General features: G+C 39.9%; 1 protein-coding gene across 1 annotated transcript; it reads right to left on the reverse strand.

Annotated features, from left to right (window-relative positions):
• Positions 1 to 3,152: 3,152 nt before the first annotated feature.
• LOC121385319 (sialin-like) lies at positions 3,153 to 37,899 on the reverse strand. Its single transcript, XM_041515952.1, has 12 exons — positions 37,765 to 37,899; positions 33,525 to 34,283; positions 30,800 to 30,844; positions 30,273 to 30,484; positions 28,688 to 28,921; positions 24,910 to 24,997; positions 23,812 to 23,907; positions 22,272 to 22,396; positions 13,816 to 13,965; positions 10,271 to 10,403; positions 6,196 to 6,437; positions 3,153 to 3,751 (listed from the first exon to the last, which is right to left on the reverse strand). The coding sequence occupies exons 2-12, from the start codon at positions 34,246 to 34,248 to the stop codon at positions 3,410 to 3,412; spliced, it is 2,391 nt and encodes a 796-aa protein (XP_041371886.1). The 5' UTR covers positions 34,249 to 34,283; positions 37,765 to 37,899; the 3' UTR covers positions 3,153 to 3,409.
• Positions 37,900 to 51,790: the final 13,891 nt, after the last annotated feature.

Below are 51,790 nucleotides of genomic sequence, written 5' to 3' on the forward strand. Positions count from 1 at the left end.
TCCCATAGACAACAATAGTAACATATGTGGCTAAAACTCCTACCTGCAACGTATCAACCGACATAAACGCCACGGATATAAATACTACCACCCCTTACACTTAAAATGAATCAGAAAAAAATAGGGGTCAAGCTGCTCGTTTCTGAGATAACGGGTAGCGTCTATGACTACCCTAGTTTCGCACAAAATTCGAGTACTTTTTTTTACAGGTACCCCATACATGTTTCAAGCACAAGGCTACTTGACACATTGGTACTAGATGAAATAAAAATTTTTTTTACCCAGATGAAACTATTATTTTTTACAACCAACACACTCACATTTATAACCAATCACAGGACTTGTGGTGTTCACTTCTCTATCAAAAGTTCGGTGCACCTCGCACTTTGACCCAGCCGGAAGTTATTTGGTTTAGTACTACCTATAAAGTCACAGACTCATGTTTCACTCAATTGTAACTTTATCCAAATGTTTTACAGGTTTGTAGATAACTAAAATTAGTGTTAATTGTCATGGGTTGAAACTAGGGTCTGTCCCTTTAACTAAACTTAGTGTTAATTTTCACGGTTTGAAACTAGGGTCTGTCCCTTTAACTAAACTTAGTGTTAATTTTCACGGTTTGAAACTAGGGTCTGTCCCTTTAACTAAACTTAGTGTTAATTTTCACGGTTTGAAACTAGGGTCTGTCCCTTTAAAGACGCATACCCTATTTTTAACCCGTAAAACGGACACTACGTTTAGTTAATTTACAAACCTGTAACACACTTAGATGAAGTTACAATAGAGATAATGAAAAGTCTATGATGTTGAAACCGGGTAATATCCTTAAAAACAGACTAGAACTCGATTCAATAAACCGCTATTTCTCAAACGCATGTGCGTTTTTAAAAAATATGAAAAGTTTTTAGTATTAGAAACACTAGGATGACCCGAAACACTTAGGTTATACGGAAACGGATCATCTAGAGAATAAAATATAAGTAATGCTTGATTTCAGTGTTCATAAACGGCTCCAATAGTAAAAAAAAATATGCTGAGGTGTTTAAAAACTAGGGGTCTGTCCCTTTAATATGGGTTACGAACACACTCATTCCCTACTTCGACTCCATTCTGACGACCGGCCTCGGTGGCGTCGTGGAAAGGCCATCGGTCTACAGGCTGGTAGGTACTGGGTTCGGATCCCAGTCGAGGCATGGGATTTTTAATCCAAATACCGACTCCAAACCCAGAGTGAGTGTTCCACAAGGCTCAATGGGTAAGTAGGTGTAAACCACTTGCACCGACCAGTGATCCATAACTGGTTCAACAAAGGCCATGGTTTGTGCTATCCTGCCTGTGGGAAGCGCAAATAAAAGATCCCTTGCTGCTAATCGGAAAGAGTAGCCCATGAAGTGGCGACAGCGGGTTTCCTCTCAAAATCTGTGTGGTCCTTAACCATATGTCTGACGCCATATAACCGTAAATAAAATGTGTTGAGTACGTCGTTAAATAAAGCATTTCTTTCTTTCTTTCTTTCTTCCCATTCTGACGTTCACCAACATCCTGCAGTCTGAAGGACAAAACCGTTATCCGTGATCAAGACCGTATCTCTGCACAATGCAGAGTCCAATAGGTTGATTCCATGAAACTCTATCTAGAGCCTTGTAGGACTTGTAGGACAGCCACACCTAAGGAGACCCGTTACTGGATAATAATCCTTTCTGCATCGTTCCGAGGACTGCCACTCCCAGACTAATGATGATGTTATTTTAGTGTCATGTATGTCTATGACGTCATAAACTTATACACAATCAAACATTACGATTACAATGTATGTCTGAATGTTTGTGTGGACGGATGTACGATTCTGAACATGTATGTGTATGTCAGTGTACATCGATATGTAAATATACCATTTTCATCTTAATGTCTATGTATGTGTGCGTGTGTGTAATGGAAGGAATATTTTAATAAATAAATCTTCGCAGAACTCCCTTTAAGATTTAACTATTATATATATAACTTTAATTTAGCCACACCTAGCTTACAGTTTCTCTCTCTCTCTCTCTCTCTCTCTCTCTCTCTCTCTCTCTCTCTCTCTCTCTCTCTCTCTCTCTCTCTCTCTCTCTCTCTCTCTCTCTCTCTCTCTCTCTCTCTGTGTGTGTGTGTGTGTGTGTGAATAATAATAATAAAACACCCAAAAAACAACCATGAAAAAAAGAAAAAAAGAAAAAAGATTACGATTACATTGGAAATGTAAACGATTACAATTGCGCTTACGTGTGTGTTGTGCGTATGTGTATGTGTGTTTGTGTGTTGTCCATGTGTGTGTGTATATGTGTCACTGTATGTGGTGTATGTATGTGTGTGGTATGTGTATATATGTGTGTGGTGTGTATGTATGTGTGGTGTGTGTATGTTTGAGTGTGGTGTGCGTATGTATGTGTGTGTGTGTGTATGTATGTGTGGTTTGTGTATGTATGTATGTGTGGTGTATGTATGCGTGTGTAATGTGTGCATGTATGTGTGTGGTGTGCGTATGTGTGTATGTATGTGTGTGTGTATGTATGTATGTGTGTGGTGTGTGTATGTATGTATTTGTGTGTATGTATGTGTGTATGTATGTGTGTGTATGTTTATGTATGTGTGTGTGTGTATGTGTGTGTGTGTATGTATGTATGTGTGTGTGTATGTTATGTATGTGTGTGCATTTTTATTTGTGTGTGTGTGTGCATGCGGATGTGTTTGTATGTGTGTGTGTATGCATGTGTGTGGTGTGTGTATGTATGTATGTCTGTGTGTATGTGTATATGTGTATGTTAGGGTGTGTGTATGTATGTGTCTGTGTGTGTGTGTGTATGTATGTATGTGTGTATGTTGTGTATGTATGTGTGTGCTGTGCATTTTTTTTTTGTATGTGCGCGTGTGTGTGCGTGTGTGTATGTGTGTGCATTTGGGTTTTTGTGTGTGTGTGTGTGTGTGTGTGTGTGTGTGTGTGTGTGTGTGTGTGACACTTGTTGTCTCTAAATACCAATAGCATGTTTTAAAAACTTCAGCAAAATAGCGTCCCCCCACCCCCCCAAAAAACAAAAAACACAAAACAAAAAAACAGCAAAAAAACAACAACAGCAAAAACAAAACAAAAAGGAAAGAAAAAACAACAAGCACAATGCTTGATTTCATTAATTCATATATTAGAGAATATGTTGTTTTGATTTTTTAAAAATTATTACTATAAGGTTGTTGTTTTTTTACAAATGTTTTGAACGTTCTTGACAATCGCTAATTAATTACCCTCATTATATGAACCAGTTCTCACATTCGTCTGTGTTGATATTTGTTTGACCCTCCCCCCTTTTCTTTCATTTTTCTGTTTTTAGTTTTATTGTACATTTTGTTTTTACTCATTCCCTCATTTTTGTCCTTCTCCTTATTTCCCCCCTTCAGACCGGCCCTCCTCCCCATTTTTTTCCTTCTGGCTGTCACTTTTGTTCTGTTCCTCATTTCCTCCCTCAGTCCGGCTCTCCTGTCCACTTTCGTCCTTGTCTTTATTTTTGAGTTTTGACGGGTCCTCATCCGATTCGTTCTCCATGTCTGAGCTTTCTTCCTTGATCTCGAGCAGGTTCCGCAGTGGTTCGTCGCCGATGATCGATCCTTTCTGTTTGGCCCACTCCTGTAGGTCGGAAGTACCCGTGGCTGTGTAGTACAAAGCCCCGAAAAAGTTGATAGCAGCCGCAATGTAAAACACAGTCTGCCACTCCTCTCGAGTACCCTGAAAATAACAGTAGCAGTGACACAGAGGCGGATACGGGGGTGGGTGGGGGTTTGGGTGGTGGGTGGGTTGGGGGGGGGGTGAGGGAACCAGAAGACCCTCTTATCTCTTAAAAACTAGTGTTCTAATGCTCCTTCCCCATGGTACACACCCCCTCCCCTTCCCCTCCCTCCTACCCCGGAATTGGTCACTGGCGAAGTCAGAGGCTATATCCGAGGTGGGCGTACCTGAACCTCTGTGGATATGGGCACGTAAATAGAGTTCCCATCCCATCCCATCCATGGCATACAGTTCTGTCTGTAGGAAAGAGCATGTAAGAGTAAAACTAAAGTGTGTTTTATTTAACGACACCACTAGAGCACATTGATTTTTTTATATCTTATCATCGGCTATTGGACGTCAAACATATGGTCATTCTAACACTGTTTTTTTTAGAGGAAACCCGCTGTCGCCACATAGGCTACTTTTTTTTACGACAGGCAGCAAGGGATCTTTTATTTGCGCTTCCCACAGGCAGGGTAGCACAAACCATGGCCTTTGTTGAACCAGTTATGGATCACTGGTCGGTGCAAGTGGTTTACACCTACCTATTGAGCCTTGCGGAGCACTCACTCTGGGTTTGGAGTCGGTATCTGGATTAAAAATCCCATGCCTCGACTGGGATCCGAACCCAGTACCTACCAGCCTGTAGACCGATGGCCTGCCACGACGCCACCGAGGCCGGTCCACTCGGGACAAGAACTTGATAGTAACTAGAAATTCGTTTATTATTCTCTATTTATAAACATTGTAAAACAATCTTCTTTTTTTAACTCGCTAAAGCTCGAAACTCTTTTTTAATAATAAAATGTCAGTTAAATATGACTATTGACTTTGTTGTGTTCGGTGAATTGCTTTTTATATTGCATGAATTTATTTAACAGCTGACACTGTCGAAAAAAAAGAAAAATAAGTTTGTTTTATTTAACGACGCCACTAGAGCACATTGATTGTTTATCTTATCATCGGCTATTGGACGTCAAACATATGGTCATTCTGACACTGTTTTCTTTTTAGAGGAAACCCGCTGTCGCCACATATGCTACTCTTTTTACGACAGGCAGCAAGGGATCTTTTATTTGCGCTTCCCACAGGCAGGATAGCACAAACCATGGCCTTTGTTGAACCAGTTGTGGATCACTGGTCGGTGCAAGTGGTTTACACCTACCCATTGAGCCTTGCGGAGCACTCACTCAGGGTTTGGAGTCGGTATCTCGATTAAAAATCCCATGCCTCGACTGGGATCCGAACCCAGTACCTACCAGCCTGTAGACCGATGGCCTGCCACGACGCCACCGAGGCCGGTTCGAGATAATAAGACGAGTGTGCATTCAGCATGCGCAGGAAAAAAAAGGTCGATGGTGTTTACTTGTGGCTTAAAAGTAGTTTGATGACGTCAAATATCGAAAATGTAGATATGAAAATGCACGTTTCCGCGCGCAGATTACCTTAATGGAAAGTGGGCCTTACGTTGAGACCTCGACATATTCTATTGATGTTGAGAGCTGAACCTATTATCTTGAGCTCTCTAATTATATTGTCGAATGCTATACTTATCTCTTGTCAATGTGTACGTACCTTCAGTGGCATATAGTAATGATAACAGGTCGCTTGTGTACCGGTATGTCCTATATATACCACCATATTATTTATTTTATGGTCGTTTCTTTCAGATTGTATGAAAAAAACAAAACAATTTGAGGCCTTAGTATACTTTAAATTACTGGTGTTTAGCATAATGATAGTTATTTTAACACTGTATGATTGATTTCTATGGCAACGGGATCAAATACTAATCATAACCATTTTGCATTAAGTTTACATACGCAGTCGTCGGCTGTTACAGCCGTGGTTCATATAGCCGAACTCCAATGCAATTAGATTGCCGCTTAAGCATCAGGCGAACTTGTTGGCCCATTTCAACATTTAAAAAAAGGGGGCAAAAGTGCAGTAATAAAGTCTAAAATTGTGTACTAAAATAAATATATTTTATGGCTATAATATCACGTTTTTCCCCCGTCTTGAAGCGAAAGTTCAACATTAAAATGTAATATTGAAATTAGTTTCCGACATACTTCGTAATTCACCCGAATCGTTCCGTGTACCATCGGCATACTTCCGAAAGTTTTCAAATTCTTTTCACGTCATTGACATGATTCTGCAAGTAAGATTTTGATTGGTCAACTGGACATGAGCTCCAACGGGCTGCTGTTAGATCTACAGGATATAGCTATTAACTAGTGGAGCTAATTTTAATCAGATTGACTGTATTGCTTGTCGTCTTTTTATTAGCGCGCATGAGTTGTTAAAACTCGCTCTAGGTGGGAGCCGGTACCGGGCTGCCAGTCAGCCTTATGTCCTTGTGGCTTAACCCACGACACCAGCGAGGTCGGTTGTATACTCACATTAGTGGTAAGCTTTCCCACGATGACTGGAGCCAGTATTCCGGGTATTGAGGACAGCGTGTTGGTGATGCCGTACAGAGTCCCCGCATACTGCGGCGCGATGTCGCCGTGGTTGATGTAGAATCCGCTCAGCTGGAAGCCGCAAAAGCCGATCGACGCCGACAGCACCATCATCCCCGCCAGCTGCTGGGTGCAGTCCATACTGCCGATGGCTAAGAGAAAACAACCGGGGAACACAAGTCCTGCAATTTAAAGGGAGGGCAAAAAAAAGAAGAAAAAAAAAAAGAGTAAAAGATCAATCAGTGCCCCACAACTGGTATATAAAAGGCCGCCGGAAAAGACATAATCATATCAATAGGGATGGATTGACATAATCTGATTAAAATCAGCTCCACTGGTTTATAACTGATTTCAATCAGATTGGGATTTATATTCATTCATTTCAACTTATTTCCGTGCTTATATCCAATTAAGGTTCAAGCACGCTGTCCTAGGAACACACCTTAGCCATCTGGGCTGTTTGTCCAGGGCAGTGTGTTAGTTGTTAGTTGGTTAGTGGTTAGTGAGAGAGAAGAGGGTGTAGTGGCCTTACACCTACCCACTGAGTGATTAAAACTCACTCTGGGTGGGAGCCAGTACCGGGCTGCGAACCCTGTACCTACCAGCCTATAGTCCGATGGCTTAACCACTGCGCCATCGAGGCCGGTCCTGGGATTTACAAAGCCCTTTTTTTTTATGTACACGCGCGTAACAACACTTAGCCTATTTACAACGCTTGGGGCGAGACGTAGCCTAGTGATAAAGCGCTCGATTGATGCGCGGTCGTTCTAGGATCGATCCCCGTCGGTGGACCCATTCCAGTCAGTGCATCACGGCAACTTTATCAAAGGCTGTGGCTAGTGCTATCCTTTCTGTGGGATGGTGTTTATAAAAGATACCTTGCAACTAATGAAAAAAATACAGCAGGTTTCCTCTCTAAGACTATAATTCAAAATTACCAAATTTTGTTATCCAATAACTCACGATGAATAAATCAGTGTTCTCTAGTGGTGTCGTTGAACAAAACAAACTTTAACTCTTCCTATTGTAAAAGGTTGACAGACAAAATACTTTGAAAAAATTCCCCCCCCCCAAAAAATTCATAGATAAACATGAAGTATTGCTAATGGTATTTCATTGTGTAAACAAATACTACTACTACTACTACTACTACTACTACTACTACTACTACTACTACTACTACTACTACTACTACTACTACTTCTACTACTACTACTACTAGAAATCAACACGTGGGGTTATGTTCCATGACTGAAATTTTTGTGTTTATGGTGCGAGTTTTTTTATTGGTCGTTTGTTTGTTGTTTTGTTTGGCGGTTTTTGCTGGGGGTGTTTTTTTTTGGTTTTTTCATTGTTTTTTTTCATTGTTGTTGTTTGGGGTATGTGCTTTCCTATCTGTGTGAAAGTGCATATATAAGATACCTTGCTGCATTAGGCAAAATGTAGCAGGTTTCCTCTGATGACTACTTGTCTGAATTACCAAATGTTTGACATCCAATATAGCTGGTGATTAGTTAACCGATACGCTCTTATGGTGTCGTTAAAGGCATATTGTCACAGACCACTGACCTATTTAAAGGCATATTGTCACAGACCACTGACCTATTTAAAGGCATATTGTCACAAACCACTGACCTATTTAATGGCATATTGTCACAGACTACTGACCTATTTCATGGCCTAACAAAGTATTACTTGAACAAAAATAATTCGATTTTCCCCTAAATGTACTTTATTCAACCATCTTCATAACCGCCATACTCCATTTATTAATGATATTTTGTAAAAATAATTGATTTATGGCAATGGTCCATAATTCAAAAACTAAAATTGCCGAGAGGGTTGGCATGGATTTCACTCCATCATGGTTCAGTTACGGTAATGCGATTGCTAGATTTGGTTTTCAACTATTAATGTAATTGTTATTTATTATCCTTTTTTTTTTTTTTTTAAAGAAATAAGGTCCTTAAATCCGTGACAGTATGCCTTTAAACATAGCAAACTTTAACTATATAAATAAAGAAAAATATGGCTTGTGCGCCTCCCCCTCCCACTAGAAACTGTGACCCTCACACTTGAGACTGTGACCCACTCACTAAATAGTTTGCCCCCGATATCGTTCTTGCGGGACCGCACTTACATTGTGGGCGAGGGGCGGGATGTACCCAGTGGTACAGCGGTCTGGGATCGAACCCCGTCGGTGGACCCATTTGGGCTATTTCTCGCTCCGTGGCATATACTATCCCGTCTGTGGCATGGTGCATATAAAAGATCCCTTGCTACTAATGGAAAAAAATGTAGCGGGCTTCCTCTCTAAGACTATATGTCGGAATTACCAAAATGTTTGACATCCAATAACCGATGATTAATAAATCAATGGGCTCTAGTGGTGTCGTTAAACAAAACAAACTTTACATTGTGGGCCGAATTTACACAGGTCGTTTGTATGTCTTACACGCGTGTAACTACATACACTTACAGTGCTTTAACCCCTGTGTTTACATATACAGATATGTACTTCCGTACAATAACTCAAGTTGCTCAGTAACTGGCTGTACCACGAAGCGTTAAAGCGACATACCCTAGCTTTTAAGCACTACGACGTGTTTTTCACAATTGAAAGCCGTTTTAGATCACTGAAAGCTAATTTACTTAGATTTTAGTATTTAGAATATTAATTTTCGTACACCTGAAGTGGTCTGGTCATCCAGGTTTTTGCAATACCCCAAAATGTATTTTTCATAATTCTAAAAAAAACCCACCCCAATAAAATCAAACCACCCCCAAAAACAAAAAACCGTACGTACGTGCGAGAAGTAACGGTTATCGAGACTAGCTCTAGTTACTTTTAGACGGTATTTCCCTGTTTAAACATCACAGACTTTAGCTTCTCTCTGTTATAACCATATCCAAATGAGTGTTGCAGGTTTGTAGATTAACTAAACTTAGTGTCCATTTTCACGGGCTGAAACCACAACCCTACGAGAAAGGGGGAGCAAAACCTCAAATTCGAGCTAAAAGTATACAAATATTCGGGCAAATGTTCTAACCCGATACCTTTTTACGATGCATTTCAACCATTTTACCCTCAAAATTTGTTGTAGTCCATCTGAAAATGCAGAGTGATTCGTCCGCAATCCTATATAGCTGTTTGGTGGTAATGCTTTATGAATAAATTATGTTGTTATCCAGATTCGGGCAGTTTGGTTTAATTCGGTCAAAAGCCAGTGGGCGGACAGCATTATAGAAACTTCTCTTCTTAACTGTTTAAGGAGTTTTAGACTATTAACTACTCAGTTGTCCCCCCCCCCCCCCCCCCCCCCCACCCCCCACCCCCCAACCACACAAACAAAAAATCCTAGCTACGGCCCTGCTCACTACACAGCTGACTTCCGGGAAGAAAGTTCATTGATCACGTCCACTATAGTTCCTAATTGTGACAGAAGTTATGGTTCACATATTCACTTCTAGGAAATGGTCAAGAATTAAAACAATATGTATGTTTAAAGGTATGCCTTCTGGCTGTATTTTGCCCATGTTATTTTGTAAAATTGTGCATTCAGTTGGCCTTTTTGGGACATGGGTGTATAGCGTAAGAGACAGTCGGAGTGAATCGGTTAATGAACCACTTGTCCGGACCGGTATTAGTCAGATGCGGTCATATAGCAAAAAACTGAGACGGAAAAGGTCTCGATTTCGGAGTGAAAATAAATGCTTATATAATGTATGTTCGCAATAGTGTAATGTTGTTAGTGCCAACGAGAACCCGTTCTACTGGCAATCTTTATTTGAAGTTGTGCAATTTAACATGGGTTTCAATGGCAGATGACATCTGAGTAGTGAGACCAGGCCCCGTGCTTATGAACCTTAAAGTCTAGACTTTAATAAAGTCCAGACTTTAACATCATGACAACGCCATTCAAATAGCATTACGTTAATGTCTGGACTTTATTAAAGTCTAGACTTTAAGTTTTATAAGAACGGGCCCTAGGATAGGATCTACGTCTTTAATTACCGATGCCGGACATGAGTTTCCGGGTCCAGGCGACGCTGAGGATCTTTTTAGTTATGAGGTAGTCTGCGCACATCCCGGACACGACGGTAAAGAACCAGAACCAGAGGTAGGGCAGCATGGAGTACATCCCGTTCTGAAAACAAACGGTATTTTAAAGGGTGTATACCACCAAATAAAATCCCACAGACGACAATAGTAACACATGTGGTTAAAACTCCTACCTGCAGCGTATCAATCGACATAAACACCATGTATATAAATACCACCAGCCCTCACCCTTAAAATGAATCAGAAATAAAATAGGGGTCAAGCTGCTCATTTCAGTGATAAGGGGTAGTGCCTATGACTACCATAGCCAGGGTTGAAAATTACCCGTCGCCCGGTCGTCCGTGGCGACCTTTATTGGCTACGGGCGACTAAGACTTTTTACAAAGGTAGTCCGACTCCATTGGGCGACCATCGAATTTAGGGTGTGACGAGTATGGTACCAGTTAAATATGAAACGCACTGAAACTGAATTGATTGTGACAGAATACACCGCATCTGTGCTGTCGCGAACTACATATCTGGGAGCAGAAGACATAAAACATGTTCTATATTTTGACAGCGCCAGACTCAGTTTCTGTGGAATTGCGTCGGGTCTTTCTGAAAATAGAGCTCAAAACGTATTGCAGACAATGCATGTACAAGCACTCCCGAGGAATCCTTTACTGGAAATTTAATCTCTCTTGCATCACCACAAAGTTTATTTCATCCCTCTTGCATCACCACAAAGTTTATTTCATCCCTCTTGCATCACCACAAAGTTTATTTCATCCCTCTTGCATCGCCACAAAGTTTATTTCATCCCTCTTGCATCGCCACAAAGTTTATTTCATCCCTCTTGCATCGCCACAAAGTTTATTTCATCCCTCTTGCATCGCCACAAAGTTTATTTCATCCCTCTTGCATCACCACAAAGTTTATTTCATCCCTCTTGCATCACCACAAAGTTTATTTCATCCCTCTTGCATCGCCACAAAGAAGATTGCCACTCCCAGACTAGTTTACTAAGACCTTTAGTCACTTTGTACTGCATTATCTTTTACTTCAGAGACAATAAATTTTAAAGGCCCACTATTTAATTTTTGGATTCAAATTTCAAAATTGTCCGCTTAAGTTTTTTCTGTCCCAGGACAAGCCCTTGGCTATCCAGAGACAGGCCTCGGGACGGACATGCTCGAAACTCTAGTGGTATATGAGCATGTAAAAATTATTCGAACTCACACTCAGAGACAATGCAAACATGCTGCATACCTTGGCTGTTCTAGCATTTTGTCTTTACCCATGTATTAAAAATGAGATTTAATCTGTATACTTTAATGGTAATTCGTAAAGAAACATTTAATTTTTTTCCTGGATTTGTTTTTTAAATTTGTTTATTTGAGTTGGTATGAGTTGAAAACTTAATAACATGGTTTTATGTGAATTTTAATTTTATTCATTATGAAGTTACATGCTAATTCATCGGTTTTCTTTTGACCCAAACGGACTATATACGGTGCGAAACATGGTTATTTATTATTCAACAAAGAACATTCTAGTTTTGATTTTGGCTGTGCAGTTAAATTTCAATATGATAACTGGAGGGCTAGTTGAATTTGAGAAGGGCCAGTAGGATTTTTCATCAACTGGCTCTGCTGGCGACCATGGTTTTCATGTTAATTTTCAACGCTGCTAGCCTAGTTCCGCACAAAATTTGAGTATTTTTTACCATACATGTTTCAAGCATAAGGTTACTTGACACAGTGGTACTAGTTGAAATAAAATTGCTTACAATTTTTGCCGAGATGAAACTAATTTTATTTAAAATCAAAACACTCAAATTTACTGAGCTTACTAAGCTCAGGGCTCCTCAACCCTGACACTGCCAAGTATTTCTGGGGACAATAAAACAACAAAACCCCCCACAAAACCCCCACTCACATTTATCACCTATCACAGGACTTGTGGTGTTAACTTCTCTATCAAAAGTTGGGTGCCCTTCGAACTTTAACCCAGCCGGAAGTTATTTGGTTTAGTACTACCTAAAGAGGCTGTCGTGATTTTTCTGCCATTGTAAGATAGTTCCAACAAATGCTAGGCTGAGACTATCAACTGTCACGCTGCGGGAATTGGCCAACTCGACGGTCACGTTGTTATTTTCCCCCAACTCCCCACTTAGATGGGTGCGCTCGGCTTAAAGACTAATCGGTTGTATGAGTTGTATACGACGAGAATCGAGTTGTAAGAGCGCTCAGACTAGCAACTGGACAGTCGTAGAAGTCGATAGATCGGCAAGCTGGCCAACTCCGTCGTGACAGTTGGTAGTCTTAACCTAGCATAATAAAAACAAATTTTGATGACTCATCAATGTCTGTATATTATTCAATGCATAGTTATATAAGTTTGAGTTTTAATTTAATCCTATTCACATACCTACCTTTGTTTGACATCCAATATCCGAAGTGAATTTTTATGCTGGGGTGTCTTTAAGCATTTGTTCATTCATTCATTCATTCATTCATTCATTTATTCATGCATTGATGTATTCATTCACTCATTGGTTTGTTTCAGGGCTTGAGATGTCGTTAGGAAAATCGCCAAATGCGATTCAAAAGTTAAATTTGGCGAATATATGTCATTGCCAATTCGCCAATTTCGTATGAGCTGTACAGTTGTAGGGTGTAAGTACAAATAAACTATGTCTTGCTGTAAATGGCAAAATGTAACAGGTTTTCTCTGAAAGCTGCGTCAAAAAATATCAAATGTTTCACATCCAGTATCCGTGAGTTTTTTTTTAAATCTCTATTTGTTAACAGGAAATGCGTATATTAAGATCTCTCCCTAGAATTCACAAATTATTTTTATTTTTTTAAAACATGGCAGACTAAGCAATAGTATGCGATAGACAGACAGAAACAGACAAACGGAAGAACAAACGTACGAACGAAGGAATGATTGAATGAATGAATGTGCTATGCAAAGTGGTCCCATTCAACTACACACTGTTATGCCATTTTAAACATATCAATATTTCTTAAATTTCAATATTGCGCTCTAGTTACGTTGCTAAACAAAACAAATTCAACTGTTTTTTTTTAAATTTTTTATGGAACTATAGTAGAGATCGTTTTAAATACTCTTTGACCCGTTTTTGGCACGGACTGGAAAACCGAACAAATTAAAAATAACTGATTTTATCGTTATCAATAGTTGTGTTTGCATTATCAGCTACGTGAGTGTGATAGATTGAGAGAGAGTGAGACAGACATGGAGAGAGAGAGAGAGAGAGAGAGAGAGAGAGAGAGAGAGAGAGAGAGAGAGAGAGAGAGAGAGAGAGAGAGAGAGAGAGAGAGAGAGAGAGAGAGAGAGGGAGAGAGAGAGGGAGGGAGAGAGAGAGAGAGAGAGAGAGAGAGAGAGAGAGAGGAGAGAGAGAGAGAGAGAGAGAGAGAGAGAGAGAGAGAGAGAGAGAGAGAGCCACACACACAAAAAAAAAAAAAAAACACACGGTAAACAACACTTACAGATTTGATGTCGAATTTGAGTATTTCCTTCATGTACGTGGGCATCTCCGTGATCAACATGTAGGCGCTGTAGTTGGCGCACATGTTGGAGATGCTGATGGACCATACGGCCCCGGACGTGAAGAACGCCCTCCACGGCGTCACTAGGTTCTGCAAGTAGTATAGTATAAGTTTATTAGCCACATAGTTCAAAATACACATGGATATATAACCGGTATGACACACGCGTGTCATAATGATTTCACGTGCACAACAAATGACGTCGTTTTGGGAAGGGACGTCATAACAACGCAGATTCCCCAGACGAAGCTGTGTGTATCGCTCATCAAAATGACGTCATTTCGTAGTCTCCTTCTAGCTAAATTTGGAACGTTTGACATCCTTGATATTCGTAAAAATAATATTATGGATGACATGAACAATAAAGAAATTATTACACTCGCGTGTGTGTTGTACTGAGTTTGCGAAACGCGTGTCATGATTCATGTATTATCATCGCTCTCGCTCGGGCAATACAGCAAAAATCTTGACACTCGTTTCGTAAAATCAGTACAACACACAAGCTCGTTTAATAAAGCTCGTGCAATAATCTCTATTATTTGCTTTAACCCTTGTGTCATAGTCATAAAATATACAATAAGATCGTAGATCTATATCAAAATAAAGTGATATTCGCCTTCTGTGCCGTCCTTATTGAACAAATGACATTTTCTTTCTGAGCTTTCTATGCCATAACAAGAAATAATATTATATACACGGGAGATTGTGTATTTGGAGGATAGACATTGAAATGGGTTCAGAAAATGTAAATAGTTTGCCTGTTTGAAATATTTACCAAGATTACAGAGTTCTTCTTTTTTTTCAACAGATAATAATTGTACAATTTTATACACCGATGGTTTAAACCAATAATATCTGTTAATATAACGTAGACCTATATACAATGGACATACCAACAAAAAAAGAAAAAAAGAAAGAAATGTTTTATTTAACGACGCACTCAACACATTTTATTTACGGTTATATGGCGTCAGACATATGGTTAAGGACCACACAGATTTTAAGAGGAAACCCGCTGTCGCCATTACATGGGCTACTCTTCCGATTAGCAGCAAGGGATCTTTTATTTGCGCTTCCCACAGGCAGGATAGCACAAACCATGGCCTTTGTTGAACCAGTTATGGATCACTGGTCGGTGCAAGTGGTTCACACCTACCCATTGAGCCTTGCGGAGCACTCACTCAGGGTTTGGAGTCGGTATCTGGATTAAAAATTCCTTGCCTCAACTGGGATCCGAACCCAGTACCTACCAGCCAGTAGACCGATGGCCTGCCACAATTCCACCGAGGCCGGTACTAAAATAAAGTGATATTCGTCCTTATTGCACAACTGACATTTTCTTTCTGAACTTTCTATGCCATAGCCGGCCTCGGTGGCGTCGTGGTTAGGCCATCGGTCAACAGGCTGGTAGGTACTGGGTTCGGATCCCAGTCGAGGCATGGGATTTTTAATCCAGATACCGACTCCAAACCCTGAGTGAGTGTTCCGCAAGGCTCAATGGGTATAGTCAGGTGGCTTAGCGACTTTAATGTTACATGGCGGACAAAAGCACCAAATTTGGTATGGTGCTTCATTTGGACCTATCAACTCATTTCAGCCTAGGAGCCATCTTGACCGTTTTGGAATTTCCAAGATGGCGGCCAAAATCCAAAATGGCTACCACCTAAACTGAAATATGTTATATTCTTGGCTATAAATGTCATAGATGGACAAATGAGGTTTCAAATCAGGGTTTGTTCAGGTCAATGAATCTGATTCCGAGCAAAATATCTTGCATATTTTATTCACTTTCAAGATGGCATCAAAAATTCAATATGGCCGCCAATGAAACAGAACAATCACCAATCTCTGGCAGTCAGTGTTTCAGAACAGAAATTCTGCTGTGACAGAGCTTGATCTTGAAACAATTACCTTTAAGAAAATAATCTATAGCCAAAGTTAGTTGCTAATATCAGCACATATGGTTGCATTGGATAACATCACATGGAAATCTTAAGGTTAATCTTAGAAGGCTAATCTAAAGTCATCCTATGATTTGGTACATTTACAGTGGCAAAGAGCTGTGCAAGGGAGATTAGCTTTGCTACACTTGCACACTGTACAGTTTCGTTTACAATCACATTTGACAAATTCTCTGCATGCACGAGAAGCTTCAGGAATTGTTATCCAGACAGGTTCCCAAAACTTGCCTACTTTTTTCCACCCATATCCATCTGGACTTGGAAGCTTTTGTTGAGCTGACATGCTGTTAGCCCAGATGCCAGCCTGGTACACTGCCCTGTTTGTGTGCTGCAAAAGTGCATTCTGAGTAGGTGGAATTTTGTCTACAGCTTGAGTTTTCTGGGAGAAAAGATCCATGCGTGCACTGTTTACATCAGTCATATTACTTGTTTTGTCATAAACTATGACAACTAGTCGCTCAATCTTCTGGAATATTTCAGAGTCCAAATCAAGATGTTGAAAGGGATGTGTGGCAAGATGCAGAAAAGCATTTGTGATAGTATCATATGCATGCCATGCTTGCCAGAATGATTTCTTTCCCTTCCCCCGAAATGCTGACGTGGTATCACATCCTGTGAAGGCATGAAACACAGGCAAGGATCTTGATTTAGGTTCACCAATGCGTGCACAAATAGTATTGATATTGTAATGTGTATAATTTTTCCCCATTCCGTAGGCTACCCAGAGGTTTAAATCCGAGTTAAATTATGAAAGGTCATGAAACATACCAGTCAGGACAACAACAACGTCTGTGTCCACAGTGCGCACTTGGACAGTATTGGAACCATTTTCCAGTGCATGCCTCACGTGAACCACGATCCTTGTGTCAGCCTCTTCGTGATTGCAGCTAGACATTTCAGTCTCACTCCCAATACATGTAACATTCTCTCCAGCTGTAACATATACTGAACTGCCTGCAGGACAGTTGAACTCTGCCATCTTTGAGGAAAGAAATTCAAACAGTTCTTTCTTGTTGATTGAGTCTCGAAGGAAGTCATGCCAGTTGGTTGGCAGTTTGGTGTCACCAGATACTTTTCTGCGCACACCTTTCCCTCGTTTTTCCCTGGTTGACTCTTTCAAACTATCTGGTCTGTATTCGTCCCATACAAGGTCCAGTCGTTTTGCTGTCTGCAGCTGTCGTTCCAGGTAGGGAATGAAAACATTGTCTGCATAGTCATGGAACGTTCTGACATTTGTTACAGGTAAGCAGTGCACTATCACAGCACCATCCAGGACTTTGCAGTCAAAAGCTGTAGGTGGCTCTGTTTGCGTTGGTTCTTCGATGCACTGCAACAACTGGCATTTTGTACTGGTAGGTTCAGCTTGCCAAAGTCAGACAAGGAAGGAGGGTATGACTGAACCTCATGTGCAAAGAATTCACTGATGTCACCATCCCTGTTTTGTAAGGAGATGTATAACTGTCCGAAGAGTGCAACATTGTTTTGAAGAACTTTTACTTTCCTGCCATCCTTGGATGTAGCTTTGACTTTTGTCGAGAATAATGGTAGTGAATTCTTTGAAATCGGATCATGTATGGAACAAGTGTGATCCACAAGGACTGTTTTCACATACTCCTGATACATTTTTTTACCGATGTCTTCCAGTGTATGGACTGTATTCACTACGACCTCACTTGTGCAGTTACGACTGTCAAGAGTTACTAACTCAGGATAATCATCTAGGAAGGGGTTGCCCATCCTATTTATGACTTTACAAAGGCTATCAACCTGTCGCTGGAATGTTTTCTGTGCTGTCAGACCCTCTTCATGATGCTCATAATTTGTAGGGTTGTCCAAATCATCAGCAGGAATATATTCATTCTCGAACTGCTTCATGAGTCTGGCAAGTTCTGGTCCAGAGGTCATCCAACGTCTGAAGGCAGTTGGATTTTCAGTTAGCCCTACAACACCACCAGAACCTTTCACAACTTTATTTTCCTGTTCATGCGCTTGATCTATGGAGATAGCAGAGAATCTGTGTGTCGACTTTGAGATTACCCAGTGATGATGAGACTCAAACTCTTCTCTGATTGATTTTGGTAGAGATTTCATGTCTCTGATATGGACAGACAGCCACCTAGCATAGTTCACGTGATCTAACGCGAAAAACACATGCATGAGCTCCTCTAGAACACTGATGTACAGTGTGAAGTTTCTCTCTCGGTGAGCTCTAACAAATATGAGAATGAGGATCTCATAGTGTGCAATCAAATCCCAGAATTTGAATGTGGGACAGTTTTTACACATTCTCTCATGCCAGTTATTAAAACTGTTATCTTTCAAATCACTGGAACTCTTGTTGAATGCCTCATCCGTAAGCTTCTGAAGAGCTAATAGGGTAACTTGGTGAGCATGTCTAGTTCTGGTCAGGTGTGCTGCTTTCAGAAATGAATCAGCAATTCCAGATGAAGCCACCTCAGTCTCAGTAAGAGCTACAGTCCACCCAGAACCTTGTAACAGATCTCCCAAAGTGTTCCATAGAGCGATCTCAATGTGTAGTCCACCCATCATAACTACATGCACCTTCTCACCATATGTGTCTGGCCATTTCCACTGTATGTACTTGGCAAGTGCAAACAGGGGTTGATCAAATGTAGACACAGGGATTTGTCCTGGATTAAGATACTCTGTTGCCTGCCTTTGAACATCCATGCCATGTTTAATCATTGCAGGTGTGGCTGACTTTTCATAAAACAGAGGAAGCGATGCACACACAACTGGCGGCTCTACCATTGTTTCTTGCTTAGAGGCATGATAGGCAGACCATGTTAGGAAATTCTCTCTACCTAGATCAGTATCACTGACAAGTTGAAGACCATGTTTTATCCAGTCATATTCGTCACGTATGACTTGTGGTAAAACAGATTTGATGGTCTGAACATTATTCTGTGAAACAGCAACATTGATGGTCTTCAGCGAAACATCAGGAACAGAAGCATAACTGTCTGGAAGGAAATGCGCCTGTGATCCAGGTGGTGGTATTGTAACAGGTTGCCTCCTCACACCAGATTCCCTCTCATTAGGGAACTGGAAAAGACTTATTCCTGTACCGTGGAAAGATGTCTTTGATGTAGTTGAACTCGGATCATGGTCTAGATTATCAAGAGCTCCTACAGTAAAGAGACCTTTCCGAAGAATAGTCGGAACTACTGCACCATCATCTTCAAACCTCTGGCATACAGCTGTAGCGAGCCAGTCTTCAATCTGCATCACTCTGTCGTAGGAGACACTAATACCCATTTGGTGTAACTCTTGAATGATTTTTTTGCTTCTAGTCAGTACATGTATGTTGATGCCAATGTAAATTGGTAGCGGAGGTTCACGGTCTAAAGTGTGCCGGACCTTTACATGTGAATTAGACTTCCTTTTCTTGACACTGTAGACAATAGTTTGTCCAATAGTTAAGCACACTTGTGAATCATGACTCTCGTGATCTTTCAGATTTGGACCATTGAGAATCATGGAAACTAGAAATTTCAGACTAGATGGTAATGAGTTCTCCTGACAACCTGGTGGAAACTGGCCAGTGAATTTGAATCCTTCATGATGAAAGATATCTTTTCTAACAATTTTTGCTGCACGTGCCAGGATCAGGGCATCTTCAGAAAAATTGCGCTTTTTCAGAGCCTCTTTTATCATGTCTTTCATTCCCTCTTTGAATATCAAAATGGTGTTACGTGCATCATGTTGCACTTGTGCATCAGAAAAACGTTCAAGTATTTGTTCCTTCAACCTGGTTTTGTTAACAGTCTTTCTGATATTCAGTTCCTTCAGACGATCTGTATACAGTGAGTGCAACTCAGATAATTTGAAGAGGAGGGTGCCAGCATTAACAGACATTTCAATATAACTATAGATTCATTCATTATATCGTCAGTGTTTACTGCTGCCTGCTGTGACTGCCTTATGTGACTGCGATACCGATTTCTAAGGTTAGTTAAACATTTTAAGTGATACTTTGCATCCATAGCTATCAGATCCCCTCCGACAATCCTAGCAAGAAGTTGTTTATCCTGCAGTTCGTTGATTATAGTCCTTATATTGGCATCCATATCATATGTTGAAACCTTATGCAGGTCACCTTCATCAGTGCCTTTCTCACAAAAGAGACATTGTCTAATCATGGTTATTGTTCGGCGCTTAATTGCATGCCTACGTTGTTCACTATCATCTGGATTCGATTTCTTTCTCTTTCTTGCTCTTGCTATTTTTTCATTGTTAAATTTTAAATGACACGATTTATGCCAAGATGCAGAATTGTTTCACAAGATTGTCAACATTTAGATCACTCCGAAACTTCAGTTCAACTGGTAGCTGATCAATCTCACGGAACTGTTCGACATTTGTCAAAAAATGACTGATAAGCAGATGACTTATCAACACTTCGTCCTGGACTGAGAAGTGGACACTTTAACTGTTCATCTGTTTCTTGTTGGCAGATAATACAGCGACTAAAGTCTAGCTCCATGTTAATTTATCTGTAAGAATATAAACATTTAAAATTATATTTTATAAACGTTTATCATATTATTATTTTAATTTTCATTGGGGGCCATATTGGGTTTAGGATGCCATCTTGAAAATGAATTACCTATACAGGATTTCGTGCCTGAAATCGGTTTCACTGACCTCAAAAACCTATGATTTGATACTTTATTTGTCTAAATGTGATATATAGTCAGAAATATATGACATTTCAGTTTCACAGGCGGCCATTTTGGTTTATGGCCGCCATTTTGGAAAATCTGAAAAATTCAAGATGGCTCCTAGGCTAAAATCAATCTATAGGTCCATGTGAATCTCCACACAAAATTTGGCGCTTTTGTCCACCAAGTAACATTACGCCTAAAAATTGTCGCTAAACCACTTGCACCGACCAGTGATCCATAACTGGTTCAACAAAGGCCATGGTCTGTGCTATCCTGCCTGTGGGAAGCGCAAATAAAAGATCCCTTGCTGCTAATCGGAAGAGTAGCCCATGTATTGGCGACAGCGGGTTTCCTCTCAAAATCTGTGTGGTCCTTAACCATATGTCTGACGCCATATAACCGTAAATAAAATGTGTTGAGTGCGTCGTTAAATAAAACTTTTCTTTCTTTCTTTTCTATGCCATAATATCTCCCTCCTTGTTCAATAAGGAAGTAAACATTGAAAATAATAGAGTTTGTTTTGTTTAACGACACCACTGTAGCGCATTGATTTATTAATCATCGGCTATTGGAAGTTAAAAAAAGGGGTAATTTTGACGTATGTAACTAGGGATCTTTTATATGTACCATCCCACAGACAGGATAGTACATGACACGGCCTTTGATATACTAGTCGAGAAATAGCCCGACGGGAATCTGCGAGCGCTTTACCACTGGGCTATGTTCCGCCGCGTAAACATTGAAGATAGAACTATAACTACAACTATATAGCTATTTGTCCATTATCCGTATGCGTAAACATTGAAAATAGAACTATAACTACAACTATATAGCTATTTGTCCATTATCCGTATGCGTAAACATACATGTAATCAATAATGCATAGAGTGATCGGATACTATATGCATACAGGCACGGCGGAAGCAAGTATACATAAGGTGGGGGGCTTTGTGGGGGCTCGAGGGGAGGGGGGGGGTATATGCTCCCCCGTAAAATTTAGAAAACTAGATGTCCTGTCCCCGTGCTTATAAACCTTAAAGTCTAGACTTTAATAAAGTCTAGACTTTAATAAAGTCCAGACTTTAACGTCATGGCAACGTCATTCAAATAGCATTACGTTAAAATCTGGACTTTATTAAAGTCTGGACTTATTTAAGTCTAGACTTTAAGTTTTATAAGCACGGGCCCTGAAATGCAATTTTATGCACTCTACAAGTAAAAGTAAGATTTACTACCAATATTTATTCAGAATTATTGAAGGGCTAGAGCCCCCTCCCCCCTCCCCTCAGCCCCTGTACCGCCATGCCTGACATACACCCTTACGCACTCGCATACGGAGACGCATGAATGGAATCTACTCAATCTATTTTCATAGAAAGTTATTTCTTGCGGCTTACGTATTAGGGAGAAATGGAATTTGCGCCTCGGCCATCTGTCGGCAATACGTATGCGTATAGGAATACGTAATCCAAAATGCTTAGACTCATCGAATACGCATATACATACGCATATGCGTACGGGGACGCATATATTATTGAGTCTACTCAACCCAGTGGACCCGTCCCTCCTAATCATATTCAAGGTCCTCTTTTTGGTGGGATCTTATGTTGTTGTTGTTGTTGTTGTTTTTGCATTGGATGGCCCTTTTCACGAGCTGGAAAATGTGCCTCTTTCCGCGTACTTCCCACCCAAAAATATTTTCTGGATACGCCTCCGGTTTACTAATTCGAATGGTTCGACTTGCTACCTTGGCCTTTGGTCCTAAGGACGCCTCTATGTACTTCAGTTCTATTTCCGAGATGTGCGGACATTCGGAGGGCGAGTCGTGCATGTACATAATCCAGATTATGGTCCAGAGGAACGCAAGGGCACCTGCAAAAAGGATTAGAAAAAAAAGGGTAAAGAAAGAAATATTTGTATTGATGACACCTCAGCACATTCTAAAGTACGGCTATTATGGTGTGGATCAATACTTATAATTATTCGATTGTTAAGTGACAGATAAACAGACAGGTTGATTGATTGAAAACATCTTTTATTGTACAAAGAACAAAAGAATCGGGCACAAGTTTGACAACTTACGAGGCCCTCTTCTATATACATAAGTAATATATATAGAGACATATATATATATATATATATATATATATATAGAGAGAGAGAGAGAGAGAGAGAGAGAGAGAGAGAGAGAGAGAGAGAGAGAGAGAGAGAGAGAGAGAGAGAGAGAGAGAGAGAAGAGAAAGGGAGAGAGAATGAGAAAGGGAGAGAGAATGAGAGAGAGAGAACAATAAACAGAAAGAAAGAAAGAAATGTTTTATTTAACGACACACTCAACACATTTTATTTACGGTTATATGGCGTCAGACGTATGGTTAAGGACCACACATATATTGAGAGTGGAAACCCGCTGTCACCTCTTCATGAGTTACTCTTTTCGATTAGCAGCAAGGGATCTTTTTATATGCACCATCGCACAGACAGGATAATACATACCACGGCCTTTGATATACCAGTTGTGGAGCACTGGCTGGAACGAGAAATAGCCCAATGGATCCACCGACGGGGATCGATCCTGGACCGACCGCGCATCAAGCGAACGCTTTACCACTGGGCTACGTCCCGCCCCAACAATAGACAGAGAGAGAGAGAGAGAGAGAGAGAGAGAGAGAGAGAGAGAGAGAGAGAGAGAGAGAGAGAGAGAGAGAGAGAGGAAGAGATAAGAGAGAGAGAGAGAGAGAGAGAGAGAGAGAGACACACACACACACAGAGAGAGAGAGAGAGAGAGAGAGAGAGAGACACACACACAGAGAGACACAGAGAGAGAGAGAGAGAGAGAGAGAGGAGAGAGACACACAATAGCACATAATGAGAGAGAGAGAGAGAGAGAGAGAGAGAGAGAGAGAGAGAGAGAGGACAGAGATAATAGAGAGAGAGAGAGAGGAAGAGAGAATGAGAGAGAGAGAGAGAGAGAGAGAGAGAGGACACCACAAAGACATAGATGAGAGAGAGAGAGAGAGAGAGAGAGAGAGAGAGAGAGGAAGAGAGAGAGAGAGAGAGAGAGAGAGAGAGAGACAGAGAGAGAGAGAGAGAGGAGAGAGAGAGAGAGAGAGAGAGAGAGAGAGAGAGAGACACACACACAGAGAGAGAGACACAACACAGAATGAGAAATTCCATGATTACAAATCGGGCAACTAATCATCTTTACACATGACAGGCAACGAAGCTACAACATTCTAAATTCATGAATTTCAAGATTGCGGAAGACGTAAAACCCAACAAATACTGACCAATGACGTAGAACACAGATCCCCATCCGTTATCAAATCCGTAGGCACAAAGATATCCACCAATGGGAAATACAATTGCGTTCCCAATTCCTCCACCTGGGGAGATTATATGTGAAATCGATTAATTTTTATTATTTATCACAAATATATTATGTACAAATGGCGCAATTTGACACGTGCAACTCTTGAGGGGGTAATGTAGTTTTGTGGGTAGAGCACTTACCATTTGGACGTGGGAATGTAGCTCATAGGGTAGGTAGGTAGTACTAAACCAAATAACTTCCGGCTGGGTCAAAGTTCAAGGTAAACTCAACTTTTGATAGAGCAGTTAATACCACAAATCCTGTGAATTGTAATAAATGTGAGGGTGTTGGTTGTACAAATAATAGTTTCATCTGGGCTAAAAAATGTATGCAATTTTATTTCATCTCCTACCATGGTTAAGTATAGGGTACCTGTGAAAAAAACTAAGTAATCACATTTTGTGCAGAACCAGGGTAGTCATAGGCGCTACCCTTTATCTCTGAAATAAGCAACCTGACCCCCAATTATTTCCGATTTACTTTTAGGGTGAGGAGTGGCAGTATTTATTTGTGGTGTACATGTATATGTCGATTAATATGCTGCAGGTAGGAGTCTTAGCCACGTATGTTACTATTGTCGTCTATGGGATTTTATTCCCTATAGATCGCACGCCTGAGGTGCTAGAGTCGTAGGATTGAATCTTCTCAGCGGACACATTTGCCTCATGACAACAAGTGTCTCACGACTTGTGTATTAAAGACAATGGTAAGTGCTGTGCTGTCTGTCGGAAGTTTTATGTAAAAGATATCCTGCTTCTAATGGAAATAAATGAACCGGGAAGGCCATGTGTGGGAATTATCAAATGTTTTACATCCAACAGCCGATGACTAATTAATCAGCATGATCTAGTGGTGTCAGTAAACACAAAAGTTAATAAATATTAATAGTAATAATAATAATAATAATAATAATAATAATAATAATAATAATGGCAACAACAGAAACAACAACAACAAACTTGACTTGCAACATTGAGAGTGTACCGTTAAGCAAGAAGACGGCAAAATCACTGACCTGCATACGATAGTCCAATCAGTCGGCTACGCTCGTTGAGTGGCGACCACCTCGACCAGAAGGCCTGTGCAGCAGGATACATGACTCCCTGAGATAAGGAAATGTGCGTTTAAGTGTTGTTTCTTTAATCAACATGTTCCAGTGGTGCCGTTAAACGAAACAAACTTTTAACGTGTTATATTCATCTGACTGGGTTACATTTTAAAACAACTTGTTGTAAGATAAATGGTATCTAACGGCTACTCGTGTAGTATTCTCTATATATTCACCTGACAGAGATACGTTTTTAAACAACTCGTTGTAAGATGAATGGTATCTAACGGCTACTCGTGTAGTATTCTCTATACATTCACCTGACAGAGACACGTTTTTAAACAACTCGTTGTAAGATAAATGGTATCTAACGGCTACTCGTGTAGTATTCTCTATATATTCACCTGACAGAGATACGTTTTAAAACAACTCGTTGTAAGATAAATGGTATCTAACGGCTACTCGTGTAGTATTCTCTATTTATTCACCTGACAGAGATACGTTTTAAAACAACTCGTTGTAAGATAAATGGTATCTAACGGCTACTTGTGTAGTATTCTCTATATATTCACCTGACAGAGATACGTTTTTAAACAACTCGTTGTAAGATAAATGGTATCTAACGGCTACTTGTGTAATATTCTCTATATATTCACCTGACAGAGATACGTTTTTAAACAACTCGTTGTAAGATAAATGGTATCTAACGGCTACTCGTGTAGTATTCTCTATATATTCACCTGACAGAGATACGTTTTTAAACAACTCGTTGTAAGATAAATGGTATCTAACGGCTACTCGTGTAGTATTCTCTATTTATTATATACATAGTAATGAAATATATAGATCTACGGAAACCATATAAGTCATATCCTGTGAAAAGTCATATTTTCACTGTATTTTAGCTACAGTGAAAATATAGAAGTCGTATTTACTTTTTTGTAAAAGTGCATGATTAAATTATCTCCCTTTGTCTCTGTTCTTCGTATTTAAATTTGATGATTACCAATGCATCTGATCGTATTTGAAAAATAAAAAATGTAATTTGGGTTCACATTGAGGTTGCCCCTCCAAAAATTTGGTTGCCCTGATTTCATCCGTGTTTTGAAACTAAAGTTATATTTATATTCCAATAAAACAGCAACCGTAAAATGTAATATGTACTGTCTGACAATAAAATACATTACTTTTTAATAATGTTTTTAAATGTGTGTAGTTATACATATGTACACATAGGGCCTAATTGCTTTAAAAAATTTGATTTGGCAACACATCAGCTATTTTCTAATCAAATGCACTTTATGTTCCAATCGAATGCATTGGAATGTTTACTATTCGGAATACTTCAGCCGATTACGATTTTCCCCGATGTCTCACGGAATCAGCCGAGGAGTTCCGAGTGGCAAACAAACCCATGCGATTTCGACTGATTGACTGACGCTTTAGTAGAGGGGATGATTTTACGTTTCAGATTTTGCCACATTCCGTTTCAGATTTGTGCAAATTCCGGGCTTTTTTCTCCATTTTGTGTGTTAATTAGTGTCATGTTTTATTATTATAAACTATATCCATTTATATTTTATTGTTCCAGCTCTGAGCTTGTTGGCTATTGCTACTTTAAATACCTGTAAACATTTTTGTTGACACAAACTTAAAAAGAAGTTAAGTAATGTTTACTTGCCACTAATAAAGACAAAAAAAAAGGTGATGTACCATATTTTCTGGCCTATTACACGCGTGTATAAACCGCACCACTTGATTTTAGACAAAGTTTCGACCTTCGTCCGTACATAAAGTGATAAACCGCACCTTTAACTAAGCCGCAGTTAAAACAAAGTCACAAACTTAATTACTGTTAATTATTGTTTGTATTTAATAATAATAAAGAGATCCATTCTCCCTTAAATTCAAACAATAAATAATTGTTGATTGTGTGGCTTTCAGTTTCATTTCATCTAATGGATTATGGGTAAGTTTCGTAAACAAAACACACTGTTGACAAACCCCGCTATTTTCATGAAAATATTAACAAGAACTTGGTAATGCATTGTTCGTAATCTTACATTAGTTGCCAAAAAATAGATAAATAGATAAATACATGATAACATTTTATTTGTTCCACTCCAGTATGATTACAAAGGGTGAACCAAAAAAAAAAAAAAGTGCACAAGAATTACTAGTACTCACTCGATTACACATGTATGTTTCTCTGTAACCTAATTAGCGTGCCGTGTGCACAAATTACATATTCAAACGTGGTCGGGTCAAGCTGGATATAGGCCAGTGGTAGTGAACCAACACTAAGCACTATTCTGTCGATCGTTTACAGTTTCGACATTGTTTTATAACTTTTAAACGACGGACTTTAAAAAATTATATTTAAAAAAATGCCTAGAATTATAATATAATATATTCAGAGCCAGTTTAAGGATCCGCGGGGCCAGTAGCACAAATAACAGTGGGGCCCCAATTCCTAAGATATATATTTTGCAACCCCCTCGGGGAGAGCGGAAAAATGACCTGGGGAAAATAAATGTACACAATGCCTCACCGCGGGACCCCCTGAACCGCGGGTCCCGTAGCACGTGCTACACGTGCTACTAGAATAAACCGGTAAGAGGAAAAGTAAAATGCTATTTTTGTGTGCAATTTAGAAAACAATCGGTTCAGAAATAAATAACTTGTAGTAAATTCCATAGCATGAAAAAAGGCGTTTCCCGTGGAACGGACTATAAATATGAATTGCTTCCGTACAGACTAACAAATATGCCCGAAGTTTTACGAAATTACGTTTTCCAACGAAAGTGTCGTGTAAATCGGTTATACTTACGAATTGTAATAAGTATTATTTAAAAATATCGAAATTGAACATACTAGAAATCTTATTATATAATCAACATTCTAAAATTGTATTAGTACATGTTTATTTTTATATTTCAAATTAAATTTCACTGTGTAAAATGACACGGGTAAACGGTCACATGCTTTGTTGCAAGCTTACGGTAATTAAGCGTAGCTTCCGAGAATGAACGGTTCTGGAAGTGTTCAGGCATACGAAAGTTGGCATACAAAAACACTATGCGTATATTATTAATATTGAATCTTAAAACTACCAAAAAGATTTATAATGGTACTTGAACCAGAAATACAACTTTTGAAGGTTATTTTTTAAAAATCGCGAATTCCGTTTCAGTTACTAAATTCCGCAATTCCATCCGTTTTTTTCGTGATCGCGGAAAATCACCCCCTGTACTTTAGATATAACGACAGTTTAAAAGCGATTGTGGGCAAGGAAACTGCACATTATTATGCGACACAACTTGCCTTTTGGTGTTAAAAAAAGTCAGTCGTCCGACGGGCAACCAGTATCATAGAATTAAGTTGCCCGACTGAATATTAGGTCGTCACAGACGACCGGACGACCGTAAAAATTGAGCGCTGTGTATATAATAAATAGACCATTTCATGGTGTTTTTCCGAATACGATTTTATGTCAACTCGTGATGTTTTCACACATCTCTCGTTGACATAAAAATCGTATTCGAAAACCCCCATGAAATAGCCTCTATATATTCACCTGACAAGGATACGTTTTAAAACAACTCATTGTAAGATAAATGGTATCTAACGGCTACTCGTGTAGTATTCTCTATTTATTCACCTGACAAGGATACGTTTTAAAACAACTCATTGTAAGATAAATGGTATCTAACGGCTACTCGTGTAGTATTCGCTATATGTTCACCTGACAGAGGCCTGTAAATATTCGACTAATAAGAAAGACGATTCTGTTAGTTCTGGCCATCACGGGAGTCAGTATGCTAATGAGGGCCACAATAAATGATGTGATGCCAATGAGATGTTTGGCCCCGAATTTCTCCGCCAGTCGTCCCCCAGGAACCTGCAGAACAAGGTAGCCCCAGAAGTAGGACCCTAGTGCAACGCCCTGGAACGCCTTGTCCCATCGGAACTCTCCGCTCTGAAATAAATGACGTCATTTGAAATATACACTGTGTATGTAAACGTTCGGTACGCTTGGTTTCGAGATATTGTTATATATCAAAGATATCATATTTCGTTAACACGGTCTGTTAGAATTATATGATTATACAGGCCGAGACGTAGCCCAGTGGTGAAGCGTTCGCTTGATGCGCGGACGGTTTGGGATCGATCCTCGTCAGTGGGCTCATTGGGCTATTTCTCGTTCCAGCCAGTGCATCAATGGCCGTGGTGTGTGCTATCCTGTCTATGGGATGATGCATATAAAAGATCCCTTGCTGCTAATCGAAAAGAGTAGCCCATGTAGTGGCGACAGCGAGTTCCTCTCTCAATTTTTGTGTGGTCCTTAACCATATGTCCGACGCCATATAACCGTAAATAAAATGTGTTGTGTGCGTCGTTAAATAAACTATTCCCTTGCTTACAAGCGCCAGGCACCTATTGTCGTGTTCATTTTACAAATCGCCAATTTTTACTTTAATAACTATTTACTTGCGCGTACCAAGTATTATCGAATATATAGGGTATATACAAGTATATGGCAACACAGGGTGCGCACTAGAGCTGGGCTGTATACAGTGTTCGAGATTAACGGTATCCCAATACCAGAATTTAATTTTGGATACCAGACTTCAATAACCCAGTATCCCATCGGGATACCATATAATGTTTTTTTTTTTTTAATCCTGTATTTTTATTTTTCGCTGAAACTGTGAAAGTGGTCATTTACTGGTGAAGTTAAGTAACAGTGTCGTCCACATAAATTTTGTTACGATGTTATTTATGAATTTCATTTAAGTGGGATACTAAATTATCAGGTGGGATACCAGGTTTTGAAATGTTAGTATCCAATGTTTAATCTCGACCACTGGTATACCGTATATACCGTTCGTTATCAGCATCATGTCAATACCGATTTATCGTACCGAGCAAATATGAAAATACCCAAATTTCTGTATTGAGAAATGTTATCCGCCATTTAGTAAAACACAAACAGTATATCTGACGAACACAAACTAGCTGAAAAGAAGAGAGAGATGAGGACCTGGTGTATGGCATTTAATTTTAGTTAAATGAAATTAGCGGGTGAGACTTAACTCGGGTATGTATTTAAAGCCGAGTATACCGAAAATAATGCTCTGTATCGGTATCGGTACTGTATCAATGCCGAATACCGTGCTGATACCGAGTTAAATCACCCCCAAAATACCGATACCGAACCTGAAATTTCAATACCACCCAGCTCTAGTGTACGCATGACTCGTTCCATCGAGTAGTTCTAATTAAACATCCATAAACCAGGACCCGAACGCCCGTTAGCCAGTCCGTACCTGGTGATTTTCTTTTTCCTTTGGGCATGGATCTTTCACGGTGAGTCTCATAGTGCCATTGAGTGTCAGATTGTGATCCAAATTGAAGAAGTACGCGTGGTCAACCATACAGACAATGGCGATACTGAGATCCCCTCGTTGAGCATTCAGACAGACAAAACCGAAGAACCAAATGAAGGCATACCGCAGGCGATATGAGGTCCAAAATGGCACTGAAGGTAAAGGAATATACACTTGACATTATATATATATATATATATGTATGTATATATATATATATATATATATATATATATATATATATATATATATATATATATATATATATATATATATATATATATATATATATATATTTATATATATACACACACACACACACACACTCACACACACACACACACACGCATACATACAGAGAGAGAGAGAGAGAGAGAGAGAGAGAGAGAGAGAGAGAGAGAGAGAGAGAGAGAGAGAGAGAGAGAGAGAGAGAGAGAGAGAGAGAGAGAGAGAGTAAAGCAAGTTACCTTGTTTAGGCCGCACTCCACCTGGATGGATTAGCAACTTTTCACCTGTTCAAAATGTAAAACAAAACCAGTTAATATGTAACATAGCAAATGACACATTATGAGCATACAGGCCTGACCGACCGACGGAAGACGTGTGCAGGCATGAGCGGCTAGATGTATGGGCAGACTGAAAAATATTCAGTATTTAATGAATTGTAAAGGAGTGCAAAATGCGACCAGAGAATATTGCTTTAAATTCACGTGACACATATAAATGACGTCATGAGATAGTTACCCTTTGCCAGTTCCACTTCTCTTCACAAAATGTATATTAATATATGTTGTCACCATCTGTACTGCGATAGCCATACTTACCTGATACAAGTTCCATTTATCTTCATAAAGTGTAAATACATGTCACTATCTGTACTGCGACAGCCATACTTACTTGCTGCCAGTTCCATTTCTCTTCACAAAGTGTATATAAATACATGTTGTCACCATCTGTACTACGATAGCCATACTGACCTGATGCCAGTTCCACTTCTCTTCACAAAGTATATATTAATACATGTTGTCACCATCTATACTGCGATAGCCATACTTGCCTGATGCCCGTTTCAATTCTCTTCACAAAGTGTATATCAATACGTGTTGTCACGGTCTGTACTACGATAGCAATACTTACCTGAGGCCAGCTCCATTTCTCTTCACAAAGTGTATATTAATATATGTTGTCACCATCTGCACTGCGATAGCAATACTTACCTGATGCAAGTTTCATTTATCTTCACAAAGTGTAAATACACGTTCTGTATACACTATCTGTACTGCGACAGCCATACTTACTTGCTGCCAGTTCCATTTCTCATCACAAAGTGTACATTAATACATGTTGTCACCATCTGTATTGCGATAGCTACAGTTACCTGATGCCAGTTTCACTTCTCTTCACACAGTGTATATTAATACATGTTGTCACCATCTGTACTGTAATAGCCATATTTACCTGATACCAGTTCCACTTCTCTTCACAAAGTGTAAATACATATTGTCACCGTCTGTACTGCGATAGCCATACTTACCTGATGCCAGTTCCACTTCTCTTACAAAGTGTATATTAATATATGTTGTCACCATCTGTACTATGACAGCCATATTTACCCGATACCAGTTCCACTTCTCTTCACAAAGTGTAAACACATGTTGTCACCATCTGTACTACGATAGCCGTACTTACCTGATGCAAGTTCCACATCTCTTCACAAAGTGTACATCAATACATGTTGTCACCATCTGTACTGCGATAGCCATACTTGCTGCCAGTTCCACTTGTCTTCACAAAGTGTACATCAATACATGTTGTCACCATCTGTACTGCGATAGCCATACTTGCTGCCAGTTCCACTTCTCTTCACAAGGGTATATTAATACATGTTGTCACCATCTGTACTACGATAGCCATACTTACCTGATGCCAGTTCCATTTATGTTCACCAAGTGTATATTAATATATGTTGTCACCATCTGTACTCCGATAGCAATACTTACCTGATGCCAGTTCCATTTCTCTTCACAAAGTGTAAATAAATGTTGTCATCATCTATACTACGACAGCCATACTTACCTGATGCCAGTTCCATTTCTCTTCACAAAGTGTAAATACATGTTGTCATCATCTATACTACGACAGCCATACTTGCCTGATGCCAGTTCCATTTCTCTTCACAAAGTGTAAATACATGTTGTCATCATCTATACTACGACAGCCATACTTACCTGATGCCAGTTCCATTTCTCTTCACAAAGTGTAAATACATGTTGTCATCATCTATACTACGACAGCCATACTTACCTGATGCCATTTTAATTTCTCTTCACAAAGTGTAAATACATGTTGTCATCATCTATACTACGATAGCCATACTTACCTGATGCCAGTTCCATTTCTCTTCACAAAGTGTAAATACGTGTTGTCATCATCTATACTACGACAGCCATACTTACCTGATGCCAGTTCCATTTCTCTTCACAAAGTGTAAATACATGTTGTCATCATCTATACTACGACAGCCATACTTACCTGATGCCAGTTCCATTTCTCTTCACAAAGTGTAAATACATGTTGTCATCATCTATACTACGACAGCCATACTTACCTGATGCCAGTTCCATTTCTCTTCACAAAGTGTAAATACATGTTGTCATCATCTATACTACGACAGCCATACTTACCTGATGCCAGTTCCATTTCTCTTCACAAAGTGTAAATACATGTTGTCATCATCTATACTACGACAGCCATACTTACCTGATGCCAGTTCCATTTCTCTTCACAAAGTGTAAATACATGTTGTCATCATCTATACTACGACAGCCATACTTACCTGATGCCAGTTCCATTTCTCTTCACAAAGTGTAAATACATGTTGTGACCATCTGTACTGCGATAGCCATACTTACTTTCCGCCAGTTCCACTTTTCTTCACAAAGTTTATATTTGCACATAGCATTGTAACTGACATGGTGTAGATCTGTGCTATGATTTTCGTACTAGCCTGATGTCGAGACGAGACGACTTTTATTAACACTCGGTCCGTTGCACATATACATTTTCTTATGTATACGCGACAAAATGGTTGTTAAAACTCGGGTCTTAGTTGGATCCGATACTGAGATGCGAACCCGGCACCTACCACCAGTCTTAAAGCGAATGACGTGACCTCTGCTAGAAAGGACTCACCTGTCGCCAGCTCCACCTTTCTGGCAATAGGCAGAACGGCCATCATCGGCATATCCTGGTGCAGCATCAGGTCAAAACTCGAGCTCGAGTCAATCGACTTGCGACGCATGCATTTATTCTCAAGAATTATGTCAGAGATCGACGTCGGCGAGCCCACGGGGTCGATATTTAAATCGAACTCCTTAAACTCTGACGTCATATCTAGCGCTTTCTTTTTCCACTTCCCCCTGGTGGGATAGTCCCTCAGGGACTTCGGAGACGTGACCTCGACCTTCTTGTTAAACTCTGGATACTGGTTGGTCGTGGATTCGATGGGGACGTCTCGCAGAGACTTGGGCGACTCGTAGTGAAAACCGCTGAAGAATTTGGAGATCCGATTTGATTTGTGTTTCTCATTCTCTACTTTCGCGACAGACGAAGAATCGACGTCCGTCAGGTCCGACCAGGAATCACATGAGGCCTTCCTTGAGATGCCAACATCCAGCTGGACATTGGTCGTGTCGGTAGAAGGTTTCTTTTCTTCTTTTGACTGAGTCTTTGACTCAGAGTCCTGACACTGTGGATTGGTGTCTGAACCCTTCTTAGGCCGGGCGTCTGCCTGGCTGGGAGCAGACCCAGATTTCCCATCAGACTCTGGAGGATGTTTATCTGAATCATTCTTTTTAGCTGCTTCTGTGCCGGACGGCTTGGTCTTGCTGGTTTTAGTTTCGTCTGGGGACGACATTTCGATGGACAAATTATGCGAGGGTTTTTACTGGCCTGCAAGAAACAAATGTTTCTTCTTCTTCAAAACATATTTTTCTAAGGAAACATGTTTTCTTTGTGTGTGTTTCTTTTGCTGGTTTTTGTGATTTTTATTTTAGGGGGCTGGGTCAGAGAGAGAGAGAGAGAGAGAGAGAGAGAGAGAGAGAGAGAGAGAGAGAGAGAGAGAGAGAGAGAGAGAGAGAGAGAGAGAGTGTGTGTGTGTGGGGTGGGGGGGGGGGGGGGGTATCACCTGCACATGTGGAGACAGGCAAATATAAAAGGTGGGGACAAAAATAGGTGTGATTATGGGGAGGGCAACTCCGGGAACTCCAGTGAATGAATGAATGAATGAATGTATGAATGTATATCGACACCCAAGCACGAAAAATACATTGGCTATTGGGAGTCAAACTATGGTAAATGCAAACCAGGCAATTCCAGTGAATACATGTACATATAATATTAGATATTTGATAGGGACATTGGGTTTGTTTAAAAGGTCCACGAGCATGGCACATTATTAATACACAGTATATAAAACAAATACATACATGTAAACATTACAGTATTAAAAAAATACAATAAAAAAAATACCATCCCAGTTATTAATAAAGTGACTTTTTGTAAAACGCTTGTGGTCTGCGCGCGCGCGCGCGCGCGTGTGTGTGTGTGTGTGTGTGTGAATACATACATTTTTATAAAATCATACATACACATGTATATACATAGTTTGGTCCCCCCCCCCCCACACACACACACACATCCCAATAAAAAATCCTGTCTATGCCAGTGGAGGGTACCAAGCCTAGAACGATAAAAAAATTGGGGCCAGTATTTCATAACTAAATATAGACTTTTGTACACACAAAAAGTTTGTATTTAATTATGAAATACACGCCCCATATTTTTTTATCGTTCTAGGCTTGGTACCCTCCACTGGCGTAGGCAGGATTTAATATTGGGATAGGGGTGGAGGGAACAACCCACACTATGTACACATGTATGGTTTTATAAAATTTAATAGTTTAAAAAAAAGTTTGATGGGGGTGGGGGTGGGGGTGGGGGCGTGTTCCCGTGGGTCCCCTCCCTACGCCACTGCAGAGACGGCGCATGGCCATACACTTTTCAAAGAGGCACTTTTGTGGGTTATATTTGTTGTATCTATGAAAATGTCCTCAATTGAATTTGAAAGAAGTCTGGCAACCTCGAGCCGTACCACTATATTTTAACACTGCCGCCCCTGCTCTGGTACCCTCCCCGCCTCCTCCCCTTCCCCCCTCACCCTTTTGAGCTCTAGTTTAGCTCGTGCTCGTCGTGGTTTCGTTTGCTGCATCATGCTTGGAATAGATATGTTAAAAAAGAAAGGTGTCATATTTATCGACCACCTTAAATAATTGTCGTAATCTTGTAGTTAAAATTATATATCCAAAATATCCATGTCGTTATTGCGTACAAAAGCACATGCTCTGGTTAAGGAATCGCAATACTCCCTAAAATAATAAGTGGTTGCCTTTAAACCACAAAAATACATGTTTCTTAAATTTCAGTTGGAAATATTAATATATAACTACACTGCATACAACTTTAAGTTGCACCTTTTATTTTCCATGTTATTGTCTTTACCGTTATAGTATCTATAAAAAGGACTAACAATTTGTTTAGCATAAAAGTTATTCAGCATAAAAGTTATTTAACATCTAGGTCAAATTTAGATCAACATGTCAAGTGCATGGATACTAGCTGGGTATATTTATAGGCAATTTATTTTTATTTTTTAAAATACATTTATTTCAATATCAAACATAATGTTTGTCTTTACCGTTAGTTTAATGATGTATCCAGGAACATGCCAAACCCATCATTTACAGTAAATCTGTTTTTAAAAGCCATTTGCAGGAATGTGTTACTGAAGTAGGCTACATTGCAGATCGCACAAATACCATGTCATATGTCTTTACCGTTATAATTTTGTCTTTACCGTTATCCATGTTGAATAATGGCAAAGACAGATTTGACCCTTTTTCACAATCATCCAGTCTAGCATTACAACTTACATATGCCTGTAATTGTAACAATTATAGGTATCTATATACATTTATAAAACTATTTATCATTATTATTTTTTTTTTTTTTTTTTTTTACCATTAAGCCATAAGGATAAAAACAAGCACGGAAATATTTTCATGTAAATGAAAAAACATTTATAAACCTGTAGCTTTGCTACTTGAAATAATGTACCACTAATCATATCTGCTCAGGAGCGGATCCAGAATTTTTAGCAGTGGGTGGGGCGGTGGATTCATATATGTCACTTATTAAATGAAACGTACGAAATACAAAACTTTACACACCCTTAAAATAATTAATTTTACAAAGTTGTTTTGTTTTTATTCCTTACAATTACCGATATCGGGTCCACATGACTCGTAGAAATCGACCGGCCTCGGTGGCGTCGTGGTTAGGCCATCGGTCAACAGGTTGGTAGGTACTGGTTTCGGATCCCAGTCGAGGCATGGGATTTTTAATCCAAATACCGACTCCAATCCGTGAGTGATTGCTCCACAAGGCTCAATGGGTAGGTGTAAACCACTTGCACCGACCAGTGATCCATAACTGGTTCAACAAATGCCATGGTTTGTGCTATTCTGTCTGTGGGAAGCGTAAATAAAAGATCCCTTGTTGCTAATGGGAAAGAGTAGACTATGAAGTGGCGACAGCGGGTTTCCTCTCAAAATCTGTGTGGTCCTTAACCATATGTCTAACGCCATATAACCGTAAATGGAGGAAGATAAATTCACATTCGGTGCGTGTCACATGACCTCACACGTGCCAGATCAACAAGGCCAAAGCATTTAATTTTTTTGATTTTTAAGATCCGTTGGTAGAATTTTAAGGGGTTTGTAAAGTTTTGTATTTAGATACTTACTTGTCTGAACTTAATTGTTAATGAAAAGGTTCTAGAACTGTGAACAAAAACCGTACAAATGACAAGCAGACGACGGCAAATCGGATGTCGATTGCTCGAACCATGCACGACAAAACAAACTGAACGGAGTTGGAAGCATAACGTAGTTAGGGATGTTGACGATACTAATTAGCAGGGCCGTAGCTAACATTTAAAAAAAAAAAAAAAAGGTTTTTTGTTTTTGTTTTTTTTGGGGGGTGGGTGGGGGTGGGGTGGGGTGGGGGTGGTGGTAGTGGTGGGTAGGGTACAGATGAATTCCAGGAACGAACTAGCATGGAAGACGCAAAACACTAGGAGGTCCGACGGCATGCCCCTCTTGGAATTTTGTTTAAATCTTGAGGCTCTACCATTTTGCAGCCATTTAATTTGTGGGGTAGGTGGGGGTGGGGGTGGGGGTGGGGCCAACTGCCAATTAATAAAAACAATTAAACGTGGGATAGCTTTTTCCTCAGGGCGGGCATTACAATAGCCTAATATGTTTGTAACAAGCTGAAAATGATATTTAAAATACTATAAAATAAAAAAGTTCACCTGTAGTCGTTTCTTATATTTGCAATCGACAGTGACCAGTACTGGAGTAATGAAGTCATCGTTCTGATAAAGTTAACCTGTAGTCGTTTCTCAGTCGACAGTGACCAGTATTAAAGTCATCGTTCTGATGACGTCATCTTGAAATCGCGAAACGTCATCGTGACGTAAATTAATGTTTCCTCATAAACTAATAAGGGTGATTCCATCAACTGTCCCATAGCATTCCGAGGTATTTTTGATTGTACAATTTAGACGAGACACCAACTACTGAATTACATGGGATCTAGTGAAAGGGAATTACCATTATTAATGAATGATAAAATGCTTATAACCTCATCAAAGAAAGTAAAGCGCACGCCACACTTGCGCAACGCGTCAACAGCAAAAAATCACTTTCAATGAATAGGCCTACCTCTATACCCGGGGGCGGGGCACAACAATAGGTGCTTGGCGATTGTAATTACAATCCTTCTATGTTTATATGGGCGAAACGTAGCCCAGTGGTAAAGCGCTCGCCTGATGCGCGGTCGGTTATGCATCGATCCCCGTCGGTGGTCCCATTGGGCTATCTCGTTCCAGCCAGTGCACCACGACTGCAGGTTTTCTGCCAGAGGGTAAAACGGGTATGGCGCAATACCCAAATATTTTTGCAGATTTTTTTTTTTTTTTTTAACAAAATTAATAACCTTTTGACAAAATTAATAACTCTTATCATTATTGTATGATTTTCTTAATCCTAACCCGAATATCTATCTTTTTCGCCCGAATTTGTGGTTTTACACCCCCTGACCCGCTGTTTCGTACGTTTATGCCTAATTACAGAGGGGGATCTTTTATATACACTTTCCCACAGACAAGAAAGTACATACCACTGTCTTTTGTCCAGTTGTGGTCCACTGGTTAGAACAAGAAAAACTTGTTAACGAAGAAATGTTAATCACTGAGGTTCAGAAACGTTGATGTGTTTAGGACATTCAATTAATGGGGTATGAAAAATATGGAAGTGGCCGCCAGTGATAAGAATTTTTTTTGAAAATACCAGTGGTAAATAAATCTATAGTCCGTCCCACTCTCCTATAACAATGTTTTTTTGTTTTTTTTTTTTGTTTTTTTTGTTTGTTTTTTTAAATAAGATTTTTTAAAATTTTATTATTATTGTTATTGTTATTTTTTTGTTGGGTTCAATTAGAAATTTAGAAGACAATCGGCTCAGAAATAACGGACTATAGCTGGTTGCATCCCGCGTCGTGGTTAGGCCATCGCTCTACAGGCTGGTAGGTACTAGGTTCGGATCCCAGTCGAGGCATGGGATTTTTAATCCAGATACCGACTCCAAACCCTGAGTGAGTGCTCCGCAAGGCTCAATGGGTAGGTGTAAACAACTTGCACCGACCAGTGATCCATAACTGGTTCAACAAAGGCCATGGTTTGCGCTATTCTGCCTGTGGGAAACGCAAATAAAAGATCCCTTGCTGCCTGTCGTAAAAGAGTAGCCTATGTGGCGACAGCGGGTTTCCTCTAAAAAAAACAGTGTCAGAATGACCATATGTTTGACGTCCAATAGCCGATGATAAGATAAACAAATATCAATGTGCTCTAGTGGCGTCGTTAAATAAAACAAACTTTTATTTTTTGTCTTTTTGACGCGCATGGGCGAGCCGTAGCTCAGTGGTAAAGCGCTCGCCTGATGCGCGGTTGATCTAGGATCAAATCCCATCGGTGGGACCATTGGGCTATTTCTCGTTCCAACCAGTTCACCACGACTGGTAGGCCTATATGAAAGGCTGTTGTATATGTTATCCTGTCTTTGGGATGGTGCATATAAAAGACCCCTTGCTACTAATAGAAAAATGTAGCAGGTTTTCGCTCTAAGACCAAAATTACCAAATGTTTAACATCCAATACATCAATGTGCTCTAGTGGTGTTTGTTAAACAAAACAAACTAACATTTTATCAGGTATGTTTCTATAGTCCGTCCCAAAGGAACGCCTTTTTTCATACTATGAAATTTACTCTAGAAGTTATTGATTTATGAGCCCATTGTTTTCTAAATTGCACGCACTTATGTTATTTCCAAACCAGTTTTACTTTTCTTCTTACGTCAAACAAAACTGAACTTATTTTTTAAAAAACCCAATAAAAAACCCCCAAACAAACAAAACAAAACAAAGACACATTTCTGTAGGATGAAACGGAAATATAGTTAGACCAGTTATTCCATCAGATCAGTAATACGATGGAAAATAAAGCGAAACTATTTCATAATATTTAATTTAATTTATTTGTTTTGTAGAAAATAATTATTTAATTTTTACATATTTATATTGAAACTTTATTACTAATGTTGGTGAAAGTGTTACTTTTTTAAACAATGTTCCAATTTACTTCCCGCTGATTGTTAACAACCGCCTTATCCACTATCTGGAGGTAAATAGATTATTGTCTACCTTCCAGAGTGGTTTTAGAAAACACCACTCCACCACCGACCATATTGTTCGCCTACAAACCGAGGTTAAGGATGCCATGCGGAAGGGGCTCAAAGTGGGTGGAGTGTTTGTAGATATAGAAAAGGCCTATGACATGGTCTGGCGTCGTGGATTGTTGATGAAAGTTTATAAGATGGGTATTAAAGGTGCAATGTTCACTTTTATCTCAAAATTTGTAATGCAGAGAACATTTGCAGTTAACGTAAGCGGTTCGTTTTCCCCCATCTTATCACTTGAAAATGGTATCCCACAAGGCTCAGTAATAGCACCTACCCTTTTTGCAATTTTTATTAATGATTTGGCAGAGGTGTTAATTACAAAAAATGAAAGTATTAATTCTAAAGTAAGTGTTGGTCTGTTCGCAGACGACACCGCATTCTGGAGAATCGCTAATAATTATGAGGACCTTAAAAAAGATCTCCAGGTGGATGTAAATAATTTAGCCCTTTGGTCCAGAGCTTGGGGTGTTACCATTTCAAAGGCCAAAACTAAAAGTATAATTTTTCATAAAAAAAGACAGTTTAAAGCTATAAGTGAGCTAAAATTAAAATTAAATGAAATAATTATTAATCAAGTGCAATCGGTCAAATTCCTGGGAGTAATCTTTGACCACAATCTTAGTTTTGGGGAGCACATCACTGAGGTTACTGGTAATTGTATAATATACCTCAATTTATTGAAGGTATTATCAGGAACTCCATGGGGCGCAGACCGTAAAACTCTGCTCATGATCTTTGAGGCATTTATTGTGTCCAGATTGCAGTATGGAGCGCAGGCCTTTGGTTGTGCTAGTCAAACTCAACTTAGAAAACTCGATGGCGTATATGGTATATATATTCTTTATTCCTCTTAAAGAGAGTTGTAACAACAAAACAACAGATATACAGATATACATACAAAGAAATAATTACAGCACAGAGACAAACAAGTATACATATTAGTGATAACTACAGAGAAGAATTAAAAGAAAACGATTTTCAAAATAAACATAATATTAAATGTATTTTACAATTGTACATGCACACAAGGTGTGCCGTTTTGCTGTGCACTGTATCTCAATTATTAATTAACGTGTCAAAATATGTTTTACTTAATAAATATATGAATTCTACGACAATCTCAACATAGGATTTCGTGGTATCTTTATCAAGGTTTAAGAGCGGATTGCAAGATAGTAATTGAGTAATGAACGCCTCGTCTGAAAGATAATGCAATTCTGTGCTTAGCTCAATTGGACCAATATCTAAGATTGAACACCAAAAGTCATCTCTGGTTTTAGATCAATACTGACAGCTAATTATAACATGTATAAGAAGATCGGAGTAATGTAAATTACAAAGGGAACAAAAACCTTGAGATGATCGAGGCCTCCATGTAGCGCATATACTTATAACATGATGTGCCTGTTCTTTTAGCAAAGGGTTTGAACGAGAAATATCCCATGCTTTATGTATTTGTAGGTTTGGGTGGATTTGTAGAAAATGATTAGTATCCGGAGTTACAGATATTTGTCTTTTCCATTCTGTTTTCTCAAACTCGAAGACACAATTCTTCACTATTCTTTTCCATGTTTGTTTGGGAGGAAATATGGACGTTTTATAGTAGTCATTTAAGTATGCAATTAATTTATATTTGCAAAGGATCCTATGTATGTCTGCTGAAAATCCAACTGGAGAAGAAATGCACATATTTTTTAAACATAATAATCTGCTTGTCTGGTGCCTGATTCTCCTGGCAACCTACTTAAACCTATAGCAGTGAATGTCAATAGAGACAGGGACATATCTGTTGTTTCATATCTCAATAAATTCGCTAATGACTTTGGGATGGTGGGCCTGCCGTTGGTTAGGATGGATACTGATCCTACCCTGCCATGGCTAACCACAATCCCATTGGTCCACTACCACATCAGAGAGGAAATTATTAAAACAAATGATAATAACTTTAAGAAAATTATCTTTCAATTAGTGTTGGGGGAATTTTACCCGGATGTAATACAGATTTATACAGACGGGTCGAAGGACCCTGACACTGGAAAAACAGGAATGGCCTTTATAATAAAAAATCAAAATTCTAAAACTCCGACTGCCATTAGGGCTAGGCTGTCGGATAATATTTCAGTTTATACATCCGAACTGATGGCCATACTGTACTCTCTGAAGTGGGTTGAGCGTTACCATAATGTTAATAGCCCTACCAGATATGTCCTTCTCTCCGACAGCCTTAGTGCTTTGCAGGCTATCGGAGGAACCCACAGTGTCAGATCGGAGATAATTTCTAAAATTTCTAAAATTTCTAGTAAAATTGTGGTTGAAGGAGTTGAGCTCGCCATGGAATGGGTCCCGGCTCATATTGGGATAGCGGGTAATGAGCTGGCCGATGGGTACGCGAAAAGGAGCTTGCTGGACCCCGTGGTCGCTGTGCCGGTGGCCCTATAATTTCAACGAAATAAATTCTATAGCTGAGCCACACTTTGGCAAACTGTGGCAGACAGAGTGGGACCACAGAACCAGGGTGTGGCATTCGTTTATTAAACCAAAGGCGCCCCCCCCCCCCCCCCCGGTCCAGTATCGTTTAATGTTAAAGCTACAAACATTTTAGCAAGATTGCGGATGGGTGTGTCACGGGGATTCTATAATACCCGTAACTGAATAAAACACGATTATCAAAATATCTCTCCTAACTGTATATCTATTAGATGTCTCTGTAACAGGCGGTTAAACCCTAGTATGGCTCGTCTAGGTATGATCAGAGATACGATCTTATATAAAGTATATATTATTATAGCACGTTTAGTTCACTAGAAAACCCAACGAAAACACAATACACTTTGGAACCTGTATTAACCTACGCTGACAAATGTACAGCCGCAGTAGTTAATTAATAACAACAATAATAACAACCCAGAACTGATCACTTAATTAGTTAATCTCTAGGTGTTTAGATTACACAATATGCTAATCACTTCACCGTGACACAACACCCACACGTGTGATAATTGAGAAACGCTTCTAGGAGAAGTTAATTAATAAAGGAATTACCACTCTATTCCTAACTGGTTAATTTTTAATTAACCCTTACTACTCGTTCAGTAACCTTGTAACACAGAATTAATACTGGTACCTATCACAATAAAGACAATAACCTACAGGTTACCTAGGTCTTCTAGGATGACTGGCTAAGCTTTATATTACCAAATACTCGTATAATATTAGAACAAAAAGTCTACGATTTACTTCGTCAGCTGACCAAAGACACTGTCTAAAGAATATTGGTATAATACAGTATTAAAATATTTAAAGTCACATCAATCACATCAAGGTTATACACAGAGCAGAAAATATATAATTACCAAAGTCCCGTCTGAACTAATATAGATCGTTCAGTGGACGACGTCCGTGATCCCCTGGAGCCTTCCCAGTTCTGCTCATAACTCTAAAACACTAGCTATTTATTATAAATCGAAATATCGCCTGGGGGTAAATCGCGGCACCGAATCTTATCATCTGATATTCCATCTCTACCAGAGTCGGTATATCTCTCTCTGATCGTCAGTCTGGCTGTCGCCAATCCGCGACCAATCCCCTGGCCATAAACAGCACTACCGGAGATATTACGTAACTACTAGCCACATGGCCTCTACACCTGCTCTGGGTGTGTATTAGGCGTACCGATCGAGGACTGTCGCGCAGAAGTATTACGTAACAAGTTGCCCACCTGGCTAAGTGCAATGAACTGCACACGGCCCTCTAACACAATTAATATCGCCACAGGCGAAAACAAAATTAAGAGCATGTACCGTCACCCCCCCCCCCCCCCCCCCCACCTCAAAAAGGATATTTCCTCTACTCTAGGAATAGGGAAATATGCTACATTAAAACAAAAGGTGCGTTAACCGACGCATACGGGCATTTATAACACATGTAATAATAAGGTGACTACCAATAATCACACTGAGTCTCTGAGTCCCTGGTATACAAATAAAATATATATAAACAAAACAGAAATAAAAAATGTCAACTTCGGGACAGGGCATCAGCGATTACATTGGATGTGCCCTTGATATGTTCAATGGTAATTGGGTATTCTTACAGAAGAAGACTCCATCTCAAAACTCTCTGGTTGGAGGCTTTCATTAGGATGGTCCAGTCCGTCTTCGTCTTCTTGGAACAGCACAGCTCCAGCACGCACGTCACTGGCACCCACAGCTAGCTTGAACGGCATTCGGTAGTCTGGTGCTGCCATCACGGGAGACGAGTAGCGCCTCTGCTTGAGACGGTTGAATGACTTCTCGCATTCACCTGACCAATGGAACTTCGTTTCCTTCTTTTTCAGCGTCGCACGTTTTCCAGGTTTTCTCCGATAGGCATGCTGTCGAATCGGTGTAGCGTTGGGTTCCAAGCGCACATCCTGGCTTAAGGTATTGGTAACCGTTGGAAGGTTCTGACAAATGGAAACATTGTCTTGTTTCAACGTAGTCAACTTTGCTCGCTGGGGGCTCAAGTCTGCTAGAATCTGGCTGTTGGCCAACTTGACCTCTGCAGTCTTGACGTCATCACAGGAAATTGAGTGTCTCTCAATTTGGACCGGTCTCTCTGGAACTATCGGCAGTCTGTCAAAATTATCTTTTAGCAAATTGATGTGACAATACCTACTTTTCCTAACCCTATCAGGAGTGTTTATCACATACCCTGTCTCATTAACCCGTTTGTGCACAACATAGGGACCGAAATACCTGTTCTGTAATGAACCCCGTTTAATGGGAAGGTACAGCAGCACTTTATCCCCTGGTTTAAATTCCCGACTCTTAGCCTTCCTATCAAACACTGATTTTATTTTGCTCTGAGCTTGGCTCAGTTGCTTCCTATCCTTTCTATCTCTAACTCTCTTATTCATTAATACTCCCTTGTCCACAGTTAACAAGGTAGTGCGAGCTGCCAACAAATTTGGATCAGCCCCCTGCTCTAGTACTAACTCTTGTCTATTACAAGGTAAGTCCCCTCTATCAAACACAACTGGTTCATTTACCCTCTGCGGGAGATCAACAGGTTCCACCACATTTAATTCCTCAGTTGACTTGTCTACAATTTTACTGATAACCTCATCCACTCCAATTTCATGGCTCACACACGTATCAGACAAATCACAAATATCCTCTAGGTCTCGTGCTATCCTACTGGCCATAGCCCTAGTCTTTACACACGCAGGATATCTAATCTCATCAACCTCACTCTCTTCTACTGGTAAAGGGCTGTCTTTAATTAACAATTGGTCACATTTCGGCTGACAACACTGACTAGTCAAATCATTGCCCAACAAAACTCCTATGTTTTCAACAGGCAAGTCCTTCACAACACCCATAACGACTGGTCCCGTCACAAACTTCGAAAACAAGAAAACCTTATGTAACCGGACAACCATTTTTTCTCCAGTAACTGAGCTTAAAGCCAAACTTCGTCCTGTATCGGAATTTTCAATACCAGCTAAACACTTTTGCGTTATCAGACTCTGACTACACTCGGTATCTCTATAGATTGATATTGCCTTAGGACACAACTCTTGTTTCACATCACAAACCATACCAGTGGACACATACGGGTTTACTTTCTCTGCCATGGGACTAACCATTAACTCTCTCGCTAACGGAGCTGACCTCACTAAACCGACCACTTGCGCATTATCGCGTTTCCTTTTAAAACAGTCCCCGATAAGATGGTTATCCTTTTTACAGTAACTGCAATGTGGACGAAAAGTTCGTGCATTGGCTGATAATGCAGGCCTATCCTTACTTTGCCCACCAGGTGCATTCCTTGCCTGACTAGCTGACCAACTAGATGACTCTCCCCGATAGTTACTTTCCCGGGAAAAACCTGGCTGAAATTTCTTCTTATCACCCTGTTGTAAAGAGCTACTCTGTACTGCCTGAGCTTTGTGTATTAACACGTAAACATCTGCCACTATGCCTGCCTCCTCTATCTTTTTGACATCACGATCCTCTAAATGAATACGTAAGCTAACTGGTAATCCATTTTTAATGTCCTGTAAGATCAACAACTCCCGTAACTCGGTATATGACTCTACCTGATGAGAAATCACCCATTTATCAAACATCCCTGCCTTCTTAGCCACAAACTCACTATAAGACTGACCCTGCGTTTTTCTCAACTCGCTATACCGTAAACGATAATCCTCCGGTCGTAATTCATACGCCCTCAACACTGCCGCCTTAACTAGGTCGTACTGACTTGCTCGCTCACCACTCATTGAATTATAAGCTACACTAGCCTTCCCCTTTAGACACGGCTAACAATGTCCACTTAGACTGCGGCCAATTTAGCTGCTTAGCGGCCCGTTCAAAAAGTTGGAAGAACATATCTACCTCCTGATCGTCAAATACAGGCACTGATCTGTAAGCCTCCGACATGTTAAAACCATTTCCTGCCTCACGTCTAACTTCTTCAGTATTCAACTTTAACTCATGTTCCACTTTTAATTTTTCTAACTGGAATTCTCTATCCCTCTCTTCTCTTTCTCTCTCTCTCTCTCTATCCCTCTCTTCTTTCTCTATCGCTATGTCTATCTTCTCTATTTCTCTCTTCTCTTTCTCTCTCTCTCTCTCTCTCTCTCTCTCTCTCTCTCTCTCTCTCTCTCTCTCTCTCTCTCTCTCTCTCTCTCTCTATCCCTCTCTCTATCTTCTCTATCCCTATCTTCTCTTTCTCTCTCTCTCTCTATCTCTGTCTTCTTTTTCTCTATCTCTATCTTCTTTTTTTCTCTCTCTCTCTCTATCTAATGCACGTTCTTCTCTTTCGTACTCAAGCTTTTTAAAAGCTAACTGTTGTTCCATACTCAAGTCACATATCTCTATCTCTGGAACAATCTCACTTTCTTCCATAACAGGACTATCACCAAAAACTTCCTGGATAATAAGTGTCCTTATATCTCCTAAGGTTTTAGCTGATGTTAAATCAATTTCTCGCTCACCCGCGATTTCAACTAACGGCGCCTTACGTGCTCGCTTAATCTCCACTACACTGAGCGTAGGCCTATCCAGCAAATTCTTATCCATGTTTAGATATGACGCACTTATTATTAATTAATTTTCTAGTGAACAACGTTGCTACTTCTGGTAAATTTGTAAAAATAATTTATAAAGCCGCCATTTACAAACAATACTTTTTTAAATATGCATGTCCCGTTTCAAATACTATTCCTCTTCTCTTCCACCTTCCGTGACCAAGTCGCGCCTGGCATGCTACGGCGGATGTTTGTCTATATGATTTTAAAATGTACCGGATTTTTTAACTTTTTAATTTTTTTATAAATTTTATATATATGTATAATATGCTGTATGTATTAAAATATTTTTAACTGTATTAAGTGTGTTATGAATGATGTCTGAATGTATATATACTCCCGGCTGGTAATGGGGGTATGTTATCTGGCAGTAACGCCCCTCCATTCACGCCGACCAAATATATTGTATATATCTTTTTAATTCTTAATTTGGCTATTTTTTAGAAATTCTGTTAAGTTACTGGCGTGCTCTTTTTAATATGTTTTAATTTATTTTATATTTGTTTTTAAACTCTTTTGAAAATAAAAGAAATAGGAACTTAATAGGGCGGGAGACTGCTCCTATGCTGGTGGTTGGAACCTGGTAATATACCAGTTTTCCTCCAGCCAGGTTCCAAAGCAAAGATTACAGAGAGGCGCCTCTGGACTCCGGGATCATCCAAGTACGTTTCGCTCTGCCAGGCTAGCCGGACGCAACCCCTTTTCTACCCTTAGGGTGTCACTCTCCTAGTGACCCTCTCCTCGCAACCATGGAACACCGAAAATGGAGGGCACGACGGCTGAGTCGGCGGGGGGCGGGGTGCCGGGGGGTGGGGGGGGGGGCATGCCACCAGAAATAGGTTAAGCGGTAGGCGTAGGCGGTTTTGGCCGTAGGGGGAGTTAGGTATGTCTGGGGGCCTGTCCGCGGCCCCCGGGCGACCCTCCCCTGGCTTCGGCCACGCTGAAGTTCCCGATATGATCGGGTGTGTCTTTTAAACTCCCCTGCCAATGGGTAACCTTCCTGTGGCCTAGGCCCAACCTCCTAGAAACCTACATCAAACTAAGGGTTAAATGAGTGCTCTAAATTGTTGATCTTTTCGGAAAACCCGTTCTAAAATGGCGTCCAAAAGTTTATTATATGATTTTATACGTAAATATATGTTTGAAAAGACGCAATTAAAATTAATTATATTAAGTCCCTCCCCTTGATTGGCCGTAAAATCAAAATTGTCCCAAATAATTTATCACCCCGGACTGGGTTACTGGCATCCAGTGATCGAGCCCGGGGGGGGTCATGCTTGAAACCTTCGTGGTATAGGAGCATGTTAAAAAATTTAATGAATGAATGCTGGTTGTGGGCGTAACTTTCTTCAGACTTCTTTCTCATTCCACTGCGCATGTGCCCGTTGCAGAGTTACTCGAGGACTCAAGCCGCGAGATCTCGCGAGATCTCGCCAAAATAGATCTATCTGCAAATTGGGGGGCAAAAGCAATGGGAGGCCACGACCATTGTTCAATTATTAACTGTTCCAATCGCATATGTCCGGGAAATTCGTTATTCTTCCATCGATATCCAGCCAATGGATATCGGAAACGTTTGTGGGTAATCGTTTCACGTAGAAAACGATTTTAATGTTACTCAAGTTCGAGGGTTTGTTCGGCACATTTTGTAGGAGGGAAGCCAGATGAACGCATTAAGGGACCAAAACCTTACCGGTTCTGTACCGGACCCGTTCCTGCAGCAGGGCGGTCTAGTATACTTCGCATATGGTGGGGCAAACACATTAACCGTAAACGAAAATAACTATATATTTTGTAATAAAAGAAAATATATGTATATTTCGATTATAACTTTATACTCCTCAATAAAATATATAACTCACGGGTTCGGGTTGTAACGTGTGCGTGTGTTAAATATACAAAAAAAAATAATAATAAATATAGAAATATAAAAAGAGATAAGTAAATAAGAATAGCCTGAGCAAAACCAGCTCTGTACGAAACGCCTATACACAGGGCGGTCCTAGTATCTACTCTAGGCTACTTAGATATGGTTAAAGTAAACAGTAAAATAAACTAGAAATAAATACTATATATGTTGTTATATACAGAAAATATATGTATATTTCGAAACAATACTCATATATATATATATATGAACTTTTAAGGGTATTATTAACCAGTATGTTTCAAAATTAATTATAAAGTATTGTCTGTATGTACTTTTACGTTCATCTATGGTATGAACAAAAAATCATCCGCACAAACTATGTGGAGAAACGGCCTTAACAGTAAAGAAATAAACTATTGTTGTATAATACTCAATGCGTCCTGTGACATGTATAAAAACGCGGTAGGGTTAAACAAGGAACGGCACCTCCTTCAACCCCCCCCCCCCCCAAAGCCCCAGTTTAAATTACAACTTTATGGAGATAAGGTAACAGCATTAACAAATCTCTTCTTTTTTAAATTTCCCAATTGATAGACACTAAGAAAGGAACCTCCATCTATAACAAACACTAGAATAACACCAAAAACACCGTCGGATCAATATATATATATATAAATATAATATAACACAGTCAAAACTGTCCTAGCGCCACTGTACTCAGCGGTCACATGCATTTAAGCGGCCACGTTTTCCTTCCCCAAATATTTATAATGTAAATGACCTTAATAAGCGGTACCTGTCAAGGGCCAGCGGCCACCTAAATCGGATCCCAAATCGTAAAATCCTGCATTAAGGGCGCCACAGTAAAGTTTTTCCTTAATAAAAGGGATTTTTAAACAGCGATACTTGGTGGCCCTCGACCAAAGGGTCGCCCTTATAAGGGCCATAGGGAACCCAGGGAGACCCACAACATCGAAAGGTTAAAATTAACGAGTACTCTGATTCATAATATCAAACCTATATTAGCTGGCCTTTACCTTTCGACCCCCGACCGTTTAAAAAATTGGCCAAATTCCCTCAATCAAAATTTGCGCACCCTTTTTTTTGGCATTTAAAGCCCATTAAAATTCCATAGCCCACCACCCCCCCCCGCCCTTTCCGATTAGATCGGGCCTGGTGCTCCCTGCCCCCTGCCAGTGCAGGCGGTCCCTCCCCTTCCCCCCACCTTGTCATGGCGAGGACCGGCCAAGGCCGGCCTTCTTGGCCCACGAAGGGTGCCTACCCTTTTTCCAGAAACCGATAATTCCCGCAAAGGGCAAAAAAAACCGTCTTAAACCCCTTAGGAATATAGTACCCTTCAGTCCCGAATCTCCCCTGGTACAATTAAGGAAGTATGAAATTGCAGCTCTAATTGCCTTGGGCAGGACGCTTGACATTTTGATTCCCTTACTAGACAAACATACTGAAGTCGGAATTAAATAATTAAATGGAAAAAGAAAACAAATTGTGGAGAACGGTGAATTTAATATACTATTTGCATTATTTGAAAGGACAACTTGTCAAAAGTTGATTTTAGTCAACTAGAAGCAAAACGTTAAATTAGCAGTACAGACGGTAAAACAGAAACAACAAAACTGTTTAAAGATATAATTGGCAACCTAACGAGCGGCCACCGTCTTAGCGGCCACGTTTTTATTCCCTTGTGTCCGCTTTAAGCAAGTTGGAGTAATATTTATTATAATTAAAAAATATATAATCTTCCCCTCTTATCTCGCCCTCTCTCTCCCTTTTTCCTCTCTCTCCTCTCTCTCTCTTCTCTTTCTCTTCTTCTCTTCTCTTGCCCATTCCGCTATAAAATTTTCACGGACCGTTTTCACGGCCAATACCATCTAATTCGAAATATTTCATGTTATTGCCAAAGTTAAGTTCCTACGAAGTACTCAATCGCCATAACAACTGTTGTCAGCCCCCCAAAATTTTGTAAATGACTAGTTTAGTCTATTTTGTCAAGGGAGTTACTTTCGCGCCATGGCAATAGGAAATGCGAAATACCTTATTCAGTAATCGCTAAAATTTAGGAAACCCCTCCGGATTCCCGGGAAGATCAAATGAACCGACACCAAAGTGGGGCAAAACAATTGTACCCGCCTTGGTGCGGCCCCTTGTTTTACCCGTGGCGATCCCAAGACCACGGGGTTTGACCTAAATTTGCGATTGGAATGGCTACTATAGTTCGCAGAAGTAATTGAACATTTGCTTTAAAAAGAACACTTTCACCAACTTAGTAATAAAGTTCAATATACATCTGTAAATATAAAATAAATTATTTTCTTTAAAAAAAAAAAAAAAACCCCAAAAAAGAAATTAAAATATTTATAGTTTCGCTTCATTTTCCTCGTGTTGATTATTCAGATTTAAGACGTAGGGCCATTGAAGGTCCTGTCATCGACAGAATATCTGGGCGTAGCAGCGGTTGTGCCACACGGCCGGTGGAACGTTCTCGATGAAAGCGCCAAAAAATTCCTACACCAAACGTTTGAGGGAGTTTAGTGCGGACGCGACCCTTTACTAAAACGTCATAGCCGAGTTTTAACC

Source organism: Gigantopelta aegis, chromosome 11 (genome assembly GCF_016097555.1).
Source record: "Gigantopelta aegis isolate Gae_Host chromosome 11, Gae_host_genome, whole genome shotgun sequence".
Taxonomy (NCBI): Eukaryota; Metazoa; Mollusca; class Gastropoda; order Neomphalida; family Peltospiridae; genus Gigantopelta; species Gigantopelta aegis.

Bases quoted from the DNA above. Each gene is read 5' to 3' on its own strand.
- LOC121385319 (XM_041515952.1), bottom strand. From the start codon at position 34,248: ATGTCGTCCCCAGACGAAACTAAAACCAGCAAGACCAAGCCGTCCGGC. The intron at 28,922-30,272 runs GTACGGACTGGC...CATTTATTTCAG, and splicing joins AGGAAAAAGAAAATCACCAG to AGCGGAGAGTTCCGATGGGA. The intron at 10,404-13,815 runs GTAAGTGTTGTT...GTTTGTTTTCAG, and splicing joins TCAAATTCGACATCAAATCT to AACGGGATGTACTCCATGCT.